Below are 72,089 nucleotides of genomic sequence, written 5' to 3'. Positions count from 1 at the left end.
CACACTGTACACAATAGAATGGTTATGGTTTTCCAGTGGTAGATGCTAGGAATGCACATAGTTTAAGCTGTAAATATTTGAAAGCTTACCCTCAGCTTCGCACTTTTATTCAAAGACGAAGTTCTGAGCCTTAAAGTAAACAGGACAAAGCACAAAATACATTACTTTTGCAAATCTTTGCATGTGGCTTTGCAAAGAACAAAAAGCCTTTGTGATTCATAATTACCATTACGAATCTCAAAACGAGCATTGGAATGCATTGTGAGACACAGGGGAGAGGTGTTGGTCAATGGATGTTACTCAACCATGGCGTAGAGCAATTGCTTGCCCAAGTCGTTTGCACACACTGTACACAATAGAATGGTTATGGTTTTCCAGTGGTAGATGCTAGGAATGCACATAGTTTAAGCTGTAAATATTTGAAAGCTTACCCTCAGCTTCGTCAGGTGGGGGACATCAGGAGGAGAAGACAGCCGCCCAACATACTGTTTGTACTCCATAATTAGAAATTCACAACGTGCCACTGTTTGCTGCATTGTGGCCTTTTCCATTCAGGGGGCAAGTTTTCTGATGTACTAAGACACAGTTGCAAAAGTTGTTGTAAATCGTGCCCCAAATTTCTATGAGTCTGTGAAGTGATCTATGTACTTATAGTACTATCTCAAAATCTCGCAGAAGTCGCAGAATGACCTTTAAAATTAATATTGGTAAGACAAGTTGGTATTTGAGACCCCAGGGATTAGCTGAAACACAAGGATGAAGGCCTGCAAGAAACAGCAGATTATACTCCCTGTGTTTGCATTCGCAAATGGTATTTTTTTTTTAGAAAGCAGACCGAATGTCTATAGGTAAAACTTCGAGAAAGCAGAGAGTGATCCACTGCCTTCTCTCAGAAGGCTGCAATACAATTCACAAAAGGGTAGATGTCCCAAGGAGACATCTTACCTCAAGCTAATCAGTTGTCATCTTCTTCAAGTTGACTATAACTGATCATTGGTTTGCAACTGCAATTTTGGTTGCCTAATATTGATACATACCATTTTGACTCTGATATAGGAAGCCCCTGCCTAATCGTGATTTGGAATGAATCACAAAACTCATTGTGTCTCTTTTAAATGCTTTTTTACACATCAAATAGGTTTGTGAATCACAATGTAGGAAACTGGCTTGTTGGTTGAGTTTGGTGTGAGCCCTGGTCAACCAACATCCCCAATCCCTTGGAGGATGAACCACAGAAATTCACTAAATTAGAGTGTGCTTAACACTATGCTGGCATTTTTAAAATAGAATGTGTTAGAACTGGGATTTCTGGTTGTCAAAGTATGCGCCCTGTTCAAGCTGGAACCACCACTCTAGTCAGAGTTAGCTACATACACACTAAAATAGAACCTGTGCTTACCCTCTGGTAGCTTGGCACAAAGCAGTCAGACTTATCTAAAGAGGAAATGTCTAAAGTATATGCGCAACACTTAGACAAAATAACACAACGAAAACCCCACAAAAATACTCCACACATGGTTAGAACAAAAGAATATATTTGTATGCGAAAAACAGGACCAAAATGACCAAAATCCAATAAGTCGAACAAGAGGTATACATTTTTTACCGAATAAATAAAAATATAGTTCTTAGAAGCAAATATTACTATGGGGTTTCTTGAGGTCGCATTTGACTGGGGTAAATCCAAAGTTCAGGTTTACTGTGAAGGGGGGCAGGCTGGGTACAAGACTCATGCAGGAGCCCCAGACAAAGTACCTTGGATCGATGAAGCATCAACATCGAAGACTTGATGCATCAGTTCTCGTCCGGCCAGGTGATGAAGACATTGTCTTCAAGATGCACAGTTATGTCATCGATCAGCTCCTGGATTGAAGGGCAATGCCTTCGTTCCGACAGACACAAAGTTATCACTGCATCAATCCTAATTTGTTCTGCACTGCAGTAGCTCACTTTCAAGTGCCCAGACTGGATTGGAACCAACTTGCAGGGCAATACTCACAGATGGTAGTGTCCAGATGCTGTTGCAGAGTTAGAAAGAAATCTTTAATGACTCTGAGACTGCAGAACGGGGAGCAAGTCAGCAGGGTCTTGGGGTCACTTTAGGTTCAAGTGAGATGGGTCCAGTCCTTGTCCTCAGCTGGGCAGAGTTCAGTAGGCAGCACATCCAAGCAGAAAAACCGTTCTTCCAGATGAGCAGTCAAGCAGAATGGCAATCCTTATATCACAGCAGACTTTACTCCTGCAAAGTTCTTCACAGGTCCAGTAGTGTACAATCTTGGTAGAGTCAGTGGCCCAGTACTTATACCCAGTTGTGCCTTTGAACAGGGGGTGACTTTAAGGAAGTGCCTTTGAAGTGCACTCAGGCCCTTTCTTTCCAGGACTGGCTCCAGAGTATCAGTACCCTTTGTGTTTATGGGAAAGCACAAAGTGTAACTGCACCCACCCTAGATGTGTATTGGAAATATGCTGGCTGCAAGGCACACAGACTAGTAAGAGCAGAGATATGCCCACTAAAAGTGGCTTTTCTAAAATAGAAATGTTAACTCCAACTTTACAATTAAAGAGTATGTATCATTACCATTACAACAATATAAAACATGATGCAGCTACTCCTTTCTGATTAGGAATTAGAGCTTTAAATTGTTTTATGGAATTTCCAATGTTGGTCTATAAGAGGAGTAGACCTCTGAGTGGTGAAAAACAGCACTGTGTCCTTAGGGCTACAGATGGCCTACTTTAAGGGTGGCTTATGTTTAATAAAAGGAGAGTTTAATGCTTGGAAATTAGTTGTAAATGCCAAGTCAGAGTGGCAGTAAACAGCACAAACAGGCACTGCAATGGCAGGTCTGAGACAGATTTGAAAGGCTACTAGTGTAGGAGGCACATTCAGCGCTGCAGGCCCTCTAGTAGTTTTTGATTTACAGGCCTTTTTTTATATGGTACACCACTTTTCAAGGGCCTTGCAAGTGAGCTAAATATATCAACTGAGTAAAAAAACAATATTTAGTGGAGAAGCTTGTGTACTTTAGCAATGGTCATCAGTGGTAAAGTACTCAAAATTATAAAGCCAAAAAAAAGAAGATCAGAAAAAGAGGAGGAGGAAGGGCAAAACTTTTGGGGTGACCCTTCAGAGAGTGCCATTTTCCTACGGTAAGGTTAAATCCCATTTTACCAGTAATGAGGATTCATAAATACCATTCCAAAGATATAAAGCATTATGCAGGTACACCTTTCTAATCAGGAATTACAGCTCAAACGTGTATTAAGGAATTCCCAATGTTAACCTATGAGAGTAGTAAGTCTCAGAGGGGGTATGCAGGCAAATTGTTTGGGGGTGACCACCCTAAGGATGACATGTCTAAGAGTATACCATGCTACAAGAAACGTATAAGTAAATTAAACATACCATGTTTAGTAACATTGTTTGGTTTGAAATTCCCATTCCTGCAAAGCACCCGTTTCATGCTATATTAGGTTAGCAGTGTGTGAATAAATAAGCACCATTTGTATTCACGTAATACAACCCACTGAGTTATTCTCTTAATGTGCAGGCTTCAGTTTGCGAATGTGAATCCATTTCGTATTTCGTAATCCTTATTAGGCTGCTTAGACTGTGCCTGAACTAGGCCTCATTACTTGTGTTGCTTGCCTCAGCAGAACACTGTATTTCATTATTATTTTCTCTTCTGTTCAAGGCTGTCTCTTGACTTACTAATGAATAGGCCATTCTGCCCTTGCATACCTATCCGAGTGTGTAGTTCTGCTCCCACGTTGGGAGAAGCTGAGGCTCAGCGCAGTAACCTTGAGTTGCCAATAGCATGTACCCCTCTGACAGGTGGCACCTCATCACTCTGTGCTCTCTTTGTTCATGTTCGGCCCAGGCCGGTAACTTGCCACTGTGGGCATGGTTGGAGGCTCTTGGGAAGATTCATAACGTGTTGTAGACTGTTGGAGGGCCAGTCCCTTAACCTCATCCTTGCGATGGATATTTCCCCCCGGTGCTAGCCCCCCATGCAAATGGTTGTGGTCATGACGGAACGGTTCCGTCATGAGCACAGCTCGACCGATGCTCATGACGTAACCGTTCCGTTATTAGCAGCGAAAGTAACAGACATCTTAGGGTACAGGTCAGATTGGACTCCTCTGCAGAGTATTGCTAATAAATGTATGTTTGTATTTTCCACTGTCTGACCGACTCTTCATTACTTGGGAAAGCATAGCAGGTGGTTGTAAGTAACCCCAGTGGCCCCTAAGGGCCACTTCCTTCAACATGAGCAAAATCAATTTATCACTTGTTAGCAGTGGTAATGTGTACAGAGTCACATGTACAACATAATCAAATTTCAGCACATAAATGGAGGTACTTAGTCAAAAGGTTTGGGGGGAGCCCACCCTAAGTCTGACAGGTCTTACAGTTATCCAACAATCTTCCTATATTCTTGCCTTTTAAATGCTTGGGTAGTCCTAGAGTCTGAAACTTAACCCAAGTATGGAAAGACTTTCTGTAGTAGCATACACAAAGTATAGACACTGAGCACAAAAGTGTTGTTATGCATGGCGACCTCCTTTTCACACATGTCAATTAGGGGCTGCCAGGGTAGAAAATTGTAGCTCTGGTTTGCATTTTGCACGCTGGGCTCCGCCATTATAACCATTCATCCCATAGTTGTTGAGGGAAGAGACCGGGTCAAAAAGTAGTTTTCTTTGGTTTACACTTATTTCTCTTCACCTAGGTATGTTTCCTAGGACAGAAAATAGCTAATTGCTCAAGAGCTTAGCGTGGGACAAAGGGTAAATTTAGGATGATACTCGCAGTCACAGGCATGTCATATAATTTTTTCTTCTTCTTGGTTTTTAGTGAATGAATATCCATGGCAGCACATAACCTATACCTCAGCTTACCCAGACCCGTGAACACTAGGAGGTACAGATTAATAAATAGTAATACTTTTCTGGAAAATATTTAGCAATAGCGCATGAAGAATAATATGAGTCAGTGGAATGGTTTTACAGATTATGTGGTAAGTATATTCCCATCACAGTATGTGGGTGAGCCAAGAAATAAAGCTTATTGAGGGGATGCTTAGTAGTAGCATTACATGATACTACCAGAATGAGTTGTGAATACATAGGGTTAGCTTCTAGAAGAAGTGATGGGGTTAAATCAGAAAAAATCTAGGAAGGATTTAGAAAAACAGGTGTGATCATTACTTTATTTCTAACTATTCAGTGGTAATCAGGAAATTGAGTACAATAGTGAGGCCATGTAAAGAGAATCCCAATCTCATTTAAGTTTACGAGTTAGCAATCTGTTTGCTCTGAGGAGAAAGCGATAACTCCACAGCAGATAATTCCTGCACTTCTTATTATCCAATTTATATCCATTTTAAACACTGCCCCTCCTGATAATCTAGTGTTCTTGCTCTGTCCCTCTTAAAGCATTGCTAAATACATCACCCCCCTAACCCTGATAACCTATGTCACCTCATAAAACATCTCTCTCTCCTACTATCCCTCTTACATTCTCGACAGCTAAATATAACTACTATTACTACTAGAGGGAGGATCAATACAGGTCTGCCTTTAGATGCTGTGCAGTGAAGTGAATGGGCAGTCTACCAACATCAAGGGCTTTTTTCGGCTTTCTTTATCATCTTTTGAATAATGCCCCATTTTACTCTCCCATCCAATTTCTCTCAATATTGTCTGTCACCCAAAATGTTCCTCCTCCCTCTCCTGATCCACCTAGCCCTCATTATTTCTGAATTACCATCAATTCTTGCTTTCAGCTTTATTCCACTGGTGGCAACACCCAAAGCACTGTTTCTCTGCCCATGGAGACACTAACTCTTTTGGAAGGCATGCTCTATCTACAAGGATACCCTTCTCATTCCCTCAATCTTGTGCCTTTTCTTGTTTTCTGTTTTTCTATCTTAATTGCCCCTTTGGCTCAATATGTTTTAGCAGAACTAGGGTGGTACAATGAAGTTTACAAATAAGCAGGATTCTAACTAAAGACTCTTTGAAGTACAATTGTAAGTCAACATTTTCTTAACATTAAAGCACACAGGGGTTTTCTTGCTCTTTTCCTGGTTGCTGACTGACTTTCTCTTTCTCTCTTTCTCTCTATCTCTGTCTCTCTCTGGCTTCACCTATCTCCATTTTTTTCTCTAATCTCGCTCACATTGGCACAGTGTTTGTCTTTGCACATTGGCATGGGGAAAGGAGTCATTCCGAGGAGAAACTGAGCAAGAGTGTGTAGCTACTACGACTGTCCTCCTCATCACCCCCTTAATATCCTTTTATCCTCTAACATGCAGCAAGGGCTTTTTATACTACACAAATGTCTAAAATGCATCACATTTACCAAACTGTACATGAAGGTATAATCTAGTTGGCTCACCAACTTGTATTTAAAAATATAGTGAAAATGGACCCAACTATTTATAGGAAAAATCTTCAATTGTACTCAAGCCTTTTGATCTATTGTATGGATATAAACTGAAACAACAGGCCCATATACAGTGAGCATCTAAAGAACATGATGTGTATGGCTCTCCACAATGCTAATACCTGTGCACATTTTTTACCTTTTCCTACTATCTTGCCAACATGAAGTGTTCTGTTGTTAGCACTTGTAGAGGCCACCAACTATAATACATTATTGAAGTGCTTCATTAGTCTGGGCGCTTTTTTGTATGAGTTTTCAGGAGGTTACTGCTGTTGAACATGAATCAACATTCCATCCATTGCTTACCTAACTAGCCATCACTTGTGTATTCAGACTGATGTGCAGACCTCAATCAAACAACTTGCCTTTCTGAGGATACTTCCTCAATGGGCCCTTCCTCAACTACCTCTGCAAACCGAAGACAAGAACATCTTGTTTGAGTAACCATACACACATGCAGGCAAGATCCCTCATGTCAAACCTAGGGACTCTCAACTACATCCAAGTCATCGCTGTACCAACAGACTGAGTGGGATAAACTTTGAACATGAACTTTTTCCACCAGGGTTCTGCAAAAGTCATTAGAACTCATCTGGTCAACTGGAAAGAACAACACTGTATTTCATTAAATGCTTACTGTCCTACCAGTGCAATATATACGAGCAAGAAGTCCACCTACAGACTTCGGAACAAGCTCAGCTTCATCTCATTCACCAATCAGCTCATCGTATCCTTGCCATCCCAATAACATGAAAATGTAAGAATATCTGGAGGCTTTGACTGACCCCTTAAGATCTCCTCAACCTCAAAATGTTGATAAACACACATTAATTCAACAGAAAATGTAAAAATAAAGTATTACAGACACTTGGAACATCAATAGAAGAAGTTAAATGACTACAATGACAAGCTTCTTTTCCATCACACAACAGTGTGAAAGTTGTCCATCAAAGTAAAAAAAAGGCCATGACTCCTATTGGCACTCTTAAGAATAAGGTATTTTGAAGGAACTTTTCAATGTCTTCTCCTAATTCAACAGCCCAGCCTACACTGCTTTCAAGATCACACTATGCCAAGCACTGTATGATGTCCTTGTACACTATCTGGTCATGAACCATAATACCCTGGAACAATATCTCACAGAATGATGCTCTGAAACCTCCATCATCAAGCCTCAAAGCACAAGATAATGTCTGCTGGCAGAAAACTTTAATTCCAGCTGTCAAACAATTTAAATAATACAAAGCCTGCTCAAGTTCAGCATTCTGCCCGGCTTCCCTTTGAACAGTGCCAACCTCTAGTTTAAGGACTTCCACATCTTTGCTAATACTGCCATCTAGAGAACCATCATCTACACTTCCCTAAACTCAGGCATATTCTACAAAAACTTTAAAACTGTCTTCCATCTTGGCAGACCCCAATTGACAGGAATGTAATTATCACTCACTACTTCTAGAGCTTTCTGCTTACTTTGAAACAGAACATAGCTGCACCCTACATGAAAAGCTAGAAGGTATTAAACTACAAGGAACACTCATAGACTTAATCTACTACTACATCTTTTAACAGATAAAACATCACCCTGCTCCTATCATACTCATCACCTCAATTCCACACTAACACTGATGTGTCACAAGATTCTATCATCTTCCCCTATTTTCAGTGATTATCTCAGACCATTACCAGACCTAGAGAACTGTAATCTAACCTTTAATCTAACAGTAGCCAGGTCACCCCAATGTGGACCAGATACACCTAGATTACTTTAGCCTAGGCCACTGCTTCTAAGCCATTGACCAATGGAAGCTCCCCGCCCACTAGCAGCTCAACTTCTATAAAACTTCACAAGTAGAAAAAACTTACTCAGAATAATATAAAGAATGCAGTTGTTCCACCTCTGTCAAAATGACCCGCCGGCGCCTAAATCTGAAGCAGAGCTCCTGGGGAGCGGGGGACTGAGCTAGGGGCATAGAGCGGAGCACGGAGGACAACGCTCCTTACCTCCACGCCACAACACAGGCACCCAGACCCACGGGGGACACCGGGTCACCTCCGCAGTGTTTCCTGACCGGGGGACTACGAATCCCGGCAATACTTGCGGCCAGGATGCCGCTGACGCTGTGCCCGCGCCCGCCGGCACCTAAATCTGAAGCAGAGCTCCTGGGGAGCAGAGGACTGAGCTAGGGGCATAGAGCGGAGCACGGAGGACGACGCTCCTTACCTCCACGCCGCAACACAGGCACCCAGACCCACGGGGGACACCGGGTCACCTCCGCAGTGTTTCCTGACCGGGGGACTACAAATCCCGGCAATACTTGCGGCCAGGACGCCGCTGACGCTGTGCCCGCGCCCGCCGGCGCCTAAATCTGAAGCAGAGCTCCCGCGTCGCGGGACGCGCGCGGGCGAAGCCCGGGCAAAGGGCTGGCCCTCTGTGGCCCTCAGAGGCCAGAGGAGGACGGGACGGGCCACTACACTTGGCTCCATCACAGGAAGAGGTACAGTCAGGCGCTATCCTTTCCATCTCTACCGTTTTGTACTGTATACTGTCGTCTCCGGCATCCTGTCTCCCAATTACGATGTCCATCTGGGAAGAATTGAATGCCATGTGTGGCACAAACTATGTCCAGGATGTACTAACTCCCCCTATAGCGGGTAGAGACACTGACCAAGCAATTTGCACTCCCCCCGCATCCCCCGAAACAACACCCCCTCAAATAAATATCTGCAGCCCCCATTTATCCGCCCCAAACCCAGTCCTATTTACATTGGATAAGGCTGAAACTCGACCAAATGACCCCGTATCCCCCCTTCACTCGACCCTACTGGCCCAAATCGAACGGCTGTTAAACACTGCTCTTTCACCACTGGTCGAAAAAATTAATGATCTGGGGGACAGGCTGACCTGGATCGAAAACATTGTAATAAGGTCCTATCAACTAACTGTTAACACCGTGACACCCACATGCTCTACCCTCACTAACACTCATGAAAGGTCTGTGAACAATGCTTCCAGTATACTTCCAACTTGTGACCCCCCTTTTATACCATCCATTCTAAGTGGTCGCAATGCTCCTCTTAATCTCAAACATGCCCCTCATAGAGTTCCAGAAAGAAGGCATCGAATTGATCTACCCCCCGAATCCGCCCCATACGTTACCGTTCTATCTGGGGTCCCTGCACTCAGCCCGGGTAAACGTGAACTACACCAGGACCTACTGAATAAAGCCATTTTTTGGCTCAAAAACAATAGACCGTTACCATCTGTGTTATATGGCGGGATACTGAGCGTGGGGAGGGTGGGGTGGCTTGGTTCTCTGCCAAAAGACGTTCCAGGAGATCTGATTTTAATTAAATTTAAACACAGGAACATTGCCCCCTACTTACGTTCTACCCAGCACAAAGTTGGAGATGGCTCCATTCCTATTTGGGACCTGCATGACTTTTACCCTGGCCCCCGAGTACCAAATCACCATAATACCTGGTGAAAAAGGAGGACTCTGTGTATCTTGGGTTATTATTTTGAATAGTTGATTTGCTAAACCGTTCTAGTTTGTTTTAAATAGAATGTTTTCTTTTAATTCTGAATTGACTTGCTGAGTTAATTTTTGCATGTCTGTATTTTTTCTCTGCTGCTTTTATGGTTTTAAATTCAAAAGCCGAATAAAGCTTACTTGAACTAGAACTAGACCACATTATTTCACTTTCTCCAACATTTCACTGGCTACCTGTAACTAGGCATGACTCCTTGAAAACACTTTTCATTGTCTGCTGGGGTATCCAAACGAAGCTTGGGCTCCTGCAAAAGATAAGAAACAACCAAGACCATAGGGAATTCAGGAAAGACCCAGCTGTTCCCTAACAGAATACACTCCTACCACAAAGAAGTGCTAGACCTTAACAACCCCACACATTAGAGCCTGTCACCTACATACGGTTGGCAGAAATTAGTTGGTGAGAATCAACATCTCCCTCTTCTTGGCTGCACTTCAAGCTTAAGTGGATCACCAACATGAATGCAGAACGATCCGAGCACCCGTATGATCACCAGATCCCTCAAAAAAATGACTTTCAATCAAGCCACACTATAATCCCACACTGTATCAAGCAAGCACAACAATGTAATCAATAAGTGCAAATTATATTGGGGCAGATGAACAAGCAGTTTTACTGTCACTAGCACTCAGAATTGGACATTCACTTTTCAAAAAAGGGATTTCCTAAACAATAATCCCATTTTAGGAGTCAGTAAAGTTTTAGTGATTTCTTAAATGGGAGTGTGACTAGATAACAATTTGAAGAACCATGTTTTGGGTGGTCCTTTCAAATACTGAATCTGTACCCTATTTATCAATGGTCTGCTATCTTAATTCTGGTTGCAAAACATTGAACAATCCCTGGCTCCCAAGTTGAGGTGGTTACTCATTCATAAAATATAAAGGGGCCTCTTTGACCCCCTACCATTTTGTGAATTGTTGATAACATTTATGGGGAGTAGGCAGGGGTTCAGGGGAAATCCTTGGAGAAATGTTCAAAAAACAGAAAACTCTTTTTTCAAAGCAGCCCTCTTTCCTTCAAGGAAATCAGGATGCTTTAAAAAAAAGGTTTCATTTAAATGCAATATCATACATTCTGACTCTTGCAGGCAACAATCCCAGTGACTGTGCCCGATTGGAGTGAGTTGCAACTTGTAACTTCCATAATGAATAATAATTAGGTACATCAGATTGAGACTCACTCTGATTCAGAATTTTACATACAGACCTATTAGTAAATAGTTTGGTTACCAAAATGCATTACTAGTCACTAAAATACTGGTCTCCAATTGCAGTCAATTCTTGTTATATGTATAATGATACATCCGGCCCTTGGTCTCTCACTCTGCCTTACTCCAAACCATGCTTAGAAGCTACTACATATGTGGAACATCACGAAAGAAGCCTGTCTTCTGTCCCAACATCTAACACTGATGCTCTCTCTATATTGCATACATGCATCCTCTTCTAAATAAAATAGGAAAAAGAATAATTCGGAATTGACAAATCTGTACTGTTCACTATCAGCCTGATTCATCAAGCTGATATGCGCTCGCAAAGGGCCAGATTCTCAGAAAGTGGCCCTTTGCGAGTGCGATTTTTGCATTTGGGATTCATTATCCCAAATGCAAAAATCGCTATTACCGAAATCGCATATTTGCGAGGAATTGGATTTAAGGAATCTCTAATTGAGATTCCTTAAATGCAATTCATCAACCATTCAGAAATTGAGAAATCGCAATATTTGGTCGCAATTTACCACCAAGTCTGACTTTGTGGTAAATTGCGAAAAAAGAGTAAAAAGCACTTTAGTGCATTTTTTTCTTTTGCATGTTACACACACACATATCCTTTGGACATGTGTGTACGCAACACCTGTTCAAATGTGCATTTAAGGGGTGCTACAGGGTGTCCTTTGGACACCCCTGGCACCCTTCAAATCGCAATCTTTTTTGCGATTAGCAAATTGCTAATCGCAAATAAGAAATACTCCCCATTCATTCCTATGGGCCTTTTGGCCCATAGGAATGAATGGGGAGTTTTTCCTTATTTGCGATTAGCAATTTGCTAATCGCAAATAAGGAATGTGTAGGAATCGCATTTTTTTAGCGATTCTAACATGAATACCGTTTTGCGGGTCTGGAATAGTGATTCCTTATGAATCGCTATTTCAGACTCGCAAAACGGCCCAATGATGAATCAGGCTGTATATAACTACGTAGTCACTCAAATTCACTTAAAGCAATGTTCTAATTTCAAATTAGGTGTACAATGGAGGTTCATTTACATATATATGTCACAAGTATTTTGAACTGCATCATTAATGAAGCCTTATAATAAAATGTTTTTTTTAAATGTTAATGCTTTTATTGCCACAGAAAGAAAAAATAATGAAATCAGCATTTTCCAGTAATAATAAATTGGTAATCATTTTCAGAGCACAGAGGAGCATTGTGGAAAAAAAGGAAAAAAGATTCAATCCTAACAGGAATGACTACAAAATAGTATAGCTACTTACACACAATCACATAGGCAGATCAAAGGAACAGGATCAGGAATAAAAAGAAAAAAGAATCCAAAAATACATTCAATCCTAAATCCTATTCAAGACAGGACCATACCCTGCGGAGTTTTAGCAGGAATCGGGGGCCTCTAGCTTTAGCTAATGCACTTTTGGGCAGCATTTATTGGGCGGATACAGAGTCTACTTAGAGGAACCAACACAAATCCCAGCTGGCCTTTATATCAGTTGGATTGTGGACCAAGTACTGGGTTTTTACTATATAAAACATCTGATCCCAACTACTTTAAGCGGGTTCACTTTAAGGTAATTAGGGACATCACCAATATATGGAGTGTAATATGCAAGACATATGCAATACCCGACTTACACTGCTACACTGTATTATGGGGAATCCATTATTTCCTAATATACTCCACGACCAGATTGGAAAGAAATGGCAATTCAAGGGTGTGGTGCGGGTGGGCCAGTTATATGATGAATGGGGTCTTCAAACGTTTTCATGCTTAAAAAAAGAATCTGTTCTTTCACAAACTCACTTCTTTAAGTACCTACAAGTCAGGGACTATTTTATTCGTGGTAGAGGAATATTAGAGCTGCCTAATCCTTCTGAGATCTTGTCTACACTTGCTGGTACTACAGCGCGAGGAGCTACAGGCAAAATATATCAAAAATGTATTGGGTTGGTGAGCGATGATGGCGTACAAATTGAGTCAAAGTTAAGTCAGATTTTTGCTCTGATATTTCCAAGGAGGAAATACAAGAATCTCTTTAAACTATCGATTTAGCTGTAACATCTGTCAATCTAAAACTACAACAACATAGAATTATGTTTGTGCTCTATTATACCCCTAAGCGAATTTCTAAATGGGCTAATAACCTAACTACTGCTAAAACAAACTGTCCGTAATGTCAGGAATATGCTGCCGAACTACATCATGTGTTCTTTACATGCCCTAGGCTGAAGGACTTCTGGTCTAATATTACTCTTACTCTAGCAACCTGGGTTGGCCATGACAACCCGTTTTCGGGGAAAGAGTTGCTGTTGGGGCTATTTTTAGAGTTCGGGGTCTCACAAAATCTCTAGTCTCTAATATCACGGCTTGTGCTCGTTTGTGTATTGCCCGCTGTTGGATTTATACCACGCCTCCTAGCATTAATGAATTGTGGTCTTTGTTGATGCAGATCTTCGAAATGGCAACTGCATTAGTTAATAAAACATATTAGTGATTTAGAGAACACATAGTGAATTGAAAATGACGGCAACATAACTGTACGCATTATTCAAGAAGGTTTAAGATGTATGTAAAGGTCCATGATTTAAAAAAAAACATTAGTGAGGTAGTTCATTATTTTTGACACGTTTTCTTTTAGTAGGTGTTGTTGCATGTTAAATGTTGTAACTTTTACTTTTCTTAAAACCTTTGTTTTTATTTACCAAACATATATGTGTTTTGTTCAGTAGAAGCCTACTCAAGAAATACCAGTCTGTCAGCACATACAATTTAAGAGAATATTTAGAAGATACAAAACAATAGTACATGCAGCGTGGAAACAGACAGCAAGGCCTCTGAATGTCTGACAAGGAGAAGTCTTCCAAAGCCTTTTATTGGCACAGATCACAAAGGAAAAATGACATTATTTATTCAATACATTTTTAGTAGCAGTACAGGATTAAGACATTTCTTCAGGATTTAAGCAAAGGGGAGGCTCCTGCCCATCAGTAGCCTCAGAAACTTGCAAAAGTATAGAACATTAGGCCAAGCAGAAGAGGCCAACATTCTGGGATACCAGTATGGTCTGAGTTGCTGGGGCTGTTGCTAACCATGTGTCATTTGTTAGTGACATTTTAGGACTTTCCAAGCTAATGCAATGTACTAGTAACAGTAAATTCTAAAGAAATTATTTGTATCATCAGTCCAATCGAGGACATATAAGCTCTCTCACTTCTAAATATGTGGTGGCCAAGAGCCTATTGCTAAGCTAGCATCATGTGCTGTCTGAATGTGGTTCTTGAGCTAGCCTTGTCTTGCGATGGCAACTTACTTTTAGCAACTGATATTTCAAAGGAGGAACATTGATTTAATTATTTGCTGTGCATGTTCTACAGGCCTTTTAAGTAAATATTTGAAATCAAAAAGTAGGCAGCCCTGTTAGGTAAGAGAATCATTATACAAACAGATTCCACATCCCACCATCTGATACCAAATCACTACATCTTCCTCACAGCCTCCCTTTATCATTATTTCTGTACCCTCATATTCTTTGTCAGTCGGGAACATAAGATTGTCATGTAATGTATATCTTGACATGCAGTGTATGCAACTGGATGCCATGGCTAACCCTATTATAATTAATTTCAAGATCCATTACCCCATGCCCACAAACCATGCCAAGACATGTTCCCACATGCCCCCTGTGTGTATGTGGTCTGCCTCATCCTTCACCTTATTTATCATATTGATCCCATTGTTGATGTTATGGCTGTTATCTGGGATATAGGAACAATACATTTGATGAATGACTCAACAAACTCCTCCCTTTTTGGCCAGCTCCTCAGGAATGTTACCCAAAGCAGCTGCTGTTGAGTTTGCTAAATCCACAATCATCCTTGCCAGCGGGTGTATCCTATATGGTCTGTGTACCTACACCAGATATTATTACTTGAATGCTTGTCATCGCATTCTCCTCCCACTCTGACGTCCTTTTTGTTCTCACTGGACGGTGACCCTGGTGTTGTATTTGTAATAGTTCATTAAAATGGGTAATTCACGGCGGGATGGTAGCAAGGTAGTAATTTCCTAACCATCATGGGGGCAGATAAAAGTATCCCTTATGTCCCTCTAAACCTGGTGATGACCACTGCTGGCTCTTTTTTTCCCTTGATACTTTTATAACATGTGAGCAGATGCTTTCACCCACACAAATAGGTAGTCTGTCTGTCTTGCTTGCTATTCCTAATGCTTCATTGTTCCTCTTCTCACACTCCTTCCTCCCGGACTCACCCCCTGCCATCTCCTTTCTAGTACACCTAAACATACATTTCTTCCTTTCCCCCCTCCAACTGCTGTATCATACATGGGGCCTTTATTATTTCTGGGATAACCGCTGTTTCCTCTGGACTTTGTTTTGCATTCTGAATGCAAGACAAGGCAGTGATCTGTAGTACTACTCTGAACCTTGGTATCTTTACGTCATTCTCTTTCTCCTTTCCCAAATAATCCCATCCCGTCCTGTGCTCCCATTTCCCCTCTCTTGTTGTTTTGTCAAATGTATCTAAAATCACCTGATCTCTTTTTGTTCTTTGTTGGTTGCATGTTCATGCAGGGTACTGTCTTTGGCCTTGGGGCTGTTGTTGTTTGCACAGTAGAAATGGTATAATCTTTATTAGGATGACCTACTGCTAGTGACATTTTGTGCTGTCTGATAAGCATGTCCCACATTAGAAAGCACCCAACATATTTGGAAAACGGTATGACATTGTAACTCATACTATCTCCTGTACCCATTGGCAGGTGTGTGCCTATATAACACCCCAATATGGTCATTATACGTACATACATTTTCAACCTTTCAACATATTTGTTTCCTTCATACTCATCCCATAGTTCCTATCCCTCATCTTCTCCGCCCTCAGCACACCTCATGTTGTCTTGCTCTGTGATATTTAATTGAAGTTCTCAATACCCTCCTGCCCATTAAGGACTTGTATGGCAATGTGTTTTGCATACAACAGCACAAGTACAGTTCTTATTATTCCTGGAACAGGGGCCAGTATTGCTGTCAGAACCGCTGGCCACTTTCTTTCTACTTTCCTTGTTCTTGGTATTGTCCTAGCTGTTCAAATTATGAAGTTGAAAGCGTTGTCGTCCTTGGGCAGAGTTGTCAATCTGTGTATCTAACTAGCAGATCCCATGCTCCTATTGAGGCGGGAGCCAGCAACTCTGTTTCATAGACCCTTTGGTGTCCCCTTTGATGTAACATCAGAGGTCACCAGTACTATATGTACACAGAGCACTTGAAGAAAACATGAAGATCCTTGAAAGGTAGTTATCCGGAGAACAGGCCTTCTTACACTCTTCTGATCCTGCGCTGGTGTGCAGCAAGAATGGCCTTTTTAGCTCCTGCTTGCTGTTGTTGCTTTGTTGGAGCGAAGGTTGCATTTGCAGTGTACCCCTGGAGCAGCTAATGGTACAGGTGGCGTCTGACGTTCTTGCACCGGCTCTGGTGCTTTCTTGGTATGAGAGTTGTGGATCTAGAAAGTCAGCCCCTCACACTTGACAGACGTATGGGTAAGAAAGAAGGTCCAGAGATCCTTTTCCTGTATAGTATTGCTGGTTTGTAGAGATAATAGGAGGAGGTTAACCCGAGGTGCTGGACCTTACTGACTTCTTATAAGAAGTTAGGGAAACAGATGAATGCATACTCCCCCGTAGGTAGTGTTAGTAATCTTTTAGCCAAAAAACTGCAAAGTTCCAATTGATATGTATGTTCTGCTTTATTCTTCATACTCATATCCTGATTCATAAATTATCATCATTCTCCTGAGTGTTACAGGGATAGTTTTTTAGACGTTCAACAGCCAACATGGGTTTTGCCCTGTAACGAACGGTCAGTTGGATCAGGGCTTTCTTAAGGATGCAATAGATGTAATTAACATCATGAGTTTGAATAGATTTAAGAAGTAGTTATAGTCACCACCAAGTGCTATATAACAGTAGTGCAGAGAGTTTTCAAACAAAGTGCTGGTTCTAAAGAATCAAAGAAGTAGACAAGTTAGTGAATGAAAAAATCATATCAACATGCTGCCATAATGTTATTGTACCGATATATTCCACCACTCAAAGATGGCAGCCAACTGCAAGTACGATAATGGCTTCCTTAGGGCAGTCCCATCTCTATTTAAAATGGTGTACAAAGTACAATGCTGGGACACCATTTTTCGACCTGACAAGGGATTATACCCAGGATTTGCTGTCTTTTGATTCTAAAATGTAAGTAGACAAGACCACAAATCCCTTTCTACCGGTTAGAACTAATGTTGTCTCTCTCAGCAGCAACCATGTTTCGCCAATGAGCGCACAAGTGCTCCTGCACTGTTAATTGTATTTCTTTACCTTAAGACTCCTCACCAATTATATGCTCAAGTTTGGAATAGCTCCTTCACTCCTAATGGATCCTGTTTCAACACAAGTAACTCGGTTATCCCTCACAGCGAAAATGCGCACTACTGTGCACCGGTTACTCACATTCATATAGAATCATCGAAATCATCGAAATTTGGATCGATGTGCTAACTTAATCACATACATCAAGCCTTCTGCATTTGTATTCCTGTTTTAATCGACCATGCTTAAATACTTCAACTTGGCTAACTTAATGGTGAAAACGTACACAAAGTTGCCTCTGGTCACATACTTGTATTGATATCATTTAAACTCTGGACAGAGGGAACTGAGAGCGTGAGTCTACACAATGATTTGGAGCAATTTAAACACCCTTTGTACCTATTAAGGCATACCTCAGAAGTCTAAATAAGATTGTCACAGATAAAAAACAGACGTTATTTTTCAGTATCTCCCAATGTAATAAATGCAAAATAATTTTTTCTTACATTTCCTTCCTTCGTCATTTAGATACCTGTTTTCTTTGTTTCACCTGATGTAAAATATTTTGTCAAATACAACGCTACATGATAAATTCTGCTGCTCAGATTGTAAAAATGTATTTGTTCCAATCTTGGCAGATTCTGCTTTCCTCACCTTCCTAACATGAAATAACAATAAGAAATTAATGACAAAACTCTGCTCTGCAACATAATGTCTAATTTTTAAATCTCCTTTAATACTTGAGTCCTAAAACATCTGCACCCAAACAATAAGGCATACTGCACATGAGAAAAAGGTATCACATATACAATGAACTTAACTTATTGTGCCTGCATTGACTACCAGGTATCACATATATTAGATTACACTTTCAGCCTAATTTTTATTGTCATCACTACAGTAGTTTGTTTTTACCTCTTTACTATAAACCGTATACTAAATTTCACCATTTCTACACTAGCTTATGATGTTAATTACATCTATTGCAGCCTTGAAAAAACCCTGGTCAACTGAATGTTAGTGGGCGAAGCACATGTCAGCTGTTGAACGTCTCAAAACTTTCCCTGTAACATTCAGGAGAATGATGCTAATTTACGAATCAGGATATAAATATGAGGAGTAAAGCAGAAAATAAATATCAATTGGAATTTTTTTTGTCTAAAAGGATATTAACACTAACTAAGGAGGAGTATGCACTCATTTCTTTCCCACACTTGAAGGGAGTGGCTGTGGTCAGGAGAACCTGGCAGGGGCCCTTCCACCTTGGCCGGAGGCAGTGTCGTCTTGTATGGGCTTTCATCCAAACCCCGTCTCTAGGCTGAAGTTATGAGCTGGCAGCCGCGGCCGGTAGTGGGAGTACCAGCCGGGCGGTGATGTGGGGAGGGGGAGGGGCAGGGTGGGGGGTAGTAATGTATGCAACTAATTTAGTTGCGTACACTGCTTAACCAAATGCGATGCAACAAAATTCATTTTATTTATTTATATGTTTACTTACCTGTTAAGGCCCGTAAACCATACATTACTACCCTCCACCCTGCCCCTCTCCCTTCCCATGTCAACGCCCGGCAGGTACTCCCACTACTGGCCGCGGCTGTGAGCTGGTGGTGTGGCCGCCTCCGGAAGAGCCTGTAAAACCTGACGATGGAGATAGCGCAATGTCTCTGTTATTTTCTTACAGTAGATTAATCATCTTATATTGAAAGTAGAGCAATGGACATATGTCCTGGAATGTTCATGGGGTGGCCAAACAGAGTCTCCTGTGGGCTTAGTTTAGTCACTCTGTCGGGGGTGCTTCTCTTTGCCAGCTGTTCCAATGGCAGTGATTCTGACCAGGATAGTTTAGTGGATGCACAAACCTTCCCTATTTTGTTCTAAAGCACACCATTTTTCTGTTCCATGGATCCTTCTGCTGGTGAGTGGTAAGCACAATGCAATTTTTGTGCAACCGCAAGCCCTTTGCATATTCTCCCTATCACATGGCAAATAAACACAGGTCCATTGTCTGAGCTCAGATATGCTGGTACTCCAAAACGGGGAATCATTTCTTTCAAAAGAAATTTGACAACAGTTTGTGCATCACAGTTCTTTTGTTAGATATACCTCTGTCCATTTACTCAACATACACATGATGACCAACACATTTGAAAACAAGGATGGTGCACCAAAGATAAAAGTTCAGAAAGCTTCCAATTTTGCCAAAATTAAGTCCTTTATTTCAATCTTTAAAAAGCTTCAGCCAACGCGTTTCGTTCCCTTCGGAACTTCCGCAGGGCAGAAAAAAGTACAAATAAAAAACACACACTAAGTATACAAACATACAACATAAATATATAATACATACTACATATATATTTACAAACTACATTGTTAGACAACATATAAAATGTGACAAGAAAAATACAACAGATCGACAAACTGTTTAAAAAGCACAATTGGGGAAGATGGGATATCCCAAAGAAGACGGAGCCTCTGAAGTGACGGGGCTTCGGCTGTGGGGCACAGAGTGTGGATTATAACAGGGGCGCTTCCCGGGGCTCATGGAGAGCCTTGAACTTGCACTGAATTTAAAGCGCATCCATCTGGGGACTAAAATCGGACTTCACCTTCCCGCATGCAATGTGTTCTCTCATCCAGAGTTGTCCAATTAAGACGCACGATCTGGCATTAATTGGAAGGTGTGTCCGCACATGCTCTTTTGGACTGCAACCACCTTTGAAAAAGATTATTCGAAACGCGTCAGGGCTGCAGTCGGTTGCTGATTGACTGGCAAGCGCTAATGTTTTACCAATAAACAAGCATTGGGGAAAGCTTCTCTCTGTGCGAGTGCGATTCAATTTTGGACATTCCCCTGGAGCTTCATATATATATATATATATATATATATATATTTATATATATATATATATATATATATACATGTATACAAGAGTGATCCAGTCCCACCCTACAGGACAATATTTACCAGATCTGTTGGGACTAGGGAGCTAAAATGGACACATAGTTTGGCTATCGTACATAACCAAAATGACATATAAAAGAAGGGGGTAACACTTTATACATATATACATAATACCATCAGATACCTAATTACTAAAAGTAGGGTCAAGGCGCATCTTCAAATATACATATTCACACCCTATCAATTATTTACACGTGTGTCTGGGGAGAAGAATATAAACAGATTTATTCTTAACTATCATTAAACAAGGTGGAAAAAGAGGATGACATGAGAGAGAAAGAGGGACTCAGTCATATGTAGCCTGGTTGCATAGACGAAGCTATTACGCATCTAAAGATAGATTCAGGATATTCAGTTTGAAGAAATCTATAAAGTATATGGAAAACTCGGTTGCAAGAGCAGAATGACTCTGTGTGAAATAGTTCAGACAAAACAAAAAAACCTTCGTCTTGAAATCGACATAGGGGACCAAACTATGAGAGAAATCTCACCTTGGTAATCTCTTGAGGTTCCAACACAGAGGTCAAAACGTTAGAATAGTCCAAGTGTTTTCAATTCACATTTTAAATAGGACAACAATGTCATGACTTCCATCAGTATGGAAAAATCAAGCTTCCAATGCAAACAGATTTTCCTGAGTAATAAGTATAAGCAAACACAGAATCATGTCCTCAAAACAATGCTGGTGTAAGATATCACCGGTATCAGATATCATGATCAAGGAATATAACAATATAACAATTCATTCTTAGGATCAGTAGATCTAATATATGGTAAATCCCTTGATCACATCACAGGACTCCATAATCAGGACTGCCAAAGTAAGATGTTCATAATCTAAAAATAACCCTGATATCAAGGCATTCTTAAATAAAACTTTCCTTTTAAAACCCCCGCATTTTATGAGGGACAATCTCACCTTATAAATATTCTTTATTCTTCATTCGTGCAGAATTGTATAAGCAACCTTATTCCTCCAAACTAAGAGGGGGGTTCCAATAGCGCATAGACTTGATATATGTAACTGGGCAAGGGTATTCACAAAAAGGGAGGAGGAATAAAACACCAAAGTGAGCTGATCTACCCATAAATGTAGTAGTTGGTAAAGTTAACCTGTATCTGATGCTGATATAAACATCCTACCTCTATATTCTGGTAAATACTTGGAAATGGCATATAGTTCTCCTTAGAACTCGGACGATTCTAATATCGGTATCGTAGTAGGCCCAGTATTCTCATACAAAAATTGGGAAAAACACACAAAGGTAAGACCTTTCAGCAATCGTAACGTTAAGAACCAATATATAGAAAAAATCCAACACAGGTAGTACCGCAGCAAATACACTCACCTTATTGTTAAAAAAAAGGGCATATATAACCCACTGTCACATAAAGAATACATAGCAACCAGAATGACGGGCGTTCAGCTATCGTAATGAAAACAAAAACATAGAACTAACATAAGGAAAGCGCCATAGAATTCAGAAAACCAAAGACTCATCACTGACAGGCACCGTATCCATACGCTTACCTCAATAGGCAGCTGGGCATATATAACCCCAAACGTTCGATAATTAGGCGGCCCACCCATCTACATTCGTCCTCCCTAAGGAGAAAATGAGAAAAGAAGGGAGGTAATAAGATAAGTAGCCCTCTGTAAGCATAAATTATGCATGAAAGAGGCTACAGTGAGCAAACATGGCATATATAAGCCTCCCTATGTCAAGCCCCCATATAGTCAATAGACGCACATGGCAGCTAAAACACATTAAAAATACCACCCGCTGTCAGCCCGTGACATAATGCTCCGTGTGGCAGACTGAACCGTAAACAGTCATACATGATGCGACCCTAAAGGCAGTAGTGCTAAGCGCAGCACCAGTAATCAGTGTACACTCAACAGATCCCCGGGTCAATACAGTCTAAGTATGACATCGACGATAAACCCTAGTTTTAACATATCTAGAAAACAAATCGGCTTAACCAGCAACAGAACACAACCCAGAGGGCCCAACCATCTCACAATCCCATACATGCATTGCATTCAAAACAACTCTATTACCTTGTTGTCGGAGACGACATCACAATCCCGGCAAGCTCGAAACGCCCGCCATATCTGTTTCGTGGCTCAAATAGTCAGCATCATCCCATCGTGCGCTGCCGTGTCACGTGTGCACGTTAGAGTAATACTGAGTGAGCCATATCCAAACATCGCGCCATATTGGAATGTAGTGCGCGTTTGTGGATGCTTACTGTCATGAGTTAAGCATACCCCGGGGCTATATTAATAATATTCTAAGCTTATACAGCGCCTAACCAGTGTGTTCCTGCGCTAGCAATTGGCCCCCAGTCTTCTAAACTATTACAGCCTCCCCCACCTGAGCCCCACTTAGCCTATCCCCTAGGGAAAATATATGTTTTAACTCTTTGCGGAAGACCACCTCTGAGGTTTCCATACGAAGACTGATGGGAAGGCTATTCCACTGACGGGCAGCCAAGAACCGGAAAGACCTCACTCCCATTCCGGCTCTTCTAATTTTAGGAACCTGCATAAGGCCCGCCCCCTGAGATCTCAATAGACGAGTCGGGGTATAGGGAGTAAGGAGGTTAAGAAGAAAGCAAGGACCTTTCCCTGCGTAATCGATGACTATCGCAGAGGGCTTTGAACTAGACACGCTCCCTAATTGGCAACCAATGTAGCGTCTCCAAAGCTTTTTTAGAGGCAGCTCTTTTAGGCAGCATCAACACCAGGCGGGCGGCAGCATTCTGGATGTGCTCTGGAGACATTTCAATTAGCTCCCAGATAGAGGCATTCCCATAGTCCAGCCTTGAAGTAACCAAATAACCAAAGCATGGACTAGGGCTTTCCTGGCTGTAACAGGGAGCATATCCAGATTCTTTCTGGGGCCACGCATAATACCAAAACACATGCCAGCCACGCATCTGGTGTTATAGTCATATGAGATTTTGGAATCAATCCAAATCCCCAGGTTTTTGACTTGATCATTGGCAGAGGAAGTGGCCCAAGCGTGTGGGGCCACCATGCTGAAGTCCAGCCTGATGGTGCTTTGCCCACAATCAGCACCTCAGTTTTGTCACTGTTCAATTTGAGGCAGTTGCTAGCCGTCCAAGCAGCAAGACCTTGGGGACAGGACGCAAATTTGCTGGCTGCATTCTCAGCTGGCTGTGCTAAGGCCACAACCAGCTGAGTGTCATCCGCGTAAGTCACCACTTCCACCCCATATTGCTCAGTTATTATAGCCACAGGCGCCTCATAAAGAGTAAAAAGGGTTGGGCTCAGGCCGAACCTTGCGGAACCCCTTGATCCAAGTTAATAGCCTTAGACCTATAGGGACCTTGTGCGACTTGAAAGCTGCGATCGTGAAGAAATGATTCAGCCAGTCCCATGCCTTCCGTACCACTCCACCCTTCTTTAGACACTGCAGCAAGGTGTGATGCGCCACAGTGTCAAACGTGGCACTGAGATCAAGAAGAATCAGTGCTGCAGTATGACCCTCATCCACATGTCTCCGTAGAGTCTCTGTGGAGAAGAGAAAGGCTGACTCCGTAGAGTGGAGAGCACGGAAGCCCAACTGCGATGGATGTAGGAGCTTATGGGTTTCGGTGTGGGCTGTCAGTTGTTGATTGACCATCTTTTCAGCAATTTTTGCAAAGTATGGGAGGTGTGAGATGGGACGCAGATTGTTCAATTGTTCTATACTGATATGTGGCTTTTTCTTCAAAGGAAGAACCACAGCTTCCTTCCAGGTTTTTGGCACAGTACCCGAGCTAAAAGAGAGCTCTAACTGATATCTAATATAGGGCTGTAAGATCACACTGTTTCCTCTCAGAATTTTAGTTGGTGCAGGGTCCTTGGGTGAGCCAGATTTCACACTGCTAGCTAGCTTATTTAGCATATCAACATCTGGAACCCTGAACACCTTCAGGCACTCTGCCTCCGTTATCCCACCCTTGGGCACCTTCTCTCTGCAAGACCGATCCCTGGCTTCCACCGGGAAGGTAGAGTAAATATCCTTCACTTTAGTGGCAAAGAATTCTGCTATCAGATTGCAGGATTCAACAGAACCAGCCTCAGGTACCTCTATCAATGAAAGAGAGGATAGCTCTTTATATGCCTGAAACAGCTCCTTAGCTGAGCAATCCGCCTTCTCTATCCGATCTGCATAGTAGGAGGAGCGTGTTTTCCTAATCAATCCATGGTATTTTTTCAGACTGAATTTATATTCTATCTCAAGAGTTGGCAAGTATCCACTTCTCCAGCGTCTCTCAAGACGCTTACAAGCTGTCTTGGCCTCCCTCAGCTCAGCATTGAACCATGGGGCAGATTTAGTATGCAGTGCGGACCCTATACAAGACCAAGGCGCCATACTAGCCAGAGCATACATAATGCGCTGGTCCAAGGCCTCACAGGCTAAATCAATCTCTAGTCCTAATACTCTCGGATCCCGCCCTGAGCCAAGGCAGTACGGAAGTTCTCAGGGGAAAAATTCGCCCATTTCCTCTGACTCCTCTTTTCTCCCATTTTCCATGGTATTTTATTCACAGTAAAAGTAATTTGGAAAGGGATTAAGAAGTGGTCAGACCAAACAATTGGTGTGAGAAGTTCAGTTTCAAGTGCTTTCCAGTTACAGAAAATTGGGTCCAGTAAATGTCCCAACCGGTGTGTAGGAAGCTCAGATTTTAACAGTAGTTGTAAAGTTAACAGTTCTTGACGAAGCTCTTGGGGAAATGAACTAGATCCTCAAAATTCAAATTCAGATCCTCTAACAGAAGGAACTTCTCATAACGCATGGCGGGTTGCATTACATTTTGAATAAGGCTAGTTGCAAATTGTGTAGTTCCTCCCGGAGGTCTAAAAACTAAGAGACCCTTGATTATATAATTATTAGAAACTTTTATGGAGAAGGAGCCTGCTTCACTATCTGTAATTCCCGCCGGCTCTAGCGCACACTGCATGTTATGCTTGTGGATCAAAGCAATCCCTCCTCCCCTCCCAGAGGGTCTATCCAGCCTTCAAATACCATAACCGTGGGGCAGTGCTTCTAATATTTCCGGGGCTGACTCCTCATCCAGCCAAGGTTCGGTGAGGAAAAGTATGTCCACCTGACTATCAACCAGATAGTCCCGGATTTCCAGACAATGATTTATAAGAGATCTACAATTAATCAAGGCACATCTAAGCTCCTGTCCAACCTCCCTACTACTTAAAAAAGGTATAGTAGTGAACGTGCAATGCCTGCAGCCCTTTATCAGGTCGGCGCAATCAGGGTCCAGACTATGTCTGCAATCATCCATCACTCCAGTACAGAGAGCAAATAGCTCCTGCCGCGTATAGGGCTGTCCTACCTGAATTACTCCAGGGGTCCTGGCCCCGAGACCCTTCCGGGCGCAGACGGGCTTTCCTTTGGCACGCTATTGCAAGAAAAACCGGGGGAAAGACTTTTTTGAAACACACTCGAGGTTGAAAAATAAAGAAAAACAAAAGAGAATATATTGAACAATCACAACCCAAAACAATAAAAGTAAAGAGGGCATACACAATGAAAGAAAGGGAATAACTCATTTCTGAAAAAATATATATGAAGAAATGAGTTAAAAAACTCCCACATAATTTTCGAAATCCTTTTAATATTCGCATAAGTCCCCAATGGGGTGGCACCATGTTAGAGTTGTGCATGTCCATAGTGATCCCATAGTGATAGGTCACTATCATAGTATTGGGTGAGTCCATATGGTTCTTCTATGAAACTCGGTCTGGATAAATACAGTTTTATCTCAAAAGATAGAAACAAGAAAAGATAAAGACGTAGGAAACGAAGAAGAACAGTGAAGACTGTGTGTGAAGTAGGACAAGTAAGAGAAAAATCAAAGAAAAGCAATATTTATATATATATATATATATACAGATCTTGGTCAAGATACACAGCTATTTCGATTATATCTGAAGTTCTTCATAGATACTTAGTTATTAATGCTGTGCCCAGCATACAGAATATATTGCTACCAGCCTTATCAATGTTTTTAGAGAAAATAATGCATTTCCCCATCCGTGTTGTGTCCCAGGCTGGTCGCCCTCAAGTTACATAACCATCATGACTCTTTTTGTGGTAATAGTAGCTCCCTATTACCACCTCTCGCTGGCATTGGGATATGGTCAATAGCATGGAACCAAAAAGAGGAGTCATCTGGGTGTTCCCTCACATAGTGGTTGGTGATTGGATATCTGTTATCTTTAGTTCTAATGGCAGGTTGATGTTCCTTAATTCTTGTTTTAAGGCTTCGAATAGTACTACCTACATAAACAATTCCACATCTACAGACTAGAACATACACCACATGCGTGGTATTGCAGTTTACAAAGTAGCCAATCATATACTTCTTGCTGGTGTTATAACTGAAGCTTAGAGTCAATAACCTTGTTTTCAAAAGTTTATATCTGTTTCTACAGTGGAGCATATGTGTGGCAAGCTCCGGATGTATTGTGCACAAACCAAGTATTGACAAGCTTACTTTGAAACTGAGGTGCCAAACCGTGGTCAGCCACACAGTTTGTTTCTAAGAAATGATGACCAACACATACTTGCTTCTGAGTGGGAGAAATCTGTATGAAATCTAGTTGGAAGCTCTGAAAGGTCCATGAGGAGGTAGACAGTGGCCAGGTGTGAGTGGTGTGCCCGTTTTAGTATTGTATTGTGCACAAACAGTACATTGTTTGCAAAGGCATTCTATTGTCTGACAGAACTTGGAGTTGTACCAACATTGGGAAAACAAGCAGATCATACCATCTTGACCAACCTATGGAGGACCTTGAAAGAGGCTGCCCTTGGAGGAGAGCATTGCTGAAGGCAAACATATTTTACAATTAGGACCTGTCCACAACCCCTCCTTTGTCTGCACACAGCCTCCCTTTCTCCCCTCCTCGTTTTCTTGTTCCGCAACCTGTCTCTAAATGTGTGTATGATCAAAACACAGTAAATCATTCTTTGCTTGCATCTCCTTTTTTTGTTCAGTTATCTGCACCATTGTAATTTCACAGCCTCTCAACACCATTCTCTTTGCTATCCCATCAATGAAGGTATTGCCCTTTGACACGTAGTTTTTGGATGAAGTGTGTGCTGCACATTTTATTATGGTTAGAATTTGAGATAGTAAGTTACTTATCAACTCTGAATCCAGTATTTGCTGGCCTTCTGAGGTGAGGAATCCCCTAATTGCCCAAAGTCGTGGATGACCCTGAAGACATCTGTGTATATGTCCTTGTGAAGGCCACTACTTCAGCAACTTTTGCACTTTTGGCAGCTGTTAACTTCCCTCTGCAACAATGTGTTAGTTGTGCCACTGCACAGTATGCCTGCAATGCCCGTCTGTCATCTCTGAGACACAACCCATCCACAAACCTCTCCTTCAGCATCTGGCAGTGGTGTGTCCCTTAGGTCAGGTTACACTTTAGTATGCTTGTCTATAGCCAATACACAATCATGAAAGGCATTGTCTGCTGCCAAATCATCTAGGTCATGTTTTGTGGGCAAAAGGCAGGCTGTGTTCAAGGTGGCACACTTATTGATGATAATGTGTGGTGCCAGAAATATCAGCTTGTACCTAGTAAGGTGTGCATTTGTCAAGTGCTGTGTCTTAGTGGATGTTAAGTGTGAGTCTGTTATGTGTAGGACATGCAAAACCAAACTGTGTGCTAGCACTACATTTTCTTATTGTTTTACCGCCATGGCTGCTGCCGCAACCACTCGCAGGTTAAGGTGGAAGGTCCACCACGGCAGGGTCTAGGATGGCAGAGTTGTATTCTACTGGCGGCAGAAGGATCTGTGCTGTTGTGTCAGCGCTCCCAGTAAGCAACCTCTGTTTTCATAACAGAAGAGTCTGGGAGTCCTAAAGCCAGGACCCCCTGAACACGTGCATCAGGGTGTCAACCAATTAATCAGGCTGCTCAACCGTGAGGGTCTCAAGGTGCTGTGGGGGTGGGGGGGCGCAGCTGATAAGACTAAGTGCTGAGTTCATCTGAAGAGCCAGTTCTTGAAGTCCTTCCTGAATTGGATCAGCGAGTGTGATTACATGAGTTGGATGGGCAGGGTGTTACATGTCTTGTAGGTGAGGTAGGAGAAGGACATTCCACCGGTTGTGGTCTTGCGGATTTGTGAGATGGTATCCAGGAAGCTGGGTGGAGTGGAGGTGTCTGTTGGGTATGTGGAATGTGAGGCGGTGATTCAGGTATGCGGATCTGGCGTTGTGAAGGGCTTGAATGCTTGGGTGAGGAGTTTGAAGGTTATTCTCTGTCAACTGTGAGCCAGTGGAGTTCGCAGAGGTGTTGAGTGATGTGGCTGTGATGGGGGATTTTGAGGATTAGTCTTGCTGCTGCATTCTGGACATTCTGGATTCTTCGGAGGAGTTTCTGGGTGACGCCGGTGTAGAAAGCTTTGCCAAAGTCGAGTCTGCTGCTGATGAGAGCATGGGTGACTGTCTTCCTGGATTTGGTGGGGATCCATCTGACGGTCTTTTGAACCAGGCGGAGTGTGTTGAAGCAGGCTGAGGAGACAGTGTTTATTTTGTGGTCCACTGTGAGCGAGGTTTCGTGCATGGTTAATGGGGGTCGGGGGACTTCCCAGAGTGGAGGGCCACCAGGAGTCATTCCAAGTGAAGGGGGAGGCTCCCAGGATGAGTACTTCTGTCTTGTCTGAGTTGAGCTTCAGGCAGCTGTCCTTCATCCAGACAGTTATGGCTTTCATTCCTTTGTGGAAGTTGTTTTTGGCAACAGTAGGTTCTTTGGTGAGGGAGAGGATCAGCTGGGTATCTTTGATTTAATAGACGATGTTGAACCTGTGGTCCCTGATGATGGTTGCGAGAGGGGCCATTTAGACGTTGAAGAGGGTGGGGCTGAGGGAGGAGCCCTGGTGTACCCCCCAGCTGATCTCTGTCGGTTTCGAGAGGTACAGTGGTGTCTAATCCATTGTGTTCTGCCAGTGAGGAAGGAGTGGATCCAGTTGAGAGCCTTGCCTCGGATACCAGTATTGTGGAGGTCGTGGAGTCTTGTGGCTATGGTGTGGTGGGCGACGGTGTTGAAGGCTGCTGAGAGGTCCAATAGGATGAGGGCAGTGGTTTCACCCTGGTTAAAGAGAGATCGGATGTTTTCAGTGGCGGCTAGGAGGGCATTCTTGGTGCTATGATTGCTTCGGACTCTGGATTGGGAGGTGTGAAAGGCTGTGTCACAGTCCTGGGACAATGATACTGTATCTGGCATATCCTTGTGGGTGAGGGCTTGTAGTGGGCAGGCGATCAGGAAGAAGTTAGGTATCCAGTGTCTGCAGTGTCCTGCCACCCTGAGGAAAGCCTGTACCTCCTGTTGCGTGTGGGATTGGGGAAAATGGGTGATGGTGGATATTCTTTCAGGCAGTAATGTGCTTGTCCCTTCAGACAGTTCATGGCCCATATATTCCACTTTGGTGAGGCAGAACTGTAACTTCTTGGAGGAGATCTTGTATCCCTTCAGCTCTAGGTGGCACAGGAGGGCAACAGTGTCTGCCACACAGGCATCCCTGGAAGGTGAATCTAGTAATAGGTTGTTTATGTACTGGATAGAACCTTCCCTCAGCACTAGTAAATGTAAATGTAAATGTATTGGCATTTATATAGCGCACTACTTACCCGTAGGGTCCCAAGGCGCTTCGACCGCTGCGAAACCCTTCCTGGCTTCCCTGGGAGATGGTCCCTTAATGGGTATCTCCAGGGTGAGACCAGGCATCCCCGGCGGTCTGGTGGGGCCGTTAGTGAAGATGAGGCAAGCTAATGCCCAGAGTTGCCGAGTGTGATCGCTGATCAGAGTGGGCACCGAGGCGAGAGAATTATCGAGTCCGCTGACCCTGGTCCAGAAACCTGCCGCGCCGGGAATCGAACCCTGGTCCCGGGCCGTTTTCTGCTCTCAGGTCTGCCGCCTCTAACCAGTGAGCCACACTACTTCCCTAGGGAGTCCAAATCAGTCTTCAGTGCATTTGTGAAGATGGAGGGTGACACTATATATAACTGAGGAAGGCTACACCATGTGAATCTATTTGATTGGAAGCAAAGTGAAAAATATACTAGCTGTCGTGGTGCAAATGGATGGTGAAGAAGACGGAGCTAAGATCCAGCATGTTAATGTGTGTGGCTGTCACTGGGATGTTAGACCCAATTGTTGCTGGGTTGGGGATTACAGGAAAAGATGAAACCACTATTCTTTTCAATTTTCTGATGTATTGTGTAAAGCAATATTTAGGGGCCCCATCGGGGCCCAGGGAAGCCTTCTTGATGGGCAGTAATGGTGTGTTGTATGGGATTGAATGTCTTTCCTTTATTATTCCCTGTTGAAGAAGGTATTTTATGGCTGATGCTATTCCGTCCTCCCCTTCTTTAGATATCTTGTATTGCGGCACCCATGACAATTGTGCGCCTGTTATAAATGTAATCTGTACTGGTGGGTAATCTAACAACTGTCCCACAATATTGTTGTTACAGGCCCACACATGATGCAGCAGCAATATCGAAGTTCTGGTGGTATCACTGTGTATGTGCATGTCATGAATACCGACAACATCAAGCCATTCGCTCTGATTTCTAGAAAACTCTAATGGTGAGCAGTGTATTGCACACTGTAGTTTGCAAAGTAGGTTCTTGCCCAACATATTGACAGGGCAGTACCAGCTGAGGATAAACTGGTGGTGAACAGTAATAGGGCCTACCACTAGTTTTAAAAGTTTTGTCAAGTATTTATCCACTGGCTGCCCTGTCATGCTGACTGCCATTTGTTGTGTTTCTGAGAGTGGGGCTTCTGGCATTTGTGAGGCCTTGAACATTGAACTTTGAGCTCCTGTATCTACTAGAAAAGAGTCTTGTTCAATATTGTTCCCTCCACATATGGACCAGTCGGATTCACTGTTATTGCAGGAGCTACTATGCAGTATCCCACTCCTAGGCAACTCTAGAATATCCCTGGTGGTGGTGGGGGAAATGGCAGGTAGCATACATCATACTGTGGCACCCACCGGTCCCCGCTTCTTCGAATGACAGGCGGAGGTGGCATTGTATCATTAGAACCATACCTATGTTGTACTGGAATGTGTTCTTGCTGCAATTCAAATCTGTTGTCTACATAAGGTAGTGGCATATTTTGCTAGTATGGTTGTGACTCCTGTGTTCACAAATTATCTCCCTATCTCCCTCCTCGACTCCTCTATAAAGATTATGAGTAGAGTTATGCTGGTTAGGCTTGAAGAATGGGTTGAAAAAAGGGCATTCTGGCCGACAGTCAGTATGGATTCAGAAAGGGAAGAGGAACATTAGACCAGTGCATCAATCTCGATCTTATAATCGGTAAATATAATGAAGCCAAAGGCGGTTGCTTATATCTCTGCTTTGCAGATTTAAGCAGCGCCTTTGACATGGTTGATCATATTTTACTGTGGCCAATTTTGTTACAGCTGGGAGCCCCTGAGGCTATTATCTTTTTCCTTGCCAGACTGTACCAAAAACTTCAAACTTGCGTGCGTTATGGCGCCAAGGGCGAATGTACCCCCAAGTTTGGCGTCCAACGAGGTATTAGGCAGGGCTGTGTTTTGGCTCCGTTATTGTTCATTTTATTCATCAATGAAATAGATGCAATTTTAAAGAGTGTCAAAGCCAATGCCCCCCGGATCAAGGGCGTCTCTGTGCCGGTGTTAATATACGCCGATGGCGCCTTGCTTCTCTCTAGAACTCCCCTTGGTCTTCAACGTCTAATCGACAGATTTTCTACCTTTATTAAGGATAGAAAACTGACCATTAATAAGGAGAAAACGCATGTTATGACCTGCGGAGCTAAAAGGAAACCTAATGCCTTTTTCATTGATTCTGACAAGGTGCAGTCAGTAGATAAATTTTGTTACCTTGGCATTACCTTTTCACATGATGGTAAATGGTCCACTGAATTTAAAAATATCAGACATAAAATGGCGAAAAGCATCCATGGTGTTTTCAGATTTGCGGCCAAAGTGGGGATAGAAGAACTAGGGACATGTTGCAAATCTATCAAGCAAGATGTGTCTCAATCGCACTGTATGGAGCGGCTGTCTGGGGTCACAGTTGAAACCATGATCTACAGCTGGAGGAACATACCTTTTTAAAAAAGACACTGATTTCTTGACTGATTTAATTTCCTTAAGACCCCTTATGTTATGGCGTTCCATTTGGCTCCAGGACGAAAAGTCTTTTAATAGACTCATTATTGAAGATTGCCTTTCTTTGGATAGGTACAGGAAAATTCCCTGGATAAAATATATTGTCAATTCTTTTCTGGAAATATTTAACCTAAATGTTTTGACTAATCCAAGGGCTGCCTCCATGATACCTAAAAGTGAGCTGAAAGCAAAATTTCTGGCTTATATGGCGAGTAAGCGACCTTTAGGCAGTGGGTCTATGTCAACCGGTAAGTTTTTTAATAGATATTCCTCTACTAAAGGTTTTCCATTATACTTAGCCATGGTGACCAGGCCATCCCACAAGTATGTATTAACTAGATTGAGGTTTGGAGTAGCTTACCATCTAGTTGCCTTACCAAATCTTAAAAAACATCCTAACGGCCCGTGTTTGTGTGATGGCATCTCAAAACAGAGCACCTTGCACTTTTTATTGATATGCAAACTGTACATGAATTTTCGTATCACTTATTTGAAACCGCTGTTTGTTAAATATGGTGTACGTACAGTTGATGAGGCTATGAATCTTATATTTAACCTGAGATCTGCTGACATCTGCTTTTATACTGCTATGTTTTTAAATCAATCGATCAGTGTACGCAAAGGCATGTTATTTTAAATTCCCTGGCCGTTTTGCTAGGTATTCTTTTACGTATTTTATAATCTGTTTAATGACGATTTGTGTTATGTGCTTTTATGGTAATTTTTTATATGATCCGATTAAAGCTTCATGAAATGAAATGAAAAAATGACTCCTGTGTTATGTGTTGCACTGTTCTCTAGCCATGTAAAATTGATCTTTAACAGTGGGCAGTATGCCTACAGTGGAAGCATGCTGTCCATGAGGGAGGCTGTGAATCTATCCTGTCATTTCTTATCCTACTTGTTCGTGTTGACTTTCCCTTGCCCCTACCCATGTCTTGCTGACCACTGTAGAACCTTTCCTGCGCTACCATCAAGCACATTTTTTCTCTTTTAACCTTCTCTGTTTCCATGGTTGGTAAATGTAACTGGTTATCAGCGCAATATTTGGCCACTGCTAGTACTTTTTTTAATGGGCTCTTGCTGTCAACACACAAAGGATGTCTCTAAGTGTGCCCTAATAGGTTGTCTTAGTCTGTGGACGAAAGTGGTGATAAATGATGTCATGGCATCTCGCATGGGATTCTTCAGTGCGCTGTTCTGTTGATAAACCTTCAAAAGGCGGTCAAAGTTTGAATTTGCACTTTCATCCTTTACCTGTCTAGGGTGTGTTATTTTATTCCAATCTACCTTGTATTCTAAAACTTTTTTTTTCTAATATTGTACTACTTCGTTGTAGGTCAGTTCTACCTCATCTCCAGGCATTCCCCCTTCTCCTCTCTCCGGCTCCCACTTTGGCCCCTCTACCTTCTTTTGCTGTCCTCCCATAAATCCTTAGGCACTATCACATTAAATAGAACTTCCAAATCTATCCACCTCAATCCTCCCATTGCTTCCATCCTGTCTAGTTCTTAGTACCATCTCCTTAGTTCTTCTCGTAATTTAGGAAAGTCAACATCTGTCTCAGGTATGACAACCAAGTCAGGTCATATATACCATTCAAAGGAAACTGTAGGTACTGTTGTTTACCAGCCGGGGCATGCCATTTTTGTAAAAAAAAGAATAGAGCTGAGGCCTTGGCATATAGCCACTTGTTGGGCAAGAGAGTCCATTGGTGGAGCTAGCTGGTAACTGTTTAGGTCATTCTTGATTAAGGGAATACCCATAATATGATCCTATGTTATGAGTATGTGCAAAAACCCTGGCCCTATGTGCGTTACCAACAGTTCAGTTATAATGGACACAGAGAAATAAAAGCTTGCTTGTTGGGTTCATGACTGATGATACAGTAGGAAGGACGAACATTACTGTTCAACTTTGGCAACAGTGAGGAGAACACTCATACAAACCTTGGGCTCCATGGTTTAAAGATTGACTAGATTGATGATAAATCAAAATAGGAGATATGTGCAATAATGGGTGATTGCCCACTTGGGCAAGACCAACATGTATTTACATTTATTTATGTGAATATTATTGAAACGTTTTACTGTACCATAATTTTGACTGTCTGGGTGGTTGATATGTCTTATTAGGAACTATATGAACTTTTTGCCCACTTGGGCAAGGATGTTGTAAAGTTTGTAAAAGAATTACAACTGGTATATTATATTATCACATATACCCGCCCATTGGGGCGTGATCGGATATCAGGCGTACTGCCCATTGAATTGTAGATGGGAGGGACCAAGCTAATAGACCGGCCATGGCAGATAAATGAGTCATTACGAAAGCCAAAATCCTTGTCAATGCTGGCTGTAATGCGGTGGAATTATGTATAAAATAAATTACAATGTGAGGTTATTATTAGGTCACTTCAATGCCAATGTTTTGAGGTGCCGCAATTTTAACAAACAATAATGCAGTAATCGTTTTAAATGTTTAAAGATATTTTATTCACCAAATGCACAAATTATTATGATGACATGAATTAAGTTGTGATGTTGTTTTATGTATGATACGGTAAATTCTATATATGGAATACCGTTACAAAATGACTGCCAAAGATTGAAGGAAAATACGGGGAGCACTTTATGTTTGACAGGAGATATAATGTGTGATGTATTACACTGTGTTTTACAAATGTGAACAAGGCGCAAGCCGAAACGCGTCGTTTGGATGATTAAATCTTCTTGCACAGCATATCCGAGTGTCTGGGGTTTTCTTCGACAAAATTGCGAAGGAGTGTGGTGATACAATATATACATACTTTAATGAATTGTGTAAGGTGAAAGATCTTGTACACAAACATTTGTCTAAATGGAAAAGGGAAGGTCTGATTGCAAAGAATGAGTTTCTCTATTTGGAAAAATGACCACCCTATTACACCCACTCTATATCTACTGCCTAAAGTTCATAAGGGTATATCTTCTATTCCTGGGAGTCCTATTATCTCTGCCCAAAATGGACTCCTAGAACCTATCCCCAAATATGTAGATTTTTTTCCTGCATGACTATATGGAAGAACTTCCTTCGTACATCAGAGATACCGGGCATTTTTTAACTAAACTTAGGGAGATAGTTTGGAGTCCAGAATATCATTTCATTGTGATGGATATCTGTTCTTTATATACATCTATTAATCACCATGATGGTCTACAAGCTATACAACATTTTTTGTCATGCAGGGATATTAAATTCTATGAACACAGTAAGATGCTAGTTAAAAAGATTGAATTGTGCCTTTGTTATAATGTTTTCCTTTTTGATAATGAGGTTAACCAGCAGTTAAGGGGCGTGGCTATGGGGGCATGCTTCTCCCCCAGCTACGCGAGTTTACACGTGGGCTGGTGGGAGGAGCATGTACTAGGCCACACCCATGGCTGCAATGGAAACCCGGTCTCAGGCATCATTAATTACTGACGTTTTATAGATGATGTGTTTCTAATTTGGCAGGGATCTAGAGAAACTGCAGAACAGTTTGTGGCCAACATCAATAATAAAATGCTCAATTTGGAATTTATAGCGACCATTAGCAATGAGAGAGTAGAATTTCTGGATGTTGAAGTTTACATTTCTTAAAACACTATCCAAACTAAACTTCGCAGAAAAAGTACTGCTGGGAATTGTATTCTCCATGCTTCTAGTGCCCATCCCCGCCATCTTATAAAAAGCATTCCGTATGGGGAATTTTTAAGAATCCAAATAATTTGCAGCAATGAGAGGGATCTTGAACTTTGCTTGAATGAATCATTCAAAAGGTTTTTAGTTCGAGTTTACAAAGAAGCTGACTTGAGAAAAGCTATGAAAAGAATGATTTTAACAACTAAGGAACTTTCCCAGGTAGAGACTACTGAGACAGTAACTACTGCTAGAGATGATGTATCCAATAAAGAGGATATTACTATTAGATTGATCACAACTTATAGTTGTCAAGAAAAGAAGATTAGAAAAATTATAAAGTCTAATTGTCCAATTCTGCGGACTGACATCACATTAGCTCCTTTACTCAGTGAGGACCCCTGTATCACGTTCAGAAAGGCTCCCTCTATGAGGGATGCCCAAGTGAAAACAAGCTCGGAAGTGATTAAAACATCTAATTGGCTCTCCAATCGAACATGTTTTTTTTAAATGCAGCTCTTGCAGGGCCTGTAAATTCGGAGTTAACACTCGTGAATTTCATGATGCTTTCAGCCAGGATGTTTGTCGGATTAAGCGTTTATTCACCTGTAAAACTGACTATGCAATTTACGTTTTACAATGCTCTTGTAAACTTCAGTACATAGCTTGTAGTAAGTTACAGGTGTTCAACCGTATCCTACAGCATCTCCGTGCTACAGTTCCGCGTAATTTTAAATTAGTACACCACAACAATCACAAGGATTTGATTTATTTTGTCATTGACGCAGTACCGTATCTCAAAAGGGGTGGGGATAGAGAGAGGAAATTAAGACAGTTGGAGAGCCATTACATTTCACTTTTGGACACCAAGATTTCAAATGGTCTCAAAACTGGGGATGATTTATACAACTTTCTATAACGTTTAGGACATCTCTAATGAGCATTTATTGGTTGTATTAATTTCTGTTTTTTATCTAGTTGGTGGAAGTCTTGTTCCAGACTAGCACCCTATCATGAGATCATAATCTTGTAAGGTTTTCTATTCCATTTTAGCATACCTCCACTGCTGCTATTCATAACATGATTTTTAAAGTGTGTTTTTGTGGTTTTGTATTAATGAATTTTATCTATATTCTATTTATACCTGTTCTTATCAGATTTTAACTAGTTTTTACTAGGTTTCCTGGTTTTACTGGTTTTGATCTGGTGGAGATGGGATATGGAGTTTGGGTGGCTGTTCAATGGGCAGAACTTAACATTGGCACTTTAAGTATTTAACCATTCATTACTGTTTGACTCAATGAAACCTTCAGGCTTTGATGTGTATGAATATTTGGTTGGTTTGATGTAATGTTTCCCTTTTGATGAATTTTTTATATGCTACTCTTTACGTGTATCACTCTAATGGCTGTACAGAAACTTTGAGGTTTCTTTTCTAGGAACATAATTAGACTAGTCCGTAGATTTTTTGATTCAGTATTTTTAGTGCATTACAAGAGGATTTGTACTCTAATGGTATTGTAGTACTATGCATTTTCACTTTACCGTTATTTATACTTCCGTTTTTTATGTATTTAGAATGAATTTCCTATGCTTGAATAGGTGATTCACTTTTCACTTTGTGCACTCCTTGTAATGCCATTGTTGAGGATCCACATTAGTTGAAATATGGACTGGCAAACTCACTTTCATTATAACTTCAGTTCCGTTTGGAGGGTTATAAGATTTATTATGGGCACTTGCCCTTGATTGACTTTTTTATCCCTCACCTTTGCACATGACGTATACTTTGTTTTTTATTATAATTATATATTTGTACTTGTATATTATGTCATGTCTTTGCATTTTGTATTCATTATTAGCTATTATATGCTGAACTTCTTGGATTTCCATTGGTAATAGCTGGAAGAATTTTGTCTATGTCATTGCGATTTGTGGGTGGAGCATTATCCAACAATTGGGCATTTAAACTCGTTGTTTTTTCAGCATGTCATGTGATGAAGACCGGGTTTCCCGGTCGAAATGCGTCATGCTGCCATGAAGGAAGAAGAAAGCACTCTGCACTTTGAACCTACGTTGTGATCTGTATCTGATTAAGCACGACTTGCTTCCTGTCGGAATTTCATATAATTATATATATATAGAACAACATTATGCTCCTTGATATGTTGGAATTCTGTTTGGTTAATAATATATTTTTGTTTAACCAACAAGCATACCGCCAATTGCAGGGAGTAGCCATGGGGGCCAGCTTCTCCCCAAGCTTTGCATGTCTCCACATGGGAGCTTGGGAGGAGTTGGTCCTTGGCCTGGAATACCAGCACTACATACATAATAATCTGGTGGCGTGGTTCCGCTTCATCGACGACCTGCTGGTCGTGTGGAGAGGGAGCCACGAAGGAGCATTGGAGTTCATTGATCAAATTAACAACAATGATCTTAATTTGAAATTTACTGCGACCCTTAGCCAGGAGAAAGTCATATTCCTTGACACAGAACTTTATGTCAATGGCCACAAACTAGAATCCAGATTGTACCGCAAAGCTACGACGGGCAATAGCATTTTGCATGCTGCCAGCTCGCACCCAGCACACTTGATCTCCAGTATCCCATATGGGGAAATGCTGCGTCTAAGGCGAATTTGCAGCAATCCCGAGGATTTGGAAAAGGCGCAAAAGGAGAGCGAATCTCGCTTTCTTGAAAGGGGTTACTCGGCCCGAGTAATAAAGAGTGCAATACAAAAATCCATGGTCTTATCCAGAGAGGAGCTCTTAGTTAGAAAATCTGAACGCCAAGTGATACATGTGCAAAACACACAGGAGGAGGCAAAACCAGAGGCGAACTGTTTTAGAATAATAACTTTTTAGTTTTAACAGACAGCACAAACAGATTCGCAAAATATGTGATAAACACTGGCCTATTGTCACAAAGGACAACATTATAGGTAAGAGCCTCCCCAAGAGAGTATCACTTACTTTCAGCAAAGCACCATCTATGCGTGATCATATTATGATAACCAACTCAGAGCCCTATGTAAAGTCCTCATGGTGGCAGGAAAACAATGGTTTTTACAAGTGCAAAACTTGTAAAGCATACCAACATGGAATTAACACCAGGAATTACAGAGATGGTTTCACTGACACGCAACATCCGATAAATCAAGTTCTAACATGTAAATCGGAATTTGCGGCATACGTTTTACAGTGCCCCTGTGAAAAGAAATATGTGGGCAGCACCAAACTTGCTGCCCACAAGAGAATCCTCCAGCACCTCCGTGCTATCAGTAATGGTGACAACACCTATCCGGTGGCTCGCCACTTCAGGGAATGTCACCAGAGCGACAACACTAATCTCAGGTATTGGATGATTGACGCAATTATCAACAGCAGAAGGGGAGGAGACAGGGAAAATAAGTTAAGGAGGGGAAACATCACTTACAACGCAACTTTTACAACGAGATACTATTACAACGCAACTTTTACATCGCAAAAACTTTTACAACGCATGTATTTACAACTAATGTTTTTACAACGCAGGTACCTTTACAACGCATACCATTACAACGTAAGTATTGGTAAGTATATAATTATATTTTAAATGTTATATGTTAGGGTAAAGGGGTATTTTTAGGGTTCAGGGTCAGTTTTGGGTTTTTGGGTAAAGGGGTATTTTTGGGGTTCAGGGTCAGTTTTTAGTTTTTGGGTAAAGGGGTATTTTTAGGGTTCAGGGTCAGTTTTTAGTTTTTGGGTAAAGGGGTATTTTTGGGGTTCAGGGTCAGTTTTTAGTTTTTGGGTAAAGGGGTATTTTTGGGGTTCAGGGTCAGTTTTTAGTTTTTGGGTAAAGAGGTATTTTTGGGGTTCAGGGTCAGTTTTTAGTTTTTGGGTAAAGGGGTATTTTTGGGGTTCAGGGTCAGTTTTTAGTTTTTGGGGTACAGGGGTACAGGGTAAAAATAAATTAAAAATAAATTTAAATTAAATTACATTAAATTATATTTTTTTAAATTAATTTATGATTATAAAATTAATACATATTTAACAATACTTACGTTGTAATAGTATGCATTGTAAAGGTACCTGCGTTGTAATAACATTTGTTGTAAATACATGCGTTGTAAAAGTTTTTGCGATGTAAAAGTTGCTTTGTAAAAGCATGCGTTGTAATAACATGCGTTGTATCGACATAGATCCGTTAAGGAGACTTGAAACCAAGTACATCTTATTACTCAATACCAAGACCCCAACAGGCCTTAACATTACGGAGGATCTTTACACTTGCCTGCCCTGACCCATTGTCTATTTATGTCTCCTCTTCATGGTAGCTGTACTGGAGGGCAGCCCGGCCGGGTGGAACTCGTACAGGTACCATGAATTGGCTGCGACAGAATAAATAGTCCTAAAATTTGACCGATTATAGCTGCTGCTTATAGATAAGCCATCAACAATGATTTTATACATTCACCATGCACTTATCAACATTGTTTAGTTTTATTATTTTGGTTAAGGTTATCACTAATTTTTAACGGTAGCATGTACCTTTGGTCTTAATACTTTCTTAAAATGATTTGTAAAAAAAAGAAAAAGACTTGACAAGAAACACATATTTCAAACTTGAATAGGTAATAATGGATTATGAACCTACATGGCTGGGCAGGCATAGATAAACTGCATTATGACGGGTTTTTACTATAAAACATGAGGTCAGGGTTTCAGCAGCAATACTGAGCCCTGAGAGGAGAAAAGATTGGCATATTTTGCACATGTTCTATTGCAGACAAAATGTTTGACATTTTGCTTCTAATTGCACATTTTGCGATATTTGCACATATTTAAAACGATCTATAATGTATAATTATGCACTTGCACTTTATTCTATGTATTTCCCCTACGCCCTCATGTTTTTAATCATAGTCAAACTTGTTGTTTTCATGTATTTTACAGTTAATGTTGTGCCCTCCTTGATGCCACCAAAGCCTTTGATACCCTTGAACGGCCCTTCCTCTTTTTTCTCCTTCCGTTTCTGGGTTTCAGCCTGGTTTTTATACGTAAAATCCTCCTCCTCTAAACCCTTCCTACTGCCTGTCTTCGGATCAACGAGCAAATATCTGATCCCATTCCCATTGGGCATGGCACCCCTCAGGGGTGCCCGCTGTCACCTCTGATTTTTGCCATCGCGATGGAACCCCTTGCGGCTAGACTCCGGCAACATCACACCCAAAGGGGCATTGGCTCTGCAGCCCACGCCCTTCTGGTCTCCTTTGTGCGGATGACGTCACTTTATCTGTCTGAAACCCACAGGGAATCCTCAGCCCCCTCGTGAACGAAATCATACTGTTTGGTGGCTATTCAGGCATACAGGTGAACTGGAGTAAGTCTGTCCTCTTTCCTCTCACTGACGCTACCACACCTTTTAACCCTTTGGTGCCGGCTGCACTTTCCCACTGGCCAGTTGGATAGCAATTGCTATCCAATTGGCCAGAGTCCGTTCGCTGCTCATCTCTTTGGTCTGGGCTGGTAGGCAGCCCAGGATCGTGAATGACATTCTCACTATTCCGATGTTGCGTGGTGGCCTAGGTGCTCCAGACTTTAAGCATTATGCTCTAAGAGCTCAGGCTAGTTTTCTTCTTTTATGGCTCCATCCCACTCCCTTCCAGCCACATGTGGTGGTAGAGGCCGATCTTGCTGCCCTATGGCTGCTTTCCACCGCCCTGTTGGCCCCAGCCAAACTCACACGCACTGTGATTGACACAGTCAAGAGCCTATGCTCGGCCAGGGAGGGACTCTACCTTTTCTCTGGTGCTACTATGCTTTCAGCGAATACGATGCTGATCGCTCATCATCCGGCTTTCCTTGCTCTCCAGTCCTCCGGAATGGTTAAACACGCCACTCATCTGGGGTTGAACACAGTAGCGTATCTATACCTGTGGAACACATTCTTCTCTCTTGCCGTGGATTGTGGTCCTATGGACATCTTACTCTACCATCAACTCAGGGCGATCTGCAGGGAGCTTCATCCCACATTCCCCAGCCCCCTCTCAATGGCCGCTCTTGATTTCTTGTATTTTTCCTCCTCCCCTCGGAAGTTAGTGACTAAACTGCCCGTGTGCGCATGACATGGAATGAGGACCTTGCTGTGGAAATCTCCAAGCTGATTGGCTCTACTGATGCAACCAGATTAAGTGATTGTCCCCAAACTACTGCCTGCACCTCATTCACTTTAAATACTTACATAGCCTCTATCGCACTCCCGCTCAGCTGCACAGGTTGGGACTCGTCCCCAGTGACATATGCCTAGGCTGCTCTGCTCGAGTGGTGGACTTCTCACACCTTGCCTGGCTGTGCCCCAAAGTCTCTGCCTACTGGTGCGAGGTCTGTGTGCCTTTTTCTGAGATCACTTCCTCACCGGTCCAGCCTGAACCCTGCTCTGCCTCTTAGGCTTTGCTAAATTCTGCCCAGGCATCTCCCGCTGCTTGATCGCCATGCTGCTTGTCCTTGCGCGGCGTAGGGTATCCATGTGCTGGGGCCGTAAATCTGCAACTAAGTTCGCTCGAGGATGCTTTGCGCTGCCAGACTCTGCTTGCTATTCAGAAAAGGGGGTGGTGATGAACAGAGTGTCTGAATTAACATTTTGTCCACCATAAGCGTGGAAGGGTATACTCAGATGTGAGTCCCTTGCTCATTGCACCATCAGGATTCAAGCAAGCCGGGCCGACGACGGCTGAAATGCCAGAAACCGGTCCCCGGAAGCTTGTTTCCTTCCCAGTATAAGAATTGGCTTGGTAGTTTGGTTTGCCCTGTTCCCATCATGCACTGGGACAGGAACAGACTAATTTGCATGTAGCCAGGTTCTGAGCTGGGATGGTGCAGTGAGCTAAAAAACGGTGATGAATCAAGCCCTGATCTTCGGACTGGGTAAGAGTGGTCTGCTTAATTCAGACACTCTGTTCATCACCACCCCCTTTTCTGAATCATTTTGTCCACCATAAGCGTGGAAGGGTATACTCAGATGTGAGTCCCTTGCTCATTGCACCATCACGATTCAAGCAAGCCGGGCCGACGACGGCTGCAATGCCAGAAACCGGTCCCCGGAAGCTTGTTTCCTTCCCAGTATAAGAATTGACTTGGTAGTTTGGTTTGCCCTGTTCCCATCATGCACTGGGACAGGAACAGACTAATTTGCATGTAGCCAGGTTCTGAGCTGGGATGGTGCAGTGAGCTAAAAAACGGTGATGGATCAAGCCCTGATCTTTGGACTGGGTAAGAGTGGTCTGCCTAATTCAGACACTCTGTTCATCACCACCCCCTTTTCTGAATCATTTTGTCCATCATAAGCGTGGAAGGGTATACTCAGATGTGAGTCCCTTGCTCATTGCACCATCAGGATTCAAGCAAGCCGGGCCGACGACGGCTGAAATGCCAGAAACCGGTCCCCGGAAGCTTGTTTCCTTCCCAGTATAAGAATTGGCTTGGTAGTTTGGTTTGCCCTGTTCCCATCATGCACTGGGACAGGAACAGACTAATTTGCATGTAGCCAGGTTCTGAGCTGGGATGGTGCAGTGAGCTAAAAAACGGTGATGGATCAAGCCCTGATCTTTGGACTGGGTAAGAGTGGTCTGCTTAATTCAGACACTCTGTTCATCACCACCCCCTTTTCTGACTCTGCTTGCTGTCGGAATTCTGGGACCTCAATCCAGCTAGATCCCATTGACTTGACATACGGGGCCCTCTTGTGTCTTACCTCCTAGGTCGTGCCTCCCAGGGCCCGGCGGTCTCTCCCGCGCTCCCCCCTTGCGCTCCGCCCGCAGCGGCCGCCGGTTTAGGTCAGTGATTGGCTCCTCCCTGTCCCTACTCCCTTCAGGGCCGGCTCGTCCCCTTTCCCGCAGGCTAGTTACCTCTCACCCATTCTTGTTCACAGTCCTGGTGCACCTACGTTCTATCTGTCATGCTGTTCCTTTTTGAAGATTTGTATTAGTATGTAATTTTGTGTGCAAACTTGTCAATAAAGGTTTTTGAAAATTAAAAAATAAAAAATAAGCCCTGGGGAGGTGGCGGTCCCCGGGGCTGCGGGGGGACTGCATACCCCAAACACATTATGGATGAAGAGCCAGGGAGTTGGGGGTTCCTAGGTATGTACGGGCCCCCACGGGCCCCAACGGACCCCCACTACATAAGTGGGCATTGCCCCGGGACCTGGACCATCAGGGAGCTTCAGGATTACAATGCGCAGGAGCCGGCACTTTGTTTATTAAAAAACATTTAGCTTGAATGCGGCATCCAGCACCAATTCGGACTATTTTTGGAAAAAAATGCTTTTTTTTGTCCTGGGTTTCCTTGTGGGCCCCTTGAGAAGGTCTAGGTGCAGGGGGTCAGGGTGTTTCTGCCCTGCCCCCTTTTTTGGTTGTCATCTTTTTTTCTACTGATTTTTTGTGACTCGTTACAAAGTCACAAGATGTCTGCCAACACATTCTGGTTTGGAGTGTTGGCAGCCTATCAGATTTAGGCTTGTGCTCCTCCTCGGTGCACAGATATCTATATTTTTATTTTTTTAATTTATTATGAAATACTGAACATATTTACACCATGTAAGATAAGAGTGATTTCTGAACCAAGAGCTACCTTTTTGCCAAATTTGGTGTATTTCTGTTCAGCAGTTTGGGCTGTAGCCTGTTCCAAAATTCCTATGGAAACAACATGAATCAACACCAAACTTTTAAGACAGGAGATGACCAGAGCCGGTCATTAGTTTTGAAAATTTCATGAAGGTTCGTTAAATGGCGACAACGATATTGGCAAAAGAAAAAATGTTTTTTAAAAAGAAACAAGGTCCTAACGGTAACTACCTACATATATATATTCCAACCACAACCTGTCCATGAATAAAAAAGGTTTTGACACAGCACAGGATACCAATTCCTATCACCAATGTTTTATTCCAAATCCTTTGCCACAATGACGAGTTTCGTCCGAGGCACCGGCCTTTTTCATATATATGACACAAATAGGGATGTGTATGTTGTACCATTGTTTGCAATTGAAGTGGCATACTGCCTCATCCCGGATGATGGAAGATTAAAATAACCCTACTTTTAATATGTATTTCAGCATAATTATTTACAACATTTAATTCACAGTTCCATTTTCATCTACTTTTTCTGTGAAAGGCAAAAAAGTTCAGGCATGCCACTTCCAGTATGTTTTATTTGTCCTGTCATGGAAGCTAATCAGCATTATTGCAGTAAGTTGGTTGCATGGTTCCCTGTTGTCTATCTGTGAGATGTGATAATAGCAGCTTTCACCTCTGCAGTTATCTCCACACCTGTGAAATTGCACATTAAATACTCATCACTGCTTGTTTTGTTTTGTGAAAGGGAAATGGTTGTTCAGAGCTGAGCTAAGCTGAGCTACGCAGAGCAACAGTGGCTGCTTAAATTCCATTGGATGGACAAGAAGAAAACTTTTAGTTGGAGCTGGTAGCCCCAGTTTAGCAAGTTGACCCACAGCAGCTGCCAGAGGGGTTCAGGGGACGGGTTGTTGTCTGTTGGCACTTATTATTGATTAGAAAGATAAGAAAGTTAAGCCATCGGTATGGCAGAGGATATATAGCAAAGAATGGTTAATCGAAATGGCAGGATCAAATTAGCATTATAAATGTGTACATCACACTTATCAGAAGCCACTATTAATGCATAAAACAAATAAAAAAAAACCTGTGTACTTAGTGTCAGAGGAAATAGGTACCTACATTTTCATATGTGGTTGGATCGTTATGACACTCAAACTTTCTGAGTACCGTAGTGATTCAGATTCAAAATACTTTATTCGGTTAAAAAGAAGCAAATAACCATAAAAGTAGCATGAAAAAGTACAATTTACAGAAGGGGTCAAGTAATCATTATAAATAATCACACAGTAAAGAAAAAAAAAAGTACCAAAATTAAGTACATATATACAACAACATCAAAATTAATACATTTGAATAGATTTGCGACACTTAAAAACGGATTAAAAAAATTCAGCGAGTGAGGCTACCATAAAAACTGTTTCCATTTTCTGGCACTCTAAAAATGCTGAGCGGCATCGGTATACTTAAGTCTTTAAGGATAGGGATGATAAGTTTCTTTCTAAAAAAGGTATAAAATTTACAAAAAAATAAAATATGAATATCAGATTGTGGGGACACATCATCACATGGACAAAAACATAAATCTTTTGACCAACAATTCATCACTGGGAAAGTAAAGAGCCTGAAAACGATGTTAAGTCTAAACCGGGTTAAAAGGAATCTTTCGTGATTGGACATGTACAATGATAAATATAGCTGTAATTTCTCTCCACATAAAATATCCTGATGGGCAGAAACAGTCTTTTTTCTTGCCTCCTCTAGGTGTCTTTTCTCCCTGAGATGAGCAATACACAAATTTTTCAGGTCTCTTCTTGATATGTATGCCATTGATAACGGATCCTCGTAATATTGAGGACAGCTTAAGTCTTCGAGGAAATTTCTGACATAGCATATCCACTTACAATCATTGATGTTGTCCAATACTAAAATATCCTTTAAAATGGCCCGGTTAACCACACAGTCATCGTTTGTCCAAACCCTGTGCCAAAGGAGAATTGGCTGGATCTTAATCGTGTCAGTGACATAAAGCATTCCCAATTCAACATGGCATATCATAGTTGCAGTACTTTCAGGCACGGACAAAATATGACGTAAAAACTTATTTTCCATAGTCTGAATTGAATTAATATTTGAGTAGCCCCACAAACCTGATCCATAGGTAGCTACTGCTAGGCAAGTTGCCTTATAAATGGTTAAAATCTCCTTTATGGGTTTTCTTCCTAATTTTTCTATAAAACATTGTAGGGCCATAATAGTTTTGGAGAATAACAGGGATCTAGCCTGAATTGCCGTAGTCCATGAGCCACTTTCATGAAACAAAATTCCTAGATATGGGAAGGTGGATGTTTTTTCTAAGGGATTGGAATTTATAAAAATAGGCTTCAAATGCCTGCTTGTTCTTGACCCACAATACATAGACAAAGTTTTGGAGCAATTAATTTTCAAGTCTAGGCCAAGCATGAAGTTATTAAAAGATGTAACTAAAGTTTGTAGTGCCATTGGAGTGCGTGCCATCAGAACGGCATCGTCAGCATACATCAGGGCAGGGACGGGCCTCCCACCCACCATAGGCATGTCCCTACCCTCCTGGACGAGGCAATTCTCCAAACCATTAATGTATAACAAAAATAGGAAAGGGGCTAAGACGCACCCTTGGCGTACACCCCGACCAATCCCAAATTGTCTACTGCATTCACCATTTTTCCCATATCGGACACTTGCACTGACCCCGGAATATAGATCTCTCAAGAAGCATATGATGGCCTTGTCTACCCCCAGTTCTGCCATAATCGCCCACAATTTACTGTGTGACACACCGTCAAAAGCTGACGACAAATCAACAAAAGTGAGGTATAGACGTTGTTTTTTAACCCTTATATACTTCTGTTGCAGGATAAACAAATTCAATCCTTGCTCTATAGTCCCTAAGCCCCTTTGAAACCCAAATTGAAAATCACTTAGCACCCCATTATCTTCTGCCCAGCTTTGGAGTTTGACTAAAACCACTCTCCCCAGAATTTTTATAGAAGAGTCCAATAAAGAAATTGGCCTGTAGCACGTGACCGTACCGTACGAGTACCGTAGTGAAAAGTTTAAAGAATTTAATGTATTGGCACAGTGAATACACAATATGGTTTTAGAAAAGGTAGGGGGACAACGAAGCAGTGTCTCAATCTGGCCCTGATCATGGGTAAGTACATAAGGCCAGGGGTGTTTCTATGCACCTGGCCTTTATGGACTTATCCAGTGTGTGTAGGGGGAAATTGTGCCTACTGATGGAGTCTATGGGGTTTGAGGAATCATTGGTTACTTTGCTGCGTAGATTACATGCTGCTACTTCTGTGACCATTCGATATGGCCCTGGGGCGAAAAAACAGGGCCTATTCCATCAACTGAAGGCGTCCGTCAGGGCTGTTTTTTGGCCCCATTTTTGTTTTTAGTTTATACAAATGGTTTAGAAAATGTTTTATTGGAAAAAGGTTTGGACTTCCTTAAAATAAACGGCAAACACATACCTTTATTGTCTTATGCAGATGATACTGTGCTAATGACTTCAACTGCAAATAGCATGCAAATATGCTTGAATGCTTTTAATGAAATTATGCTGGGATTAGACCTAAAGGTTAACTTTACAAAATAATTCACAATGGTTTGCGTAAATTTGCTGTGGGTAATATAGTTATTGAAAAAGTTCCAAGTTTTAATTATGTGGGAAATCTTTTTAATAAAACCCTGATTTGGGGCCCTTTAATAACAACTCTAGTACAGAAGACAACTAGATCTATAGAGGCCCTCTTCCGTTTTGCAAGCAAATTAGGTCAAAAAACAATCGCAGAACTAAAGATATTTATAAATCTAAATGCTTCCCAGTTGCGACCTATGGAGCAGGGGTATGGGGATACTACAAAAGTACACACATACAAATCATGGAGAACAAGTTTTTAAAACGTCTTTTATCAGTTCCAAATAGTTCTCCCAACACTTTTTGTCATTCTGAGGTGGGTTTAGACTTCGTGAGTGACAGTATTCATGTGTCCCCACTGCCCCTATGGGGAAAAATATGGTCCTCAGTAGACCTGTTGTTCTCAAACGAAATCCTAAAAGATTGTGTAAATTTGGATAATGCCATGCAGATTCCATGGCTGTGTTATGTAAAGGAAACCTTTTTTAAAATTGGTCTTGGTAACTTTTATGATAACCCAGATTCTATTAAAGCAGACTCCAAGATGGTGATTAAGAATGCATATCGTACTATATTAGGCTTGTCCAAATATGACAAAAAACTATCATATCAAGCAGTTATACCACAGCAACATTGCTATCTATCTTTTACTACACATACGCAATGGCGTTTTTATTTGACTAGATTTCGGCTAAATGCACTGCACTTCAAGTCAAGTCAAGTCAAAAACAAGCTACCGTATTTTCCGGCGTATAAGACGACCCGGCGTATAAAACGACCCCCTACTTTGCTTGAAAAAATTTAGGTTTTGTGCTATACTCGCCGTATAAGACGACCCCCACTTCCAGCGCAGTCCAACGCAGTCCTGCATAGCCATTCCGAGAATGTACCGGTATTTTGAACTTACCGTATTAGTCTAGTCCTCCTCCCTGTGGGTGAGCAGTAAGACTTTATCAGTGGACAGTGTTACCTAAGCGTTTATTTTACAAACTCAAAGACTGAACTCAAACAAATTGGTTGTATAAACAATCTTGCTTTACTCGCAATATTTTTATTTAGAACCATATGAAAAACTGTCACTTCTGAATGTACCTGTTTGTCATGAAACATGTACGGTACGGTACGGTAAACATAAATTAGTGCATGAAACAGTGCAAGTGGATTAAACTTTCCATAACTTTCCATAAATCCAAGCGATTTCTACAGGATTTACAACGTTCCCTTTAAAAGCCTTCAAAATCCTCCTCTTCGTCATCTGATCTCATAAGTAAGTCAATGAGATCTTGTGGTACATCTGTAAGGCAGTCATCGTATGGATCTGGTACCAATTCCGTATCAGATGATGTGGTCTCTTCTTCGGCATCCTCTTCATCTTGCCACAAATAGTCGTCCTCCATACCATCTAATGAATTTGATATGCCACACTTCTTGAAAGACTTTATTACAGTTTCTGCATCAATGTCGTTCCAGGCCTTTATAACAAAGGTGCACAAAACATCCAACTGTGGAGCACGCATGTTTCCTCCTTTTGTGAATGTTTTTTCACCGCTAACCATCCACTCATTCCACTGTTCTTGGATGCGATCTTTAAATGGCTTGTTTAGGCACACATCCAGTGGCTGCACCAACGATGTCAATCCTCCAGGTACAACTGCAGCATCTGTTTTTAGTCTTGCCGGCCTTTGCTTGGTGCTTGGAGTTAAATGAGCCCTGAACATATCCCACACCAGTAGACTACGTCTTTGTAGAAGTCCACCTGGTCGCCTGCTCCATACATTATCAAGCCATAGCGTTACCCCTTCTTCATCCATCCATCCTTTCTCATTCACATGCACAAAACAACCAACAGGGAACTTGAGTTTCGGCATTGTTTTTCTTTTGAAAATAACCATTGGTCTCAGCTTTGCGCCATCAGCTGTGCATGCTAGTACTGGACTTCTCATGTCCTGTTGTTTTTATTAAAATTGTCTTTTCGCCTTTTTGATGGACAGTTTTGTTGGCAATCATATCGAAATTCATTGGAGTTTCATCCATATTTCCGATGCTACTTAGCGCATAGCCATGTTCATTGCGCAGCCTAATAACGTAGCGATGGAAGCTATGCATTTTGGCATCAAGATCCGCAGGTAATTTTTGGGCAATTTTTGTCTTTTGCCGCAATACCAGATTATGCCTTCCCAAGAATCTGGTACACCAGGAGACAGTGGCCTTAAATCTGTTGCTGAGATCTGGGTTAGATTTGGCCCACTGAAGTGCAGCCAATCGGATTTTATTTCGGGTCACGACATAACCGCTTTGCCGATGCTCGGCCACTATGTCTGCTACATGCTTTTCGAGTTCTGGCCAATGTGGGGTGCCTCTTCTTAATGCACACTTGCCCCTTGGCATACTCCGTAATGCTTTCTCATTTGCTCTCCAGGCCCGAACCATCTTTTCTGTCACTCCATATTGTCTTGCAGCAGCACAGTTATTATGTTCAGTGGCAAAATCCACAACTTTAAGTTTGTAACTGGCTTCATATTTCCTTCTTCTTGCCACTGCTGGAGCCTTGCTGGGTTCTTGACTGCCAGCCATTTGCACTGGATGCGCTGCTGGAGCCTTGCCGGGTTCTTCACTGTCTGCCATTTGTACTAGATGTGCTGCTGGAGCCTTGCCGGGTTCTTGACTGTCAGCCATTTGCACTGGATGTACTGGTGCTGTACAGTATGAACAGGTGCAGAGACTGTCTTCACCACCACACGTACGGTACGGCAAATACGGTATCTGCTCACCAGACTGCCTTTCCTCTTCGCAACAACCAGCCAATCACGGCAAGTGCTCTACTGCCTTCGGGAACATTCGGAAACATTCTACAGTCCCCTTTCTATGCCCACGCCCATGTCAAGGAGAGAGGGGCGCGTGCCAAAACGTGCCAAACGTGTCAACACACCGGGCGCTGCCATCTTCGGCGCTGGCTGCCCGTTACCATATACCGTATTTCGGACGTCCTGCTGCCTCGTCCTGCTGCCTCGTCTGCCTGGGGATGTGCAAGCGGTTGGAGGCGCGTGTACAGCGGCAGCGGCAGTCGAGGTAAGATTCATGGCGCCATTTGCTCGCTTGTGAAGCGGTTTGACACCTTCGAGTGAAGTCCTCGCTATGAAAAAAATCGCTCGCTTTCGATACTTCATGGTGCGGGGCCTGGGTGTGGACGTTGCCAGGGCCGGTGGCTGTATTTTTTAACATAAGGTGTGTTGTTTCTTGTTACATACGGTATTTCCTATTGTGAAGCGGTCTGACACCTTCGAGTGAAGTCCTCGCTATGAAAAAAAACGCTCGCTTTCGATACTTGCACAATTTATGGCGCGGGGGCTGGTTGTGGACGTTGCCAGTGCCGGTGGCTGTATTTTTTAACATAAGGTGTGCTGTTTCTTGTTATTTCCTATTGTGAAGCGGTCTGACACCTTCGAGTGAAGTCCTCACTATGAAAAAGCGCATGAAAACATACCATAAAATTTGGTACCCGGCGTATAAGACGACCCCCGACTTTCCAGAAAATTTTACGGGGTTAAAAAGTCATCTTATACGCCAGAAAATACAGTATATTCGATTGTTAAAATCATAAAAGCACAATCAGACAATAAAAATACAGTATCACAATTCATTAATTCAATAGTACAGTAAACTTTGGTGATAACATCAATGCATATAAAAGTCGTTTCAAGTTGATAAAAAATGGACATATAAAATAGACAATTTTAAAAACAGTAAAAAAGAAGCTCAATTTGTTTGCACTGCACTTTTTGGTTGCTTTTCTGAAGCAAGGGGGTTGGTGTGAGAGGCTACCCCCTTGCCCATGTGATAATGAAGCTCAACAATGCACAATGCACTTTGTGCTTTTTTGCACACTCTACAAAGCTCTAAGAGATCGTTTTATTAAACCCCTCCTAAGGGAAATTCGACCTTGTATTTTTAAGGAAGGTTTTGAGCATCTAAGATCATTACAAACTGCTGCTATATGTAGCTGTATGCTTAGCTTTATTAGATCGGCCCTTTTAATCAGGAATCGCTATTGATAGCATGTTTTCTGATATGACATATTGTGTTTGCTACTGAAAGCCACTGAAATCTATAGAAATTAAATGCTATATCTATATGAATGCATTTAGTTAAAATGTACTAAGTTTTGGCAGTTGTCGTGCATAACCAAGTGGGTTGGTGTGGGAGGCTAACCCACCTGTACATGCGGTAATGTAATTTGATAAAGCATAGTGCACTTTATATCTTTTAGCTTGCTTTTAAAAGAAGCTATTAAACTCTTCCTCAGGGATATTGGATCTTGACTATATAAAGAAGTCTGGAGTAATAGAGATTATTAATAATTTTTTTAATTTAATTTTTATGCTTAGCTCTATTGGATTGATTCTTAAGAATTTTTATATGAATACAATGTGTATTGATATTGTGCTTTTGATATACTGTGTTTTGTGTTTCTGTTTTTGAACGTTTGGATATGAAATATCATTTGTGAATTTGTTCGTTAAATTGTATACTTTTATGATTCTTTTGAATCGAATAAAGTTATTTATGATGATGATGATGACCGGACCCCATACACCTAAAGAACAAAAGAGAGGCAAACAAACCATGAAAGCTTTTGTGTCTTTTACGGTAATCTCACACAGAGTAACACTTAGTAACTTTCACTGTAAATTTCCTGCATTCCCTCAGATTTATTGTCACACATCCTCACTCTCCCTGTCACTCATTGTTGCTCACTCTGGCTCACTCACCCACACACATTCGCATACACTCTCCCTCACAGACACACATTCTCACATATCTACTCATCATATTTAAACACTTTTTAACTTACATTTCTGCCTGTGCAGGCGCTGTTGGAACTTCTGCTCCTTCCCACTGAAGTCACAACTGCAGCATGAAACTGGGACTTAAAACCTACACAGTCACAAATAGCAGGTCTTAGTCTCTGCTCTTTCACCCCATTCTTTCCAAACTGTGTGACAAGTTAGGAAAAGGTGGGATGAAAAACTGATTGCCATGCAGCAACGGACACTGTAGGGCTTAAACCTATAGTACTCGTGGCTATCTTTAGATGTGACATTAAATGAGTCTGCATTTTGTTTTATTATACTAAGCTTGAATCAGTTATTATTATTCACTCTTAGTATATATGAGACCCTATAGCATGTGATATTGGTTTCGTGTTCTTTTTTGTTCTTATAGATTTATAGGGTGAATAAATCCCCAAAGTTTGTTGTGGAAGTCATATATGCAGAAAAATTTGAGTACTCGTTTGCGGTAGTCTTTGCTTCTTTATTTGAAGACATGTGCAAGGACAAAGAACAGACGACACATGTTTCACCCAGGGGCCAGCAAGCCAGGGCTTTCTCATGGCAGAACAATCTCTATTAGTAGGTTGTATTGCGAATATTAGTGATCCAAAGTCGCAGCAGGAAAGTCTTCTGCAAGGTGGGTATTCTCTGCGGTCTGATTCAGACAGTGCTGGGAAGGCAGGGCACCTATACACTTCAAAAGCATAACTGTTCATAAAAGAATGACACCACCATTTCTATGCACTTCTGGACCTGTTGAAACTCTGCCATGAAGGGCTGCTGTGCTGCTGAACGACTGCCACTCTGCTGCACTGCACTCTGCTGGAATCCTGCTTTGCTGATCTGCTGCCTTCTTGCCTGGGTGAGAAGGACTGAACCGGCCTCACTTGAACCCAGAGGGACTCCAAAGGATAGTTGTCTGGCCTGCTGATCTGTGGCGTCAGGGATGTAACAGGCGTCCAACCTCCTTGCATCTGCCCCTGGACTTTGCCATCTGTGACTGTGACCTTCCAAGTGTTCCCATCTCAGTCATGGACCATTGGAATGAAAGGTGCTTGCCTGCAAAACTAGTGCATCTTCTGTGCTGAGTGATGCATCCCTTAGCAGAATCAACATATTTTCTCAGCTGAGCAGCGCATCCCAGAGCAGAACTGATGCATCACCGCTTCTGCCTATATTGGGCCCATTGTAAAGATCCACATCAGCCAACACAATCAACACATTTTCCCGGTGGAGCAGAGCAATCATAGCTCATGTCATCACATCTCTAGTCGACGACACCATCGACTACTCTGTCTTGCAGCTTCGCAGCTCCACATAACCCATGCATCGCCAGATGCATGCCGCATCCCTGATGCTGGGCTACGAATCGCAAGCCCCATCGCCAGGTCCGTCGATGACACACATAACAGGACCTCACACCGCAGCCTTGCCACATCTCAGATCCAATACATTGCTTTGGCTGTGCAGCACATTATTTTACCCAGATACACACAATGCTCCGCAACCAGGATCTAAGTTACTCTGTTCAGCTGGTCCACACTCCATCAAGGTCAGCCTGAACTTGTGACTTTGTCCCAGTCTTGCACAACCAGATATCCACAGTTGGCGCATTATGTTTTTTGGCACTACTTTAAGTAAAACCTCAAAAATGCAATATCTCCAGTTCTACTAATTCGATGTTTGTTTTTTTGTTTTTTGTTTTGGTCTTGTTTTATTTAGAAGCACTCTATTTTTATAAATCTGACGTGGGTTCCTTTTGTGGTGTGTTTTCACTGTTTTACAGTTGAAGCGTTGCACAAATACATTACACATTGCCTCTAAGTTAAGTCTGACTGCTCTGTGCCAAGCTACCAAGGGGGTTAAGCAGAGGTTAATTTGGGGTTTGCTTGTTCCTTACCCTGAAAAGAATTGTAGTTGCTGCATAACCAGGTTACACCCTAGTCAAACAATGGATCAATTTCTTACTGTTAGAAATGGGTTTTCTGGTTGGCTGGCGTATGCACCTAAGCCAGGCAGAATCCACCACTCTAGTCAGGATAAGGGGATTAAACATTTAAAATAACCCCTGCTCACTCCCTTGGTAGCTTGGCATGAGCAGTCAGACTTATCCCAGAGGCAGTGTGTAAAGCATTTTGCACATAACTAGCAGTAATACAGTAAAAACACTCACAAACCTACACCAAACCACAAGAACGAACTCTGTGAGTTTGAAGTCAGGCGAGATGGCATGGGCAGGGGTTGGGGTTGCAGTGTGTAGCGGAGTGGTGCGACGTGCGGTGCCATCAGGTTGTGGTGCAGGCAGCAGCTTTGTAATGGTTGTCCAGCGACATCAGTGAGAACAGGGCTGGAGTGCAAAGTGGGGTGGTGCTTCTTATGGTGCTGACTGGTCACCGTGCAAAAAGCGGCATCGTTGTTGCTGAAGCGCTGTCATCGTTAGAGCCAAGGTTGCAGTGAGAGACGGGGCAATGCAGTACGGGTCCCACAGATCGGAGGTGCAGGCAGTGGTGTCAGTTGACGATCTGGAGTCGATGGCGCTGCTGTCGGTAGGCCAAGGCTGCGGTGTGAGACATAGCAGCGTGTCGAGTAAGCTATGAGTGGTGCCCTCAAACCAAGGTGCAGGCAGTGGCGTCGAAGTGAGCTTGAAGCGGCAGCAGTGGTAAGTCCAGGGCTGTGGTGCGAAGCTGGACGGTGCTCTGTGTCCTCCAAGAGCTGTGTCCACAGGTCACAGTGCAGGCAGTGACATCAGTGACAACATTGTGGCATCATCAGGAATGCCAAGGCGGCGGTGTGAAGCAAGGCTTAGCAAAGTACAGTGGCCAGAGGTCACAGTGAAAGCAGCGGCTTGTTGGATGGCGTCTTCGGTGAGATCAGGGTTGCGGTGCGAAATGCACCGATGTCCTATGCGGTGCCTTCAGGTCACAGAACCAGCAGTGGCGTCATTGACAGCGTTGGGTTACTATTTTCCTCTGTTGCAGCTGAAACATCCAGTTCCAGAAGTCGGTGCCCAGAAGATGCTGAAGTCTTTGATTTTCTTGAGACTTCCAGTCTCAGCTCTACATCAAGCCCAAAGATAGTTAGAATGCAGAATACAGAAAAAACTGTCCAGTCCTACCCCTGCCCAAGACAGAAGCAGCAACTGCAGGCCAACCCAGCAAAGCATATAGCAAAGTGGTAGTCTCTCCTCACAGCTTTTCCAGCTCTGCCTCCTGTCAGGTTCCTCAGTCCAGCAGTAATCTTATGTTCTGGGGTCAGGGCTTTAATATTTATACCACATTTCCATTTGAAGTCGACACAAACAAAGTTCCACTGGCATACAAAATCCGGTTCTGCCTGGCTCAGGCCTGGCTCACTCCAGAGGGTGGGGACAACATTGTGGAAGACAGACACAGGCTATTCAGGTGCAAGTAACAACTCCTCCCACTACTCTAAATGCAGTCAGGTCTATTCAGCCTGCCTATGAATCACCCAGGAAAGGCAGGACACACTTAAACCCCCCCCCCCGGTGTCTATCTAATGGGAATGCACAAACCAGCCCCTGTCAGTGTAAAACCCAGACAGCGAATACTCAACAAGTAAAGGCACATAGAAGGTAAGACAAGAAAAGACCCACTTTCAAAAAGTGGTATTTTCAAAAACACAATATCAAATTCATCTTTACTAAAATATGTATTTTTAAATCTTAAAATCAGGAAGCCTAAAATCCATTTCTCCATCTTGTCCCAATTGAAAGTTATTCTTGTAAAAGGTTACAAAGCAACTCCCATGTTAGCCTATGGGACAGATAGCCTTGCAATAATGAAAAACGAAATGCACATTCTTTCACTATCAGGACATGTAAAACACAGCACTGCATGACTGACCTTTCACATACACTGCACGCTGCCCCTGGGGGTACCTTGGGCCTCGCTGAGGAGTGCCTTACATGTAAGAAAAAGGAAAGCTTGGGCCGGGAAAGTGGGTCCCTTTACCAGGTCGATATGGCTGTAAAAACTGTGTGCACACCCTGCAATGGCAGGTCTGAGACACCTTTGAAAGGCTGCCTGTATGGGTGGCATAATCCGTGCTGCAGGCCCACTTAGTAGTGAATCAAATAAGCCAATTATGGAAAGATCAATCCATTAACACAATGTACATGGAGAGAATATGCACTTTAACACTAAAAACTGCGGTAAAAGGCCCAGAGTCCTAAAACCAACATAAACAAGGTCAAAAACAGGAGGGCAAAAAGCTAAAAGTCTGGGGGTAAACCAGCTGAAAAAGCTAAGTCTAACACTAACAGTATAAGAAAAAAGGGGCATAAAACAAGGGGGTGTTGAACTGGAGCCCAAAGGGGAGAGCCACCACTGATATGTAATGCTTTTACTGCCACACTGATATGTTCAGAGGTAGTGGAGTTGCCAAAAGCCTCTTGACAGCTGTAATTCATTATTTGATGTTTGCTTGTTTTGGTTCTGGGTGTATTTACAATGAAGTGTGTCTCTACCAGCCATTTGGTATCCATCCATTTTAGCACTTTTTAAAGTTCAGTTCATGTTCTTGGCCTTTGGGAAGATTTCAATTATTCTCAACTCGAGATGAAAAAGTATCTGGATCTGAATAATGGAGTATACCATTTAACTTAAGCAGAGGAAATGAGAATTGTAATTGGTGTTTATGATTTTCCTGAGTTTTTGTTTTTATGACTTTATTAATGCATTCAACAAAATAGGAGAGTGAATGTTCAGAAGCAAAAGAGAGGGTTACAAGTAAGATGTTAATGCCATAGAGGACTTACTTTGAATTGGAGCACAATTACTCTTCTCCATGCTCAAAAGAACGAGTCTCAGGTTCCCACGGCAACTTACAATTGGCCGGCTACAGGCCAAGACCATGCCAGTCATTTAGTTTCTTTACAGTTTGACTTTAGCTGTCAGTAGTAGGAAATTATTCATCCCTGTGGAGCTTGACAAGCTTTGTCCCTTTCCCCTAAAATGGAAAGACACACAGGCAATCTTAGTTCTCTGGAAAATTGCAATTGTTTAGAAAATGCAACTTAGGGGCCCATTACGTTGTCAGGTAGATTCCCCCCGCCAGGCTGGCGGTTGCCACCGCCAGCCTGGCGGGGGCAATCCGCCCGACATCCACACTCGTTTCCCCCCCGACATATTAGTATGGCGGGGGGGACCTCGGCGGACGAAAAGCCCGTCCGCCACTTATCTGCCCCAGACACAAGGCGACCGGAGCGGAAAAGGGTTTCTATGGTAGCGGTGTCTGTCAGACACCACCTGTCATATTAGGATGCCTGTTTACTAATGCCTTTCCGATGCGGCAATGCCGCAATGGATAGGCATGCGGTCTTCACTCTGGGGTGCCCCCTGTGGGCCCCCAGAGTGAAGGAGGGGTGGGGGTTGCACAGGGGGGATACCTGTGGTACCCCCTTCATTTGCATAAACAAAGCGGCAGGCACCATGCGGTGCCTGCCGATTTGTTTATGCAAATGCATTTATGCATTTATAGCATTGTGGCGGGCGGTGCAGAGAGCACCGCCCGCCACAATGCTATAAAAGCAGGATGTGCCCGCCACTGTGGCGGGCACATCCTAATACCCCCCACTGGACCCCCGCCCTGATGGCGGGCGGTACCGAATTCCGACAGGATGGCGGGCGGACAAAGTCCACCCGTCATCCTAATGAGCCCCTTAGTACCTTCGGCCTGTTAATTCACCTGCCTTGGTAATAAAATTTGAGTTGGAATTTCAAGAATGCAAATGTATGATTTTCTCAGAAATTGCCTTGTGTAATCTATGATGTACTAAGTTCTCGAGCTATGCAATACATTAAAATTAAATACTACACAAGTAGACATCTAAGGAAAATGGGCATGAAATATTGGCGACGGTAAAAAAAGCTAGCATGTTTCAAAGATGATATTTTGTCAAAGCGGTTACACACCGCATCCAGGATGTAAAACACATCAATATATTCACTCAATGACTCACTCCGTCACTCATTTAAGCATTCTTTGTCACCTCAAAGATTTTTTATTTGCTACAATGGCAATGGTTAGTTTGCAAAAGAATAAGTACTAAGACATAGGTTTTTGCTCAGAAACCCACATCCAACTTAATGTCAGCAAGCTGAATACCAAGGCTGTAAAGTCTTTTTTTATCTACATTTTGTATTGCCTTTCCAAAAAACAGAAAAGTAAAATAAAATAAAGCATGGTTCCATCAGTCTGTAGACTCTCCACCGAGTTTCAGTATAACCATTCACAATATATATGCTATGTATATTTTCCTTTCCCCCTGAGTACACTTCAGCCGCAAAGTTCGGGTTCACTCCATTGTGTTGAGCGACTGGATCCATAGTTCCCAGATCTTGACGTACTTCTTGAAGGCCCCAAGAGCTGTATATACTAGTTTCTCCACTTAATTTCATCCAGTTCCTCTTTATTCTGTCCCCAGATGCTCCCTGCCCCTTTATCTCACTATTTCAGTTTGCTATGATTTCTGTTTGTTATGTTACAGGGCTGGGGGACACTCTAGTGCTGTATACTTGGGACTTATAGGTAAGTTAAATATATCAATCAGGAGTGTAGCCAAATGTGATATGTTTTAGGGGTCGGAGCACGTGGCTTGATTAGCAATGCCCCAGTGTGCAGAGTCAAAAAACCCGAGGCTAAACGGGGGCTTGTTAAACACTGGTATGATCAAAAGCCAACCTTAGTGAAATATCAGACAGGTCAGAAAGTGTGGATAGTTGAGCCTTTGGTTCCCACAGCCATCAAGGACAAATTGACTGGGCCCTACATGGTACTGGGGAAAATGGGTGAGATCAACTACCTGGGGCTGTATTATTAATACAGCTCACTTTCCCTGTTAATACCATGGCATACAAGGGCAGTGCACCATATTAGAGAGAATGCACTGGCCCCAGGGTCAGTCACGAACTTGCGCTGCCATAATATGTTGCAGACACAGAAGCAAACTGATTCCCTAATTTGCATGAGCCCACAACCCCATGCAAATGAGGTAACGCCCTCATGATAGAGCTGTTGCAATATGTGTGCAGGTGCTAACTGTTTTACGGTAGGAAATGCACAAGCATCTGCAACCACCTCTATAATACCATTGTGCCCTGAGGGTGCACAAAGTAGGCCCACAAACCTGTTGTGCCTCTGGGGCACAATATATAATACGCCAGGTGGACCTTGGTGCCCCAGACACTCATGCAGTGTGATACATATCAACCATTTGAAGCCCCACTTTAACAGGCTAACATGACCATGCTCATGGACACAGATGGATGGAAGAAAGACCCATTTTTTCCTGGATTGATGCTGCAATTCTTTCGACTCTGCACATTGAGACTCAGCTAACCAGGCACCAGTGCATGTTCTCCGACCTCTTAAACATGTCAATATCGGCAACAGTCACAATTGGCACATTTAACTAACTTATAAGTCCTAGTCTATAGTACCAAAATGAACCAAAGATCTGTAAGTTAAATGTTAATTGTGGAATGCAGCACATACTGTACCATTTTTTCTTTTTTTAAAGAAAACATAGTGTACAACCACTAAAGTGACAAGGCAATGCATGTCTCCAGGCCTGTCCCTACAGCCTTGGCAGGCAGTTTTAAAACTGCCAATTTGACGTTGGAAAATACACATTTGCCATGTCAAACCTCCCCTTTTAATACATATAATCTGTCCCTCAAGTAGGCCCTATATGCCCATAGGGCAGGGTGCATGGTATTTAAAACGTAGGGCATGTTCACTTATGTTGTACATGCCAGGCAGTGAAACATCTCCAAACCCATGGTAAGGCTGGCTCTCATTTAGAAAAGGGCTTACATTATAACACATTTTACTTCGTAACTTTATTTGGGAACTATCTAAAAAATATTTAGAACTCATTTAAATATTTAAATGTCCAACTTAATGGTCAAATCAGATTTTATATTACTAATTTGAAAATTACACTTTAGAAAAGTTGTCATCTTCTTGCCTGTCAAAAATGTTCCTTCCTGCCAGTGTTCAGTGTCACCTAATTTTAAATGGCCCTCCTGTAGTGAGATGTGTATTTCTCACAGATAGTGGACAAAAGGTTTGGGTGTTTAGAGATGTCTTTCTCCCTTAGCAGAAAGGCCTTGGGCAGTGTCCAGCTCCTTCCTTGGCATAAACGGAAGTCTACCCTGTTACTTGCAGAAGTAGATTTTGCCTAATTCTGCCTTCTTTTCCCATAGCCAGTTTGCCTTCAAACTCAGTTGGAGGGGAGCTACCCAAGAGCTGGTTTGAAGTGACCACAAGAAGTGGTTTGCCCATTGTCATTGCTACACCTCTTTGTGGACACAGGCAGCTCTGCACATGGGAAGGAAGTTGTTGACATGTTGGTTTTCGGTAGGGAGGGGCACTGTGGTATAACTTACTGTTAATATAGGAGGAATTACTGCTAATGTGGGTAGGGTCACCACTGGTAACTTTCACCCCAATGGGTAGGGAGTGGGCAGGAGTTTACAAGTTCCTTCCCACAGGATGACACTTGACAGAAATTTGACACCCTTGCACACTCTTCTGAACACCATTACAACTGTGTAATAAAGAAGAAAGACTGAACCTGCTATTGTGATCTGTGAGGTGACCCCACTCCCATTTATACCGAGGACTAGGAAGTGGACTTTAAGGGTCTGTTGACGGACCTTCTGTCAAGCAACAGGGAAATAAAAGCTGCATGAACCCCACTTTCCAAAAGAGCCACTTAACCAGTTCCAACTGGACCTGTTGGTGGCTTCAACCAGAGTAAGTACTGACCCATAAGTGATGTCGCTAAGGTCCTCAAACCCTAAGATAAAGGTAAAACTGTACTATTTCCGACTAACCCGTGAAGGTAAGACTTTTAAACTTTTTAAAGTATTTTTGCCTGGAGAACTGAACAAAGACAGGGGCCACCTGCAAAGTCAATCTGGCAACGGTGTGTTGCTGCTTGGCCAAAGTTTTAGGTTGCTCCCACTCTGAGCTTTTCCAAATCAGCCAATCCATTTCACCGGGATGTCATGTAGGAGGTATCTAGCCTCATAAAGTGCTGTTCAGCTAATGCGGCGGTACAAAAGGGGGTGGTGATGGACGGAGCATCTGAACCAATCAAACACTCACAACCAGTCAACAGATCTGGGTTTAATCCATCACCGTTCTTTAGCCCACTCTGCCATCCCAGTTCAGACATGGCCAAATGCAAATCAGTGTGACCCTGTGCCTCATGGGAACAGTCCAGCTGATCTGCCAAGCCATGCCTTCCCTGGACCGGAAACAAGCTTCCTAGGACCGGTTTCTGGCATTTCAGCCGTCTTCAGCCAGGCTTGCTTGAATCCAGTGGCAAAGTGAGCAAGGGACTCACGTCTGAGCATACCCTGCCAACTTATGGTGAACAAAGCGGTACAAAAGGGGGTGGTGATGGACGGAGCATTTGAACCAATCAAACACTCACACCCAGTTAACATATCTGGGTTCCATCCATCACCGTTCTTTAGCCCACTCTGCCAACCCAGTTCAGACATGGCCATATGCAAATCAGTCTGACCCTGTGGCTTATGGGAACAGTCCAGCCCGAACTGCCAAGCCATGCCTTCCCTGGACCATGCCTTTTGTCCTGCTTTGTTCAGCTAATGTGGGCACTCCTGCCTCTCTGGAGGAATCAGAGCTTCAAAAACTGACTGAAGTCCAGAGATAGAAATCTTGCAGGAACAGGTAGTGCATGCACATAGTTGGAGCTCACCACGTGCCCCCCGCATGTATCCGCAGGTCTTCAAGCAACAGGCAGCCCTGTAGGGCACCCTTTGTTCCCACACCTCCACACTTTTCATGGCAGGCTAATCCCCATGAAAATAATGGTGGTAGGATACTCATAATATACTTGACGTTCCACAGGGGCACCGCCAGCATATTGCGAGTCTGTGACTCTGCACCACCACAAAGGGACCACAGATCCCTGTCTGCTGTGTGACTCAGCTACAAGGGGTTGAGCTCAAATCTATTTTGCTGGATATACCAAGGTTAGTGTCATTGGTGTACTTCAGATGTTTCCGGCATATTGGTGGTGAAAATTACTTTCATAAGTTATTGCAATTGAACATGCAATGAGATGTCAGTCTATGTATACAGTAGCACATGTGACTCCCTGATGAAGCATGTGAGTAACATGTTTTCTAAAGATAACAAGCATTTCCACAGCCGCGGCCCGTGGAGGGAGTACCGGTGGGGCAGAAAGGCGGGGCGTGGAAGGGGCAGGGTGGAGGGTGCTAAAAACCAGAATATGGATAATAGGAGGTAAGTTAACAATTTAATTATTAAAACGAATTTCGTAGCGCGCACTGCATCGCATTTTGCGATGCAGGTAGTGCTACGAAATTCGTTTTATTTATTAAATAGTTTACTTACCTCCAATTATCCATATTCCGGTTTTTAGCACCCCCCACCGGAACTCCCTCCACGGGCCGTGGCTGCATTTCCAATGTACTAGGTCTCGCATTTACGCAAGTTTGAGCTATTGGCATTGTAACAAACAATACCTTTTATTTATGTTTTAATTTTCAAAACATAAATAAAAGGCATTGTCATTTACAATGCCAATAGCTTAAACTTGCATACATGTGTGACCTATTGCATTGCATTGCATTGCAAATGCTTGTTTTCTATTGCATCTTGGTATTTGTAGTACTAAAATAGATCTACGGGTAAAAAACAGCACAAACGTAGGGAAAGATAAGGTATAGCTACTCGTGCACAGCATGAAAATACTTAAGATTTCCCTGCAGGAAGAGCTTGCACAGTGTTTCCTCATTTACTTTGCAGTCTAAGTTGCCCACATATATGGTCCTGTCTGCTTCTTCCTGTTGGCTGTTCATACTGAAACATATCCCAGGGCACCTTCGTGCATCTCAAGCTGTCCCCCAGCTGTGCAACAACTATTGGGGTGATGAATGCAAGGATGAGTAACCAGACCCCAGCCACAGGTTATTGTAAAGATGTATAATAATAACATGCAGCAGGTGTGCTTGATCAAGCTCCTCGTATTTATTTGCATACAAGTAAATCAGTTCCGAGGAGCGCCGGCCGGCGCTCTGCTCCGTGCAGTAGTCAGCGCGCTAATGCTTGCGCGCGCACCCGGCGCCAACATGGCCGCCGTGCGTCACGTCGGCGTGACGTGAATCAACTAGAACGCTACATATCTCCCCCTTTTACCAAAACCAAGTACAATCACTTACACTCCGTAGTCTAGTTCAAAGTCTCGAAATCTGGATGGCCTTACGACTTGCCTTCCACTCCTGGTAACCTTACCAGTGTTCTCTCGAGTCCCTTGACACTGCGCTCCAATATCTTCCATTCCTTCGCTCACCGCTCCATCACTGTTCGTATTTCCTCCCGACATGTCCATCTCAGCTCCTTGAGTCTCGCTCCCTTCTTCACCTTCTCGCGCCTCCTCTGCACTTGCTCCATCACCTTGCTCACTTCCGCTGGGCCTACTTTCCACATCCAAGTCATCCATGTCTTCACCTTCCGTGTCCCTTCGTCCCCATCTCAATATCTTGTTGCACCGGGCCATGTGGTCCTGGGACCACACATTCCCATCGCTCAGCAGAGCCGCTCGATCGTATACTTCCTTGACTTGCATCGGCTCGCTATACTTGCTGTCTCCTTTCTTTTGTAGAGTGGCTAGCTTGACTCTCACCCACTCTCCCTTTTCCAGGCCAGTCTCTCTCACATTCCTCCTTTTGTTGTAGTGATCAGTGTAGATTGTTTGTGCTCTTTCCAGGTTGGCCCTTACCACAGCAGGGGACCACTCACTGGTTACCACCTTCTCCTTCCAGATCCTGTTATCATGCGTGAAGGGTTCACGTCCTCTCAATATTTGAAACGGGCTGTACCCCGTGCTTGTGGGAGTTATTCTGTAGGCCCACACCATGTTCTCTAGCGCCTTCTCCCAGTCTTTGTTGCTGGATATGGCCGCTTGTATGGCCCCCATCACTACTCTGTTAAATCGTTCTACGAGGCCATTTCCAGCTGGGTGGTAAATTGCTGTGTGTTTGGTGGTGATGCCATTTCTTACCATGAACTGCTTCCATCTTTCCGACGTGAATTGTGGCCCGTTGTCGCTTAAGATGGACTTGGGGATTCCTTCCCTGGTGAACGTCTCAGACAAAAGCTTCAAGATGTTCTCAGTGTCCATGGATTCGTTCACTTTTAGCTCTGGCCACTTGGAGTATCGGTCCATGAGGACGCACACATACTTCTGTGTGCCCAGGTCATCTAGCACAGGTCCTAAGATGTCTATGGAAAGCTCTTCCCACGGGTTGGAGGGATTGTCGAACTTTCCAAGAGCTGGGCGTAGTGGTCTCAATGTTTTGTCGGCTCCTTGACATTGTGGACACTCCCTGACGTGCCTCTCTGCTCTTATGTCCATACCTGGCCACCAGTAATTTTGTTTCGATCTGGCCTTGAGTTTCCCTATGCCCAAATAGCCTTCATGTAATAAGTCCAATAATTTGTTGATGAGGTTCCTTGGGGGAATCACCTTGTCTCCTCTGTAGATGAATATCCCCTTGTCTCCTACTGACAGTTCCTCCTTCACTTCATAATATGGTCTAAGGTTCGTCTTCACATTTCTCTTGTCTGGCCATCCTTGTATGATATGCGCCTTCACTTCCTTGATGTCGGTGTCTTCTTCATATGCTTCGGTCCATTCTTGTTGGCTGATTAGTCTCTCTTGGTCTTCTATGAGAGCTACCATCTCTCCTCTGTCTGCAGGGTCTTCCTCTCCAGGCTCCATGGCTGCTGCTCTACTCGAGTAGTCCGCTACTCGGTTCTTGTTCCCAGGGATGTACTCCACATCGTACCTGAATTCTAGCAACTTCAAGGGCATTTTGGATATCCTGGGTGTGGCGCTGGCATGTCCACACGATGTTAATACTTTCACCAACGGCTTGTGATCTGTCTTGAGCAGGAATCGGGTACCCCACAAGAATTGCCGGAACCTCGTCATGGCCCACACCACCGCTAGCATCTCCTTCTCGATGACGCTGTATTTGCTTTCGGTATCCGTCAATGCCCTGGATGCGACGCTGATGGTCTGCATGTCCCCTCTTCCTCGGTCTTGCATCAGTACAGCGCCCAGCCCTTTGTCACTGGCGTCGGTGGTGAGCACTGTGGTGCCCTGTGGGTCATACCCCTTGAGCGGTATGGCTCCTGAGACCTCCTCTTTGATGGTTTCAAACTCTGCTTGGGCTTCCGGTGTCCACTGAAACGCCGTGCTCTCTCTGGTCAGCAACCTCATGTTGTAGGTCTTTGAGGCAAAGTGTACTACAAACTTACTATAGTACTCCGCCATTCCCAAGAACGACCTGACTTCTTCCTTGTTCTTGGGGGGCGGTGCTTCAGGGATGGCCTTTACATTTTCCGCCTTTGGTGTGACCCCTTGTTGTCCAATTTCATGGCCTAGGTATGTCACCGATTGCAGGCCCAACCGACATTTAGACCATTCTGCCTTAAGGCCTTTGACTTCCAGCGTTTGTAGCACTTTATCTAGTTTCCGGTCATGATCCATCCTATCACACCCCATCACTAGGATGTCGTCCTGGAAATATTGGACGCCCTCACAGTCTCTGAATAGTTGGTGCATCATCTTCTGAAAGACTGCAGCCGCCGAGGCCAGTCCGAACGGCATGCGACAGAACCGATAGCACCCAAACGGGGTGATGAAGGATGTGAGGCTTTTGCTGTCCGGATGCAGTGCTATTTGGTGGTAGGCCGAGGTCAAGTCAATAGTGGAGTACCACCTCACTCCTCTGGTCTTGGCTAGCATCTCTTCGATTCTGGGAAGGGGGAATTTCTCCACTACGATGTTTTTATTCAGTTCTCTTAGGTCCACACAGAGCCTGACCTTCCCGTTGGGTTTCATTACGACTACTAGTGGCGCCAGCCATTCCGCACAGGTGATGGGTTCTATTATGCCCTTCCTCTCCAATTCTTGGAGTTCCATCTGGACTGCTTCTCTCACTGCTATGGGCACGTTCCTCACCTTGTGTGCAACTGGGATGGCTCCTTCCTTAAGCACGATCTTATGTTGGAACTTTTCCATTCTGCCCACGGTGCCTCCGAACACTTTCGGGTAGTTCTTTTTCCATCTGTCCATGTCCGGCCATTCCTCCTGTTCTGTGAGTAGAATTTGTTCCTTCCCTCCGGGGTCTAGTTTTATTCCCAGGTCACCCTGGTCTAGCCATCCTAGGACAGAGGGTCCTTTTTCCGCGACGTATAGTTTGCACCATGCAGATCGGCCTCTGAACTCGAACAACAGGCCTCGGAATCCCAACATGGGAATGCGATCGCCATTGTAGGTGACTGGTCGAATGTCTAGTTTCTCCAATTCTGGGCCCAGCTGGGGTTGGAACTCTACTTCCCATACTGCCCGTTGAATAATGGTAAATGGAGATCCGGTGTCTGCCACCACTGTGATGGTGATGCCGCCCATGGCCATGTCTAGGACAGGTTTGGTTGATCTTTTCCCGTCCACACTTAGTACCTGGTCGTAGATGCATAAGACGGTGACCACTTCTTTGTCTGGGACTTCCTCCAGGTCTTCGTCACCTTGCTCGACATATTTCACCATTCCTTTTTGCTGTTTCTTCCGGCACACCTTCTCGTAATGGCCTATGATCCCGCAGTGTAGGCATTTGGCTCGGAACGCCGGACATCTCCTGTCATGTGCTTCATGGGACCAACTTCCACACCTGTAGCACGTTTTCTTACTCTCGCTGCTCGCCTGTTTCCCTTGCCATCTGTTGGTTCCTTTGGTCCCTGGTGGCTTGTTTCTTTGGTCTTTGCGGTGTTCTTCTTCCTGTATTCTGTTCACCATGGTTGGGGTGGCCACTTCCTTCTTGGTTGCGTTTGCGCACCGCCGTGTGAGTTCCGCCCTCTTAACAATGACCAACACATCTTTGAGTGTAGTGTCGCCACTTGCCCACAGCTCGTCTTGTACATTTGCGCTCGTGGTGTGCATGACAACCTGATCTTTAATGAACTCGTCTTCCCACAGTGCGTATTTGCACGTGGCCGCCAGTTTTCTCAAGGCCGCTACATACTCTTCGATGGATTCACCCGCCTTTTGTTTCCTTTGCTGGAAATTATATCTGTCCACTGAAACGCAGATGGTGGGGCGATATCGTTCATCTAGGTCTTCCACTGCATGCGCATACACGTCGTCGTCGGTATCTTCTCTTTTTTTCGGTACCAAACTCTTGTAGATTCGGAGTCCCTCTGGACCTAGATTCAGCAACAGGATACGTTTCTTTCTCTGAGGAGTGAACTTTTCTTCATTTTCATCCTCTAGGACCCCTATGAAATTGTCTATATATTCTTTCCAGTCCTCCCACTTCATCAGTGGATCTCCGGGCTTCGGCAGGAATTGCACAGGCGCAATCGCATACCCCGCCGGGGTGCTCATCTTCGCTTCCTTGGTGCCTGTTATGTCGGTGGTTTTGTTTGGGGGGCTGCCTGGGGTGCTATTCTTGATCCCTGTGTGCGTGTTTCTCTGGGGACTCTTGGTGCTGGTCCCCACCTCCTCCTCTTTGGTAGCCAGCGCTACGCCCCTTAGGTGTGGATTGCAGGACTTAGTGCGCGTGTTCTCAACTGTGCAGTGGTTGCGCTGCCTCTCTGGCCTATACGCCGCTTCTGTGATCGGCTGTGGCTCTGCCACGCTCCTCGGTTTCACTGTACCTCAGTGCGTCCTGCCGTGTCTGGATGTGTAGTCTCATCGGCTGGGCTGCGCCAGGTAGACCTTTCCTGTGTCTGGGTGGGCCAGATGACCGTGTATGTGAGTCCTTCTGTGCCTCGTGGCTGCCACGTGGAGTCCAACCTCCTACTGTGCTCCTCGTGGTAGTCTGGTTGTGTCTCCCGACCTCGTCGCCACTGTAAAGATGTATAATAATAACATGCAGCAGGTGTGCTTGATCAAACTCGTATTTATTTGCATACAAGTAAATCAGTTCCGAGGAGCGCCGGCCGGCGCTCTGCTCCGTGCAGTAGTCAGCGCGCTAATGCTTGCGCGCGCACCCGGCGCCAACATGGCCGCCGTGCGTCACGTCGGCGTGACGTGAATCAACTAGAACGCTACAGTTATCACTAAGTGCGGTTCCCGAGACACTGCCATAAAAAAAGAACTGGGAATAGAGCTGGACGCGACAATATGCTGTTGAAAGTGACGAAGGACAGGCAGCTCAAGATTCCCGAGAGAGAAGAGGATACAGTTTCAATAAATATCTGCTGTGATGACTTTGTGAAAGATGAATAAATAAAACAATCATACAGATAGTGCTACTGGAATACGAGCTGTGCGAGTTACAGCGTTTCACTGAGAAAGCTCTACCTATAACAAGCATTTGCAATGCAATAGGACTCGCATTTACCCGAGACCTATTGTATTCCAACACGGACAACGGGAGGGCGGGAGAGAACATTACTACATTAGTTTTTCCAGTTATGTGTATGGCATCTGAATGTAAGTTTTCGTTTGCACTCTGAAGCTTGGAAGATACAGATTTGAATAATACAATGAAGTGAAATGTAGAGGTTAAGAAAGATGCTGCATACATTTTGAAAAAGAATGTGCTACGTGAAATGGGACACAATGAGTTTTTAGCTAGCTACAATACTTGCACATATTCAAATGACTTTTTTGTAAATTGACCGGAAAAATACATGATTTTGCAAGAAACCCTTCGGTAGGTAAAACTTGTATTGCAAGCCATGAAAGCAGTACTTTCATGGCGTGTAAGACACGTTTTACGGGGCAGATTTAAAATAAGTGGCGCATCCCTGCATATCAGCAGGGATGCAACACTTATTGTGCACCATGCCTCCGCCACCATTGATGCGCCACATTTACAATGCAGCTCGCCAATGGGTAAAAACGGCACAGATGCGTGACTCATCTGTGCTGTAAAAGTGGCGCATTGCTGGAGTTGCGGCGCAAGTGCAAGGCAGCTCCAGCAGGGTTCTGGAGGGCCCTATCTTGTTAATGCTGCGTCAATCCTTACGCCTGCTCCAAGCAGGCGCAGGGTTTTGATGCAGCATGGGCCCCAAAGTGACGCCCCCCCCTGCGCAGGAACGCCTCTTTCTGGCGCAGGGCTATACAACGTGACGCATCTCCCAGATGCGTCACGTTGTAAGTACACCGCACCATGGCGATTCTTTTGCGCCGCTGCTACGTCACAAAAGTGACGCTACGGCGGCGTAAAAGGGGTGCAAGGGGCTTGTAAATCTGCCCCTACGTGTTTTAAGTATTGCTCCCTCGGAGAATCTTTTGCTAAAACTGTTTCATGAAATGCACAATTCTTGGCCCCCATAATCCAAAAAGTGTTCTGTAGAAAGATTCCAGAACATCCCCTGATCCAATTCCATGCAGGCTTTTAACTCACCCACATTTTCAGACTTCACCAGCTGCCACACTGCACGTTACTACATTAATAATGAATAGTGTGTTATCACAGCTTCACACTTCACATAGAAACAACCGAAGATGGGCATTGAAGGCGACTGCTCAAGATAAGTACCGTTGATTTAGAAGCAAAAATGCTGACAAGGTGAAATCTTGAATATCGGTGCATACTGTACCTGTACATGCGAAATGTAAGTCCCGTCAACCCTGAAATAGCTATATTTAAATACTTCATGGCTGGAAGACCGTCTTTGCAACTAACTTCAATGTACCTCACCCTTCGAAATTATTCCCAGAATCACTCTAGCCCGCATTGCATGAATGCATCAGGAACTCCCTTACACTGCTTGTGCTAAGTGTTCATATTTCAGTGCATGTGACAGTTGCAATGTCTTTTGAGCTATCTGCAATTGAGCAGTTTATTTACACCGCTCAGCAGTATGTTGCATGCTTGCCCATGCAGGCTGACTGTCGTGGATAGATGACGGTATGTTAATACGACAGACCTCATGGATTCGAGTGTCCGCTTTTGATAGTTTTCTAGGTTCCACATTTTAAAATAATATAAATGTTCAGTACCTTATCAAAGAATGCAGCGGAATCAGCTTTTTTTCTGTGTAAACGCCCGGCTCAGAGTTTTTGACATGAAGGCATGTTTTAGGGAGGAGAAATAAAATCCACTCGATTAAGATGTGGTAATTGTCTATCCGTTTGTTGCAGTCTCTCAAAATAAATCACCCAATGACATAAAGAGCAGTCATGAAGTATAGTAAGCAATACATGTCCACCCTTCTTTCCTGTTTTTTTAAGAACACGTGTTTGTGATTGGTTCATTTTCTTTAATTCAGGATAAAACAAATATTTGCGTTTCTTCATGTATTCTTGATAGAGAGAAACGTGATATAATGCGGTGGCGCTTCTTTCTAAGGGTCTTCTTACTTCCTCACGTACTGGCAGTGTTCAGGACAGATTAACACACTTGCTTAACTTCTGATACATATGTAAATTCCATGAGGCAATCAGGCTAGGATGTGCTGAT

The sequence above is a fragment of the Lissotriton vulgaris genome, chromosome 8 (assembly GCF_964263255.1).
Source record: "Lissotriton vulgaris chromosome 8, aLisVul1.2, whole genome shotgun sequence".
NCBI classification, from domain to species: Eukaryota; Metazoa; Chordata; class Amphibia; order Caudata; family Salamandridae; genus Lissotriton; species Lissotriton vulgaris.
Note: the sequence above shows the minus strand (reverse complement) of the source record.